The sequence below is a fragment of the Lithobates pipiens genome, unplaced genomic scaffold, assembly GCF_037356315.1.
Source record: "Lithobates pipiens isolate NorthernLeopardFrog02 unplaced genomic scaffold, aLitPip1_a1.2 Scaffold_8, whole genome shotgun sequence".
Classification (NCBI taxonomy): domain Eukaryota; kingdom Metazoa; phylum Chordata; class Amphibia; order Anura; family Ranidae; genus Lithobates; species Lithobates pipiens.
In genome coordinates this window covers 668,643,460-668,715,548 of record NW_027507903.1, presented here as the reverse complement: position 1 = coordinate 668,715,548, position 72,089 = coordinate 668,643,460, and the positions used below count along the sequence as shown (strand labels likewise).

Below are 72,089 nucleotides of genomic sequence, written 5' to 3'. Positions count from 1 at the left end.
CAGAACCTCTCACATTCCAATTGAGTGCTTCCGTCATTTACCGCTTCCTCCAGACTGAATATAGATATTATAGCCACATATTACAACCAAGAACTAGGCAGGACTCGTTTGTCCGCAAAGCTGGAACTGTTTATTTGAACAAGAATATAGGCTTTTATTGTCATGGTTATGCAGTTATCTTTGTCAGCTTACCTCTCCTCCATGTGTTCACCTTTAGAGGCCAGCCACTCTCACCTGACTGCTTATATAATCTTCCCTCAGCATAGCTCCACCTCAACCTCTTATTAGGAACACCATATTAACCTGTGCATTGCAAGCCAACCTTGCTGATCAACTATTGTGCATTTAGCTTTCGTGTGCTACTTGCTGTGTCTCCTATGTCTGATTCCAGTTACCGATCTTGGCCTGGTCTCGACTATCCCTGTCTGCTTGTGACCCTGACCTTTGGCGTGTTCTATGTTTATCCTGTCTGCTAGTCGCCCTGACCTTGGCTTATCCCTTTACTATCCTTGTTGTTCCAGCCTGCTGCTTCCTTCCTCTTTCTCCCATAGTCTACTGTGAGTGTGAGATGTGAGGCCCTGGGGGCCGCGATCTGGAGCCAGACTGCAGCGCAGTCAATCCTCACCACTGGAAGCTCTGGTGAACACCTGCTGGCTCTTAGTCTCTGCGCCCTGAGGAATCTATACTCTAGCTCCCAGTGGGATCTGTGTTGATGCTCCAGTAGACCTGCTTCCTGAACCTCCCTGAGTTCAATCTGCAGCAGTCAGTCCTAGGGTCCACTACCTTAGTGGTGCACTCCTGACTCCTACCGAGCGCATCTGTCACCTGGACTCAAGTGACCTGACATTTATAGACTTGAGGAGGACATCCCCCCTCCTGACCAGATTACCCTATTTACACAGGCTCTGTGGCTGATTAAGGTGGTGATTGAATTCACTCGGTGCCTTATCAGCATTAAATTTGCCTCAGAACCTGTGTAATTCATATGTGTTCCGGGTTTAAAGGGATGAGGTGGCAATCTGATCCATTTCTCAGGTTTTTGTTAAAGTAGATACCTTGAGAAGCTTTTTGATACTCACCTAAGGCTTCCAATAACTGACTGATTTTTTTTTTCAATCAGCCAGTGGGCTTTAAAAAAATAAAAAAATGAACAGATTCCCAAATCACACAAGCGAGGTGGATTGAGGAATCGTCCCTGCCGATACATTGTATTCTGACAATGGTACTCTCTGCTGTCAGAATGCACTGATCAGCAGCTGCAGACAACTGGTTGCAACCACTGATCCACAAAAGGTTTCCAACACTGTCTAGCGGGCATGGCCATACATAGATCAAAATTTGTTTGGTTCCTGCTGAACCAGACAAATTTTGTTTCCTAAATTTCAGTATTTTGGGCATTTAGAATCGATCTTTTTAACCCACCTCCTGCCCGCCGTATTGACAAATGATGGAACGGGCAGTGGACCTATTGTTCTGGGACAATGTCATATGACGTGGGCACGCAAGTGTGGCGATTGTTGGTGCGCTCTGTCACTGGTACATGGCGCATCACTAATCTCAGTAAAGAGCCAATAACGCGGCTCTTTACCCATGTGATCAACTGTGTCCAATCAAACAAGGAAATGCTGGTTATCGGCATTCCTTTCTTCACATTGATCAGCGGCATCTCCTTACAGGAGAAATCTGCACAAGTAATCGGGGTACAGATTATCTGTGCCCTGATTACCAGTGCAGCCCCGACAGTGCCTTAGCAGTGATGCCAGTCAGTGCCCACCAGTGATGCCAATCAGTGCCCATCGATGATGCCAGTCAGTGCTGCCTTTCAGTGCCCATCATTGCCTGCTCATCTGCGCCACCCATCAGTGCCGCCAATCAGTGCCCATCAGTACCGCCTATAAGTACAAAGCAGTGCCACCTATTAGTGCTCATCAGTGCTTCATATCAATGCCCATCAGTGCTGTATATTAGTGCCTCATTGTCAGTGCCACCTCATAAGTGCCCTTCAGTGCCATTTCATCAGTGCACATCAGTGAAGGAGAAAAATTACTTATTTACATAATTTTATAACAGCAAAAAATAAAAAACCCAGTGGTGATTAAATAACACTAAAAGAAAGCTCCATTTGTTTGGGTACAGTGTTGCATGACTGCGCAATTGTCATTCAAAGTGTGACAGTGCTGAAAGCTGAACATTGGCCTGAGCAGGAAGGGGGTGAAAGTGCCCAATAGGCAAGTAGTTAAACTGACAGTGATTTGGTAAGGGATCTTTACCCCATCCTGGCAACTCTAGGCTTGTCACGGCTCTGCTGTGCCCCATCACAACAATTAATGTCACTAATCTCTCACAGAAGTGTAGCACTTACCCCCATAGGGGCCGCTCAGAATATGACCCAGGTCCCCTTTGCTAGTATAGAGGCTGTCAGTCACAAGAACACTTCCATGCACACTGACAATACAGGCTCAGTCTTAGGCAGTGGTCTCCAACTGCTGCCCATTGGCAAGATGTGGCCCTTTGCTTGCTTTTATCCAGCCCTTGGGGCACCATTTCATCCATTGATACCAGTAATGGGGCATAATTCCCCCCACTGACACCAATGAAGGGGGTACAATTCCTCCCAATAACACCAACGATGGGAAACAATTCATCTAATTGACACTAACAAGGGGGCCCAATGACACCATTGTTGGGGGACAATTCCTCCCAATGACACCAACAGTGGAGCCCAATGACATCAATGATGGGGCACAATTTCTCCCATTGACACTAACAATGGGGACCAATGACATCAATGATGGGGCACAATTCCTCCCACTTACATCAGCAATAGGGTGCAATTACTCTCGCTGAAACGTTATTTTTTCCCACCGACTTCAGGACATTTTCTACTCCCACTGGCCACATTTCGGCCCTCCTGAAGTCTGAAGGACAGAAAACTGGCCCTTTGTTTAGAAAGTTTGGACACCCCTGGCCTATAGGATGCCCTTTTAGTATTTATTGCTGAAGAATTTTAAAAGTTGAGGGGTTTAGGATCACAGGATACTCCAAAACAATATCAGCAATTAATAGGAGGACGATCTTCACACTAGCATCTCATAACTGCAGTCACACATGAAGGTCCCAAATCAGGTCTTACCTAGAATGTCCCAGGAGCTGACCACCATCCACCTTCCACTGGGAGATCCTTAGTAAGGCAGATAAAGATCCTTCTCCAGACCAGAACTTCCAACAGGGCCTCCCAGCACTAATCCTTTACCCGTTTTGACCAGGTCCTCAGCCAAGCTCTTCCTGAAGCATAGACTGTAACAAAAGTCCTCTTTTGCAATCTGAACGAATAATGAAATTAATAAAATGAACAAATACCAGACCCTTAATTTGAGTATGTAGACTGACTGACCAGAAAAGGAGGGATAAGCATGAGCCCTTACATGTGGACCATGCAGGGCCCATGCCCTCAACATTGGGGGGTGCATTGACAAAGCCCTTCTCCCCATGCTGATGAGAACAAGGGTCATATGCACACAACCCTTGTCCCCTGGTTTTGGGGGGTCTCTTGGTCTACCAAAATCTGGAAGCTCCCTTTATTAATACCTCACCCTACATGAATGAATATGGGGTGATGCCCCCTCCCCCCATAGTTTCCCTATTAATTCACAAAAAAAAGTGTTGTAGCCTAGATTTAAATACCCAAACCTGACTAATCCCTTGTTTAAAAAAAAAAGCCCCAAAAATGTCCTTTTTAAATCTATCATCATCCATAATGTCTACCTTCAAAAAATAAAAAACCCAGCGACCTACCACACACACACAACCAATCATCAACAGTAACAGTAGCCAAGTGACAGCTTCCCAAGCTGGTATATGCTATATAAAGGAAGAGGTGGGGATAGTGGTGACATCATTGCCGAAAAATGGCCATGATGTAAGGCACCCATTTGCTTACAGTACATAACTATGGATTTCCGGGAGTGTAAGTGAATGGGCCGGGTGATGTCTGTAGTTGATAAGCACACAGAAGCTGCAAGCAGCTGCTGCTTCCTTAGCAATCATTGACTGCCGGGATAGTGGTGACATCATTGCCCATATATGGCCATGTGGCCATTTTTTAGGCAGTGGTGTAACCTGCTCCGATCCCTACCCATTTGTTTACATGGCTGGTGATTCCCAACAATGTAAGTGAATAGGCTGGGTGTAATCAGTGGTTGGTAAGGACGCAGAAGCTGCAAGGAGCCGCTACTTCCTTAGCAACCATTGACTGCTAGAAGCTGTCAAGTTGTCCATGTTGAGTGCCCTAAATGTTCAGTGTTTGGACAAACAATTTTTTGTTTGAACTTACATTTGGACCGAACACTGAGCTCATCCCTACCAACCCTTTTGTATCAAGCTGTATTGTAAAAGTACTGTCTCTGTTTATTCTGTGCAAACTTGTAGACAACTGCCTACAACTAGAACATATTATGTTATTGAGCTAGCATATCTGCTTTTGGTTAAGAAAGGGTTAATGCTAGTTCTGCTGTTTCCATTGTTTTGTTTTTCTGCAGGGCTCTGTCTTCCTTTCAGTGTCATATAAAAAGGGGGAAGGCTCTGCCCAAGCAAGCATGGGAAGAGAAGCAAGAGGCTCACAGTGGAAGATGTAGCCCTTTACAAGCAGCTTCATCCTGCTGGATGGAGAGAGGATCCTTCATGGGAAGCTTCTGCAGGGACTGCTGTACCTTGTAGTCCCGCAAGAAACTGGAGCACTACCTTCCATGGACTTCACCTTTTACAAGGTATGCCTAGGCAGCCACAATCAGATTAGTTAGTGAAGGATTAATTGGACTGTGTTTTGCACTTGTGCTGGAATGCTGCAGAAGGCATTTTGACAAGTTTGTTAACTGCTTCACGCCTGGTCTGAAGTTATTAAAAGGGTGCTTGTTGGTTCTGGCATATCCAAAAGAACCAGGGTCTGTAAAGCACTGCAGGGGTATGAAGTAACACTACTGAAACAGGATTAACTGTAATGTAATGTAATGCTGTTGCTAAGAATACCCAAGCGCAAGTTCAAGACACAAAGCAACTAGTCGGTAGATGTGGTACCCGGTACGGTGACAGGTCCACTGGTAAGCAAGGGGATTGCTGCTTTGGCTCCCTCTTGAGCAGCCCGTCTCCAATAGCAAGCAGGAGCGCGCCAGAGTTCTGGAGATTGATGACCTGGTCACAAGGTACGGAAACACGTAGAGCTAAGCATGTGCATGCATAGGGTCCTCTCTGGTGCATGGTGGGACCCCGTTCTGCCACAGGGAGCAAGGTGGCAGAGGTTCAATGGCTGGTTAAGGCAGTGTGGCTCAGTCCGCCACCCCAAATGCAACAAGTAATAAGGCACAATGTGTAGAGAAACGGGACACCACTTTTCAGAGGAACCGTACAACTTTACTGCACACAGTGAGAGGTCATCTCTAGCCGGTGGGTCGGCTTAAGTTGTTTCTAACTTTCACAGTAATGTTTTTGCAGTACACCCATCTTATTGCACTTATAGCGTACTGTATCCAAGCCATACCACTTTTATAGACCACACCCACAACAAAAAGGTCACACCCCTCACATGCAGTTTTTTTTTAAAAGGTGGCTTCCTTTTATATGTTCATGGTGCAAACAAACCTTATGTTAACCCTTCCCTACACATATCGGACAGTTTCTGCTGGAATGGATGAGATATCCTCTGAAATCCCTCAAGGAATGAGCTCAGGCAGTGAAAGGTTATTCTGTAGCATCCAATGAGAGATGTGCAAGACTCTTGCAGTTCCCCTATGTCAACTGTTGGGGGCACTATGCTCCTGACTTGTTCCCTTATGCCACGTACACACGATTGGATTTTCCGGCAACAAATGTTGGATGTGAGCTTGTTGGCGGGAAAGTCCGACCGTGTGTACGCTCCATCGGACATTTGCTGTCGGACTTTCCGCCAACAAATGTTGGCTAGCTGGTTTTCAAATTTTCCCCCAACAAATGTGTGTTGTCTGACTTTCCGATAGTGTGTACACAAGTCCGTCGGACAAAAGTCCAAAGTGCAAACACGCATGCTCGAAATCAATGCTCACCAAACACAACATGAGCAGAAGGAGCCCAAAGGGTGACGCATGACTATTGGACATTCTTTTTATCGGTTCGCCGTACGTCTTGTACGTCACCATGTTCGTAATTGTTGGCCAACATTTGTGTGACCGTGTGTATACAAGACTAGTTGGAGCCAACACCCTTCAAACAAAATTCCATGGTTTTGTTGTCGGAAAGTCCGATCGTGTGTACGGGGCATCACAGTCTCACCAGCAGGTGTCTCATGAAGCTCCGACCCGCCTCATCATTGTCCGTCTGCTTTGCTGTGTTTTATTTTTGCCACGTTCCCCTCAGGGACTCACCTTCCATTCAGTGTTCATCTGTCCGGAATAACCGGCTCGCCGGCTCCTGAAGGGTTGCCGCTGATGCAAAAGATCACAAGGGGTGTGAATTCCTTGGATTCCTTCGAATTGTTTCCTCAGACCACGATCTTATATCAAGGGAGGGACCATAATTCTGCAAACCATCTGACCTACGACATGTGAAGGGACCTCGTACTGAAGGGGCAAATATAGGGCAGTGAGAGTCACATGACATGGTCTTTATATTGAGGAGCACACAATCATCCTCCAGGTCAGAAATGGACATTGCGAGGATTCCAGTATATCAAACTTTATTAGTTGCACATACTTACCTGCTTCTGTTCTATAGATTACACACCAGAGAGCTTGCTGAACGCGAGTAGGAGGTTCTTCAGATGGGGTTGATCAGACAAGAGAAAGAGAGATACAAAGTAACATTGTTCATACATATTGATCAGATGAGAGATACAAAGTAACACTGTTTATAAACATTGATCAGAAAGAGAGATACAAAGTAACATTGTTCATACATATTGATCAGATGAGAGATACAAAGTAACATTGTTCATACATATTGATCAGATGAGAGATACAAAGTAACACTGTTTATAAACATTGATCAGATGAGAGATAGAGAGATAAAAAGTAACATTGTTTATGAACATTAATCAGATAAAAAGTAACAATGTTTATAAACATTGATCAGACCCATTGTTATGTTTTTATGTACTAATCGACTGTTTCAGTCACCTACAGATAAAAGGGATGGGCTTCCCTCTGCAGATGATACCAGTTAAAGTAACCTGACAAAAAATAATAACATTTTTACATTTGTCTATTGAGCCCCTTGTTTACCCCTACTTTACCATAATCAGCCCTAATTATTATTTTTTTTTCTTTTTTTCTTTTTTTTCACTCAGTGAAATCAATTAATAGCCGTGGGACCCACCTCAGCTTTCAGCTCAGCGTCCCTTCCATGCAGTCACATCATTGTGGCAGTTTTTTTTTTTTGTTGTTGTTATTGTTGATATTGTTACCAAGCTTAATACTTTGCTTATTTACCATACCGTCCCTCACCGTCTAACACTCCCATCTTACCCCCCCCCCCTTACCTCACCCCCCCCCCCCTCCTGCTGCCTATCTGTGGACCACCTTTTCCTGCTTTTTCTATTTGTACTTTATTTATATCTTATTTATACCTTGTTTAAACCTTATTTGTACCTTATTTGTATCTTATTTGTACCCATTTGGGGCCTTATCTCCTCAACCTCTCTGAGATGAGCCATTTCTTCCTAAATTCTTGCCAGCACTTCCACTTCTCCCTATTTAGTGTGTTGCTCCTCTCTTCCAAACTACCTCTCAAACACTCCATCTTATAGGTCTCTTCTACCGTATCCACCCATTCCCACATTGACGGCGCCTCCTTCTCTTGCCATTTTTTCGGTATTAATTTTTTTCCTGCGTTCAACAGATGAGGGACCACCAATTCCTTATATTGTCTGAGCCCAGTTCTTGTCCCGTGAAATAACACTACCCAAGGATCAGCACTCACAACCTTATTTGTAATCTCTTTGATATATGCTAGGATTTTGTTCCAGTACTGTTTTATTTTTGGACAGCCCCACCACAGATGTGTCATCGTTCCCAACTCCCTGCATCCCCGCCAACATTCCCTAGCACTATCCACCTGAAATTTGCTTTTCTTTTCTGGCGTGTAGTACCATCTCGTCAAACATTTATAACTCATTTCCGCCGTTTTAGCGTCAACCGCCGAACCGTGAACTAATTTAAATATTTTTCTTAATATTACATTATCTAATTGTGTCCCCAGTTCCCTCTCCCATTTTTTGATGTACGCAGGTACCCCCAGCTCTACTCCATCCAACAGCATTCCATACCATCTCGAAAACAGTTTTCTTTGAGGTCTTTGATATACATAGCTGTTCCAAGGGAGTTAATTCTTCCGCTGTTCGAATCCGTGGAGGCAGCTTTTTTATAAAACTGGAGAGCTGCGCGTACCTCCATCCATCTATTGCCATCATCTCTTTTTTTTGTGCCAACTCGTGATATGGTGCTATTCCCTCCCTTTTCATTACATCTTTTAATTGTACCTCCTCCTTAACCCAATTCCCTCCAATCTCCTGACACCCAGGTAGAAAATAATTATTGTTTTTTAATGCTATAAGTGGTGAATTGTATTTCCCATTAAATTGTCTATATATCTTATCCCATATCCGCAAAGTGTTTCGTGAAATATTATTCCCTTCTAAAAATACATTCCTCTCGTGTGTTGGATTCCAAATTTGCTTCTCCAATTGTGCTCTGCATATTCCGTGTTCCAGTCTAACCCATCTTTTCTCTGTGTTGTCCCTTTTGCTCCATTCACTCACTCTAGACAGCACAACTGCTTCATAGTAAGTCTGTACGTCTGGAATTGCTACTCCACCCCTATTCTTTGGTTGTCGTAATGTAGCGAAAGCCACCCTAGCTTTTTTATTTTTCCACACAAATTTCGTTAGGATAGTTTTTAATTTTGACAAATAAACATTGGACAATGGTATTGGGAGCATCTGAAACCTGTATAAGATCTTGGGGAATATTATCATCTTTAATGAGTTTATTCTCCCCAGCCACGATAGTGGTCTATAACTCCACCTTTTGCATTCTGCCTGTATCTCGTCCAATAGCGGGATGTAGTTGCTACGGTACATTTTTTTCTCTGTTTTTGACAGCTTTATACCTAGATATTTAAGTTCACTCCTCCACGGGAATTTCCATTCCCGTTGCATACTTTGCGCCTCTCGCTTGTTGATATTAATGTTCATTATCTCCGATTTCGACCTATTTATTTTGAAGTTTGATACCTCCCCGTACTGGTCCAATAGATTTAATAATTTTGGCATGGATGTCTTGGGGTTATTTAAGTACAATAATATATCGTCCGCGAAAGCGGAATATTTATATTCTACTTTCTCCACTTTTACCCCCTCTATTTCTGATTTTTCCCTTATTGCTGCTAGGAGTGGTTCTAGGGAGAGCACAAACAGCAGGGGTGATAACGGACACCCCTCTCCATTTCAAAAGATGCTGACTCATACCCATTAACTTTTATGCGTGTCTTTGGATGATCGTACAACACCCTCACCCTCTGTATCATCTTCGGTCCTAACCCCATCCCCTCCATCGTCTTAAACATGAACCCCCAGTCTACTCTGTCAAAGGCTTTCTGCGCGTCCAGCGACAGGAGCAGACTGGGGGTTCCACCCTGTCGCATCTTCTGTAGCAGGAGAAGTGTCTTTATTCCGTTGTCCTTTCCCTCCCGGCCTCCTATAAATCCTGTCTGGTCTGGGTGGACCAGTGTTGTCATTAAATCCCTCATTCGCTTTGCTAATACTTTAGCGTATAGTTTTGTATCTGCATTTAACAGCGATATCGGCCTATAGCTGGTACACTGTGCTGGATCTTTACCCTCTTTCTGGATTAATGTAATTGTTGCCGTTAGATCTTCTTTGCTCATTCTATACTCTTCTCCTAGACCGTTCATATAACTGCAAAGTTTGGGAACAAGGGCCTCTCTAAATGTTTTGTAATAAAATGTTGTGAAACCGTCTGGTCCCGGGGATTTTCCTGGGGCTGATTTTAGAAGCGCTCTAACTATTTCTTCTTCCGATACTGGCCTTTCAAGCATCTCCCTCTCAATGGGGCTAATTTTAGGCAGTGTGATTTTCCCTAAGAATTCCCTGATCTTCTTCTCTTTTTCCCCGGTTTTTACTCCCTGATTTCTATCTGTAAATATCCCCTCAAAATATAATCTGAAGGTTTCCGCTATATCCTTGGTAGTAAACATCATGTTACCATTTTTATTCTGAATTTTCCCAGTAAAATTTTTCCCTTTTTTCTTTTTTAACATTCTAGCTAGAAACTTACTTGATTTATCTCCCCATATATACCGTTCCTTGGCCAACCCTTTAAACGCCATCTTGGTTTCTTGATCTAGAAGGTCCTTCAACTCAACCCTTGCGGTTAATAACTTTTTATGCACCAAGTCTTTTTGTTTCAGTCCTTTTTTGTGGTCCTGTTCCAAACAATGTATCTCTATCATTCATTTTTTGATCTTTTCGGCTCTTATTTTTTTTTTTTTAGATCCCATAGATATCAATATTCCCCTTATATATGCTTTATGAGCATCCCACAACGTGTGGCCTTTAATTTCCGCTGTATCGTTATATGTAAAATATTGTTCAATTTCACTCGCAATTTTTGTCCTATCCTCCTCCCCAAGCAACAACTCTTCGTTCATCCGCCATATTAAGGGATTTCTCCCGACCCTTGAGATATTCAAGCATAATTTTACTGGGGCATGGTCCGAGAGGGTCATAACTTCTATACCCGTATCTGTTACATGTTCCAGCAGCCCATGGTCTATGAATATGTAATCGATACGTGAATATATCCTATGAACTGCTGAATAGAAAGAGTAGTCGCGGACCTGCGGGTTCTTTACTCTCCATATATCCACCAATTGATTATTATATAGCTTTTGTAATATGTTTTTTTGTGCTGCGCTTCTCACCTTCTTTACCTCCGATGAACTATCTACTTCCGGATTGAGGCCGAAGTTCATATCTCCCGTCATAATTACATATCCTTTTTTGAAATTCATAAGTTTATTTAATATCTTATTTAAGAAGCTGATTGGATTGCTATTAGGGGCATATATATTTACTAAAGTACATTCCAGTTCTTCCAATGTACCCTTTAGAAACAGATATCTTCCCTCTGCATCACACATTTTTTCACTTAACTGAAATCTTGTTCTTTTAGAGAACCCTATCGCTACCCCTCTGCTTCTGGCCGATATTGTATCACTATAATACCAGACCGGGTAGTTATTGGAATATAGTCTTATGTTCGACGCGAGGGAGATATGAGTCTCCTGGAGAGATATGACATCGGCCTCATACCGCTTCAGCTCTGCTAAGATCTTGTGTCTTTTTATTGGGGTATTCATGCCCTTAACATTATAGGACATGAATTTCATGCCGTCTGTTTTGTTGCTTCCCATCTATTTGCCCTATCGCTCCTCTGCCCTACGTGGGTACTTTCTATCTTATTTACTCGGGTGGTCCACTTCTTCTTTTCCCCCCTGTCCCCTCTTTCCCCTATACTTCCCCTCCCAGACCTTACGCCTTCCCCCCTCCCCACCCCCACACTTGAAGTTCTCCTAACAAGGGTTTCAGGAGTCTTTTCCTTGCAAGCGTCTCAGATGCAATATCTGGGAATATCTGTATTTCTCTACCTTCATATAATAGTGGGGTTTTTTCCCTTAGCTTTTTCCATATTGCTTCTTTCTCATCAAAAAATGAAAACCGTACTATTATATCTCTCGGTCTTTCCGTAACCCCAAATCTTGCTTTACCAATTCTGTGAATTCTGTCGATCCTTGGGGGGACTCCTGTCTCGTTTGCCCAACAAGGAGAGAGAATGCTGTCCAATATTAATCTTAAATCTTCACCTTTTGTTTCCAGGACCGAGCGAATCTTCAAGTTTTGCCTTCTACTTCGGTTCTCCTGGTCTTCCAATTTATATAGCGTGTTCCTTTGTATTTGTTGTATTGTTCTTAGTTGATCTTTAACTTTGCTTAGCTCTATGGCTTGAAGGTCTATGCGGTTTTCTGTTGCTTCTACTCTCTCCAATAATCCTCCCAGGTCCTCTCGAAGTCCCCTGATATCTGTTTTAATTGTGTTCTCTAATTTTAGGAGCATCTCCGCCATTTCTCCCTTTGAAGGGGGATGATCTTCTATCCTTGATTCTTCCATTTTACTGCTCTCCCAGTCGCTGTCTGTTATTGTATCCTCTCTGGCTTGATGAGCTCCTCCTCCCTTGTATTTGCCTGATCCCTTCTTGTGTTCTTGTATGGATGGTTGTCTCTTATCAGTTCCCAATTCTTTGGGGCTTGCTCCTTGTGTCATGTACTGTTGGATCGTCGTATCTTGGCCCTTATCTTTTAAATTTCGTGAGGCCCCACTTTTCGACGCCTTATTCACCGCTTTACTCATGTTTCAATCTCTATCAAACTTATATGGGACCTGCCACCCAGTGACTCTTTCCCTTTAATCCTAGGACCTGGGCGTAGCGGCCTCCTCCTGCGGTTCACCTTCTATATGACTGTTAGTCCTGTCTATCCCTTCGCTTCCCAATTTAACTTAGGGACTAACCACTGGACCTCCTACTGTATGTCTTTGCCCTATTAGCAATCCGCCAGGGGTCCCCCAGAGCTGACTTCCTTTCTTAGCGGATTTGATACTGCACCCCACATTTTATGTATTAGCGGTTTCCCACCGTGCTACCATATCTGTCTAGTAGGGGTACAGATGTCGGGGAGGCACTTTACTTAAGTCGGCTCAAACGTAGGGCAACCTTGGGATAAGCTGACCTCCCTCTGCGTAGAAAACCTGTAGGAAACCAGAAATAGCACCATGATATGTTATCATGGAGCTATACCGCCGTGCTGTCTTGTGTACCAGACAACAAAAAAAGAGAAAAAAAAAGGGGCCATAGGACTTGGCCACCATGCCCTATTCAAAGTACGCCTCAGAGACATCCATATCTATCCGGGGGGGAATACATATATCCACTTAGGTACTTTCCTCTAAACAACGCTGAGATATACAGTCCCATTGAGAAGGTTTGCCATGTCCTAGGAAAGATACGAATAGACCTGAGAATAGTTCCCTTGAATCAAATCATGCAACTTTTCCACCGTGCTGTTTTGTATATGCAATACAGCAAGCGATTGAGGTAGTCTACCATACACTGTTCAATTTATCTTTGCGGAGACAGTATATATCTATCCAGCGAGCCTACCAACATCTCAGGGAGGTGCCTTGCAGAGTTCCGAGCTGACATTACATTCAGTCATGAGCATATATGGCGGAACCACAATCCCTATTGAGGTTTATTCGCCCTTGCTGCAGCCTCTCCTGGAGGAAGCTTTAAATCAGATCCTCTTATCTGGTCAGCCCGGTGAGCGGTAAGGGGAGAAAATGAGTGGGGAAAAATAAATTTATGTCTAATTCCACTGTATCCGTGCTCTCATGTGTGTGGACTGGTCTTCCAGGAAATGTCGCTCACAGACAAGTCCACTACTCTCAGCAGTAGCATACAGCAACAAATAAAAGCAAAACATAAAAGGCTTCATCAACATGCCTGTATGAAACTCCCCTTGCCGGCATATCTGTTCGTCCCCACATTTTGTTACAACATTGTGCTCTCGGATCCCATTTCACGCTGTTCTCTTTCACATATATATATATATATATATATATATATATATATATATATATATATATATATATATATATATATATATATATATTGCACAACAATAACATTGTTATACTGATACTGTTACCGTCCTTTTCTTCCTTTTTGTCCGCTGTAACTCTCTCCTGCTGGTTTCCGGGTTCCTGAGATCCCCTGATGGTTCCTCCGCAGCCCCTATGCGAGGATGGGGGTGTCAGCCAGTGTGGGGGAGAGGGAGGGGTCAACGTCCCGTTACTGTTAAGCTTGGAGAAGTACTCTGCTGTGCGCAAGGCAGCGGGATGTTGCTGCACCGCTTCCGATCTACCGCCCCGGGGGCTCGCATCTGGCTGGGCTGGGATCTCTCACCTCCTCGCTCCAAGCCATGTCCTCCTTCACGCTTGTCGGCGCGGTGCGCTTAGCGCTGGCAGGCCCCTCCCCTCAGGCGGACGCTACGTCCTCATGTCACGCACCCGCCCAGCCATCGTGACTGCAGCGACCAGTAATAATCAGCCCTAATTAACTTACTTTTCCACCTTTTTTTTTTTTTTCATTAATTCGTGCTGATTATTTGTTTATTTCTACCATTTATATATATATATATATATATATATAATAAATAAAAATATATATATATAAATAATTTTTTTTTTTTTTTAGTGCGAGATTATAAAAAAAAAAAAAGAAAAGAAGATTGAAAAAACCTTAGTCTACAGTAACACTATTTGTTTTTACACAATTTATGGTCAAAAAAAAAATGAACCTTATTTTTCCTTAAAAACAGTATATGTATCACTTTATTATCTTAAGTAATGTAAAGGTTATTGCCAAATAAACAAGTCCAAAGCAGAAATGTAAAAGCTGCTCCTCTCTGTAAGGGGAGTACGGGGGGGGGGGAGGGGAAGTGGTTAGGTTTAGTGATGGATGAACTTCCGACGGGACGTTAGTTCACGAACCGGAACGTTTGCGGCGGGCCCCATTGACTTCAATGGGAGGCGAACTTCGCAAACCTACAGGTCAAATTTGCAGCCACAAAATAATTACTAGCTGTGCAAACATAGTCCCACCACATGGCCAATGACATAACACATGTATGAGGTGAATCTGGGATCGACAACTACAAGCATTCTTTTATTGTATGGGAAATTGTTGTGACAATTCAGGACTGTAAAGCGCATGAAGGCAATGGAGGAGAGGGAAGGTCAGGGACCAGGGTAGGCAAAGAAGAGGGTGCAGGAGATGATCACCAGCAGCGTGACATACAGCAATGACACCTGCACCGTGATAGAGTCATCTGACAGTAGCATCGTGATAGAGAGCACTGACATCAGCAGCGTGATATACAGCACTGACAGCAGCACCGTGACAGAGAGCACTGACATCAGCACCGTGACATAAAGCACTCACACCAGCACCGTGATATACAGCACTGACAGCAGCACCGTGATAGAGAGCACTGACATCAGCAGCGTGACATAAAGCACTCACATTAGCACCGTGATATACAGCACTGACAGCAGCACCGTGATAGAGAGCACTGACATCAGCACCGTGACATAAAGCACTCACACCAGCACCGTGATATACAGCACAGACAGCAGCACCGTGACAGAGAGCACTGACATCAGCACCGTAAGCAGCCCCAGGAGGAAGTCAGCATAGCACAGGGATGGTGGGAGCCCCTCATGATGAGCATAGCACAGGGATGGTGGGAGCTCCTTATAATAAGCAGCCCCAGGAGGATGTCAGCATAGCACAGGGATGGTGGGAGCCCCTCATATTGAGCATAGCACAGGGATGGTGGGAGCACCTCAAAATATGCACAGCAGAGGTACAGCCCCAGGAGGAAGTCAGCACAGCACAGGGATGGTGGGATCCCCTCATAATATGCACAGCAAAGGTACAGCCCCAGGAGGATGTCAGCACAGCACAGGGATGGTGTGATCCCCTCATAAGCAGCCCCAGTAGAAATATGACACCGCTCAACCTCTTCAAAGAGGAGGGTAGGGGCATATAGTACGGTGTGCTTTTTGTGGACAAGGAAGTGAGCCAAATGAAGAAAGAAGGTCTCTGTGCTCGATTAAAAAAATTGTTTATAGACATATACATGGTCTACTGGTCACATGTGTTGAATTCCTCCGAGATCCATGCCTCATTCATTTTTAGAAATGTGAGGTAGTTAACACTGTCGTGAGCTAGGTGAGTACGCTTATCGGTCACGATCCCCCCTGCTGCGCTGAACGTCCTTTCGGACAGGACACTGGATGAGGGGCAAGCCAACAGTTCAATTGCAAATTGGGCAAGCTCTGGCCAGAGGTCAAGCCTGCCCACCCAGTAGTCCAGGGGTTCATCACTCCTCAGAGCGTCCACGTCGGCCGTTAACCCGATGTAGTCGGACACCTGACGGTCTAGGCGTTCCCTGATGCTGGATCCGGATGACACCTGTCGATGGGTCAGCTGAAAGAATGACCTCATATCCGAAGTCACCAACACATCTTCAAAGCGGCCTCTTCTTGCAGGCGCTGTTGGTTTGGTACCCGCAAATCCTTCTCTGGGAGTGGGAATTGCTCCTCTGCCAGCGCACGCAAAAGCAGAATGCAGCATTTCTCTAAGCAAGGCCTGGAAGTGCTGCATTCTGACAGCCCTCTGCGACGGCGGTAACATTTCCGCCATTTTGTATTTGTACCGGGGGTCTAAGTACGTTGCCACCCAGTACTGGTCCTTGACCCTTATGCTTTTTATACGGGGGTCCCTATTAAAACACTGGAGCATGAAGGCCCCCATTTGCACTAAAGTGGAAGCGGTGTGGTGGCCTGGCTCCTGCTCATCATTCAGGATAATGTCGTCCTCTTCATTCTCCTCTCCCCATCCACGCACAACAGGGATCCCAGAAAGGTTTAAAGCATGCTCTTCTTGCTCCTCCTCATCCGCCCCGGCACCATCCTCTTCTGACTCCTCTTCAGACTCCTGTTGTTGACTTGTCTCAGATAGAGTAGCCCCCCCTGGGAATTCATCCAGCATTGCGACTTCCTCATCTTCCCGCTCCTGCTCCTCCACAGCCTGATCAATGACACGACGCAATGCGCGCTCCATAAAGAAGGCATAAGGTACCATGTCACTGATGGCGCCATGGCTGCGACTGACCAGTTTGGTGATCTCCTCAAATGGCCGCAGAAGTCTGCATGCGTCGCGCATGAGTAGCCACTGGCGCGGTGAAAAAAAACCCAGCTCCCCAGAACCGTTTATGCCGCAGAGTTCATACAGGTAGACGTTAACTGCACGTTTCTGCTGGAGCAGCCTATCAAGCATATAGAAGGTTGAGTTCCATCGCGTCGGGCAATCGCAAATAAGACGTCTGGCCGGCAGATTGTGTCGCCGCTGAATGTCAGCAAGGCGAGCCATGGCCGTGTAAGATCTTCTAAAATGGGCCGAGATATTCCTTGCCTGCCGCAAGATGTCCTGGACCCCAGGGTATTTGACAAGGAATCGCTGCACGACCAAGTTTAAGACGTGTGCCATGCATGGCACGTGCGTGATTTTGCCCTGTTTCAATGCACTAAGCAGATTGGCACCGTTGTCACACACCACTTTACCAACTGTCAAATTGAGCGGTGTTAGCCACTGATCTGCCTGTGAACGCAAAGCTGAAAGGAGTGCCGGGCCAGTGTGGCTCTTGGCTTCCAGGCACAACAGACGCAACACGGCATGGCAACGTCTCACCTGGCATGTGGAATAGGTTCTGGGGAGCTTGGGCGGTGCAGCGGAAGAGACGCTAGCAGCAGAAAAGGAGGAGGCAGCTGAGGAGGAGAGGGAGGAGGATGGAGTAGGAGGAGGAGGAGAAGAAGAGTCAGGCCTGCATGCAATCCGTGGCGGTAAAACCAAATCTACGCGGGTGCCACGGGTTACATGCTTGACGGCCGTCAGAAGGTTCACCCAGTGGGCAGTAAAAGTGATATACCTTCCCTGCCCGTGTTTGCTAGACCAGTGTCAGTGTTTGCTAGTGTCTGTGGTCAGATGTATCTTGGCACCGACACTGTGTGCCAGAGATACATTCACTTGCCGCTGAACATGGCCATATAGCTCTGGGATGCCCTTCTCTGAGAAATACTTCCTTCCTGGGACCTTCCATTGTGGTGTTCCAATGGCCACAAATTTGTGAAAGGCCTCCGAGTCCACCAGTTTATATGGCAGTAGTTGGCGGGCTATGAGTTCTGACAAGCCAGCCGTCAATCGTTGGGCAAGAGGGTAATCCGGCGTCATCATTTTTTTACGCTCGAACATTAGGCCCACGGAAGCCTGCCTTTTTGCAGAAAAATGTGAGCTTGGCGTGGAAGGTGGAGTGGAGGACAATTGTGAGGAGAGAGGAGAAGGAGAAGTAGAAGACGAGGCTGGACGGTGAGAGCCTGCAGTGTGGCTTTGTGTGTTCCGTTGCTCCCACTCGGCTCGGTGATGGCTGCCCATGTGCCTTCTTAAGGCGGTCGTCCCTAGGTGAGTGTTGGGCTTACCGCGACTAATGCGTTGACTGCAAAGATTGCAGATGGCAACGCTATTGTCAGCAGCGGACACGTTAAAAAAAGCCCACTGTCACAGTCAGGAGTGAGGCCGAGATGCTGAGAGGGCTCCCCTTGCGGCCGAGTGCAGCACAACCCTGAAGTTGACACAGGGATGCAGTGCCCACAGTAGCACAGGTTGCCAGGTAGCAGCAGCAGAGGTCAAGTGCCGGGTAAACAAGTCTCTAAGGGCAACCGTGCTAGGAAGTCCAAGAGTGGGCAGCAGAAGTCCAGAGAGAGGTCAAGACAAGCCGGTATCGGGTGCAGGGAGCAGACCAGGAACGTCGGGTACAAGCCAGGAGTAAGAGCCAGGAGAGTAACAGGAACAGGTCGAGCAAGCCGGGTCGGTACACAGGAGATCGGATAGCAGGAAACACGGGTACAGGTACACAGGGGAGCTGACGACAATCCAGCGATGCAGCACTGTCAGGCGAACGTTTAAATAGGCAAGGTACCCAGGTCACGTCGTGAGCGCGTCGAGGCGATCGTACGGCTACGTCGAGTACGTTGTGTGTTCGTAACATCACCGCGTATGCCCGCCTGGTTAGACGTAGCGTCGGCCGTTTGTCTTGAAACTACCTTGCGCTTCCGTAGGCGCCGACGCGCGCTAACACGAACGTACCTCGTGAGATTGCGCCTATTTCCCTGACAGTGCCTCCCCCCAAGGGGCAGCCTCTGGATGCCCAACCGAGCCCATTTTTCAGGATAACGGCTGCGGAACCTGTGTATAAGCTTAGGAGCATGTACGTAATTGGCAGGTTCCCAAGAGTTCTCTTCAGCAGAATACCCCTTCCATTTGATTAAAAACTGGATAGTCCTACCTCTCCGACGACAGTCCAGGATAGACTCAACTTCGTATTCGGTTTCTTCACCAACCTGAACTGGAGGCGGGGGCACTTCTTCTCTTCCTGAAAAAGGACTAAAGGTAACACGTTTAAGAAGGGAAACATGAAATACAGGATGGATCTTAAACGATTCAGGCAAAACAAGTTCAAATGCTACGGGATTAATCTCCCGTTTAATCTCAAAAGGACCCAGGAATTTAGGTCCCAATTTCCGGGATAGACATGGCAGTTTAAGATTTGCTGCTGAAGGCCACACCTTATCTCCTGCCTTGAAGGTAGGGTTAACTCTCTTCCTCTTATCATACTGTCTTTTGTACTCCTCCTGAGCCCTCTTCATGGTATCTTGAAGTATTTGGTAGTTTGTGTGAATGAGGTTTACTCTGTCTTGAACTGCCGGGACAGAAGATTCAGGAATGGTATTAGGCAGAAATGAGGGGTGGAATCCGTAGTTTGCCCAGAAAGGTGATTGGTTGGTAGAGGCGTTGTTATAGGCAAATTCTGCACAAGGTAACAAGGAAACCCAATCATCCTGGGAAAAGGAGCAGAAACATCGCAGGTACTGTTCCAATGTTTGGTTGGTTCTTTCGGTTTGACCGTTGCTCTGTGGGTGATAGGCAGAGGACAAACATATTCTAATTGAGAGTAATTTACACAGTTCCTTCCAAAATTTGGAGGTGAATTGTACCCCTCTGTCCGATACAATGCTGTCAGGTACCCCGTGTAATCGGACAATTTTTTTTATAAAAGTTTTTGCCGTATCCAGGGCAGAGGGAGTCCCTCTTAACGGCAAAAAATGCGCCATCTTGGACAGGCGGTCTACTACCACCAAAATGGCCGTAAACCCTTCAGAGGGAGGTAGTTTTACAATAAAATCCATGGAAATTTCTTTCCATGGTTTCTCCGGGACTGGCAGTGGCCTTAACAGACCCTAGGGTCTGTTGTTAGATCCCTTGTTACGTTGGCAGATGGTACAGGAGTCAACGTATACTTTACAGTCAGCCCTTAAAGTAGGCCACCATAGGGACCGCTGTACAAGGTCAGTCGTCTTCCGGACTCCAAAGTGGCCTGCTAGTTGGTGGTCATGGAAAGTCTTTAATACCAGTAACCTGGCTTGCCGGGGAACAAAAATCTTGTCCCGATGCCATAGAAGCCATCCTTGGCTTCTCAGGGAAGAAACTTCAGTTTCTGTACACTGCCTAGTGGCCAGCTCGATTGAAGACCTTAGATCCGGTTGGATCAGTAAGAAATTTTGGGGGGACAAAATTGTACTGGGTGGGACTCCTTCCGGGGTATCAGGAAACATCCGGGATAAAGCATCCGCTTTGCCGTTCTTAGATCCTGGGCGATAGGTTATGTGGAAACTAAATCTTGAAAAGAACAAAGCCCATCGGGCCTGTCGTGGTCTCAGACGTTTGGCTGTGCGCAGATACTCTAAGTTCTTATGGTCAGTAAAAATTAGAATGGGGTGAGCGGCACCTTCCAGGAGATACCTCCATTCTTCAAGAGCGGTTTTGATCGCTAGAAGTTCTCGATCCCCTACATCATAGTTCCTCTCTGGGGAACTCATCTTTCGAGAGAAAAAGGCTACAGGATGCAGTAAAGCTTTGGAACCTTGACGTTGAGATAAGATCGCCCCTGTGGCCACCTCCGAGGCAACAACTTCTAGCACGTAGGGCAAGGCGGGATCTGGATGCTGCAGGATGGGCGCAGTGGTAAAGAGGGTCTTGAGCTGGTCAAAGGCGGACTGAGCTGTTTGGGACCAGTGGAACTTGGTGTGTTGACGAGTGGTCTGAGTGATGGGGGCTACAATGGTGGAGAAGCCCGTTATGAATCTTCGGTAAAAGTTTGCAAACCCGATGAATCTCTGTACACTCCTTTTGTCAGAAGGGGCGGGCCAATCCAGGATAGATTTCACTTTCTGCGGGTCCATGGCAATTCCACCTGTGGTAATGATGAGTCCCAAGAAATGAATGGATTCCTTTTCGAAATCACACTTCTCGGCTTTGACATATAACCCATGTGTTCTAAGAATACATAGTACCTTCTTAACATGTACCCTGTGAAGCTCTAGCGAAGTTGAAAAAATCAGAATGTCGTCAAGATAAGCGACAACAAAGTGGTCTAAATGCTCCCGGAAGATGTCATTAATGAAATGTTGAAAGGTTGCCGGGGCATTACATAGTCCAAAGGGCATGACTAAGTACTCGAAATGCCCAAATCTTGTTCTGAAAGCGGTCTTCCACTCGTCCCCCTCTCGGATACGGACAAGGTTGTAAGCCCCACGTAGATCGAGTTTGGTGAAGATACGTGAGGTGTGGAATCTTTGGAAGAGTTCAGGGATGAGCGGAAGTGGGTAGCGGTTCTTAAGGGTAATATTATTTAATTCCCTATAGTCCACACATGGTCTTAGAGTCTTGTCTTTTTTTTCCACAAAAAAGATGCCTGCACCGGCAGGGGATGAAGAGGGACGAATGAATCCTTTGGCCAGGTTCTCATCAATGTATTGTCTCAGAGCCTCAAGTTCAGTCTCAGAAAGGGGAAATATCCGACCAAAAGGAATGGGGGCCCCGGGTAATAATTCAATGGGGCAGTCATAGGGGCGGTGTGGAGGCAGGGTATCGGCTTTCTTCTTATCAAACACATCTCTAAATTCCTGGTAAACTGCTGGTATGTGAGGAACTGGACTGGGTACGGGTTGTACAGTCAGACAACTGGGCAGGTTATGGGGTACGGAATCTAAGCAATGCTGTTGGCAATAGGCAGATGTGAAGGATACCACCTTTTTGAGCCAATCGATCCGGGGGTTGTGAGCCTGTAGCCAAGGAATCCCTAGGATAACGGGGAACATCGGAGAACTCAGAACATCAAATTTAAGGAATTCCCGATGACCTGAATCGGTGATCGCCAGGATGGGAATAGTTTCCTTGGTGACATGGCCAGAACTGGGTAAGGAGCCGTCGGCCAAATGGACATTCAATCTCCGTTCCTTGAGGTTAAGTGGGAGAGCCAGACTCTTAGCCAGGGTTAAAGGGGTTGTAAAGGTAATTTTTTTTATTTTCTACATAGTTTCCTTTAAGCTAGTGCATTGTTGGTTCACTTACCTTTTCCTTTGATTTCCCTTCTAAATGTTTTTTTGCTTTGTCTGAATATCTCACTTCCTGTTTCTCCTCAGTAAACTTCTCACCATCATCTGAGCTGGTGGTTAGTCAGCCAGAACAGCTTACTGAACAGCTTACTGAGGAGGAACAGGAAGTGAGAAATTCAGACAAAGAAAACAAAGAAAAAAAACATTTAGAAGGGAAATCGAAGGAAAAGATAAGTGAACCAACAATGCACTAGCTTAAAGGAACCTATGTAGAAAATAAAAAATTTACCTTTACAACCCCTTTAAGTCCAGGAAGCAGCTACAGGCTCCGGAGTCAATTATTGCCTGTAGAGGAACTCCTCTACCTGCCACCATCAACGTGACCGGAAGAGTGATGTGGGCGGAAGCTGATTTCGCTACCTGAAGATGAAATGGAGTGCCTAGGACTGGTTTACTCGGTCTTGTGGGGCAGTTGTTAATGAAATGTCCTGATTCCCCACAATAAAAACAAAGGTGTGCCTGTCGGCGATGAAGTCTCTCTTCGGAGGTTAAAGCGGGATGGGGCATGCCCCTCAGAACGGGAGCTGCTGCTGGGCGAGCTGAAGGTGGAGCCTGGATAGAGCAAGAAATCCGAGCGCGTTCAGACTGGCGCTCCCGTAGACGCCTGTCGAGCTGGATAGTGAGTAAGATGAGATCCTCAAGGGTAGTGGGAATCTCTAATCTGGCTAACTCGTCTTTGAGAGCTTCAGACAACCCCATCCGATATTGGTATTTTAGTGCTGCTTCATTCCAGCCGGAATCAGAGCTCCAGGTACGGAATTCTACTGTATAGTCCTCTGCAGGCCGCTCACCCTGGAGGAGGGCGTACAAGGTTGCTTCAGCTGTAGCTGGCCGAAAAGGGTCATCATACAAGCATGCCATAGCCTTGAAGAACAGATCCAAAGTATCCAAGTAAGGGCTGCATTGTTCCAGCAGGCCATGGGCCCACGTCTGGGGATCGTCCCTCAGCAGTGAAATGGTGAACCCCACCTTGGTCGCTTCAGAAGAAAAGGTCTGAGGTTGCAGGGAGAAATAGAGAAAACATGAATTTTTTAAGGATCTGAATTTCCTTCGGTCCCCAAAAAAGCGCTCCGCGGCTGGGACTCGTGGTTCTGGAGCGGCTGAGGTTGTAAAAGCAGAAACTTGACCAGAGGAGGTGGGCGGTTCAGGAAGGTGTTGCAGTCGTTCCTTCAGCCAGAGATATCCCTCTTGGAGCTCCTGAATAGCTGGAGTAAGGGCCGTAAGTTCTTGTAAAATGGCCTCCATTGGGGAGTCACCTCTGTCGACCTCTGACATGGCTGGATTATACTGTCACGGTCAGGAGTGAGGCCGAGATGCTGAGAGGGCTCCCCTTGCGGCCGAGTGCAGCACAACCCTGAAGTTGACACAGGGATGCAGTGCCCACAGTAGCACAGGTTGCCAGGTAGCAGCAGCAGAGGTCAAGTGCCGGGTAAACAAGTCTCTAAGGGCAACCGTGCTAGGAAGTCCAAGAGTGGGCAGCAGAAGTCCAGAGAGAGGTCAAAACAAGCCGGGATCGGGTGCAGGGAGCAGACCAGGAACGTCGGGTACAAGCCAGGAGTAAGAGCCAGGAGAGTAACAGGAACCGGTCGAGCAAGCCGGGTCGGTACACAGGAGATCGGATAGCAGGAAACACGGGTACAGGTACACAGGGGAGCTGACGATAATCCAGCAATGCAGCACTGTCAGGCGAACGTTTAAATAGGTGAGGTACCCAGGTCACGTCATGAGCGCGTCAAGGCGATCGTACGGCTACGTCGAGTACGTTGTGTGTTCGTAACATCACCGCGTATGCCCGCCTGGTTAGACGTAGCGTCGGCCGTTCGTCTTGAAACTACCTTGCGCTTCCGTAGGCGCCGACGCGCGCTAACACGAACGTACCTCGTGAGATTGCGCCTATTTCTCTGACACCCACACTGCGGAGCCATGTGCCAGTGTCCTGGGAGCGCCAGATGTGACCGTACATGGTCGATGACTCGCTCCTGATACATTTGCAGTCTGCTTTGTCCCTCCTGTGCAATGTAAGTTATTCCTGCTTCTCCTCCCTATCTGCTGGTCCATATCTCCCTATGAACTCCCCTTCTCTTCCTCTCTTGTGGGCACCCACGTGACATCACTAGACACGTCATCATCAACGTCACCTTCCCCACCGCTATAAGTAGAGATCTCGGAGTAGGCAGCAACACCGGGGACCAACCTCCTCCTTGGGCTGATCTGGGTACTGTCGTCAGACTGCTGAGTAGCGGTTGTTGCTGCCTCCTCTTCCTGATCCAATACCAAGAGTGGCTGCGCATCAGAAATGTCCTCTTGATATGGATCGTAAAATAATTCCTGTGACTCAAGTGGAAGGTATGTGGTGGTGGTGGTGTTGTTGGTGGTAGTGTCTTTGGGGTTGCACATAGCAGAGAGTGAAGAAGAGGGTGCAGATCGAGAGGATGAGGAGGGTGCAGAAGAGTAAGGCTGAGTGAGCCACTCAAGCAAGTCTGGTGCGTCCTTTAAAGTAATTGAACGCACCTTCTGCAACTTCCAACTTTGGCTCAAGGCTGGTGCTCCTGCCCTACCCCTACCACCCCTGCGGAAGGGCCTGCCTCTTCCTCTGCCTGTCATTTTTTAAATCACCCTGTGACAAAACTCTTAGTCCCTATACCGATGAAGGATTGCTGCAGTATAGGGCAGTGGTCAGCAGTGGTGCACCTCAACCCTATGTATTGTGGACCGATACCGGTCCTTACAGAACAGCAGACTGTACCTCACTCAACCCTATGTACTGTAGCACCCTTAACCAAGTTACCAGTCCTTATAAGGACCTTTGTGGAACAAGTAGGTTGTGTGACTGATTAGCAGACTGTACGTCAGTCCCTATACTGCTGAAGGACTGCTGCAGTATAGGGCAGCGGTCAGCAGTGGTGCACCTCAACCCTATCTATTGTGGACCGATATCGGTCCTTACAGAACAGCAGACTGTACCGCACTCAACCCTATGTACTGTAGCACCCTTAACCAAAGAAAACGCATACGGAAGTCGCGCCCGCGTATGTAAACGGTGTTCAAATTACACATGTGAGGTATTGCCGCGATCGTCAGAGCGAGAGCAATAATTCTAGCACTAGACCTCCTCTGTAACGCTAACCTGGTAACCGTAAAAAATTTTTAAAGTGTCGCCTATTTAGATTTTTAGGTACCGTACTTTGTCATTAATCTACAAGTGCGCACAATTATAAAGTGTGACATGTTTGGTATCTATTTACTCGGCGTAACATTATCTTTCACATTACGCAAAAAAATTGGGCTAATTTTACTGTTTTGTTTTTTTTTATTCATGAAAGTGTCCCTTTTCCCAAAAAGTTGCGTTTAAAACACCACTGCGCAAATACCGTGTGACATAAAATATTGCAACAATTGCCGTTTTATTCTCTAGAGTCTCTGCTAAAAAAATATATATATATAATGTTTGGGGGTTCCAAGTAATTTTCTAGCAAAAAATATGGATTTTTAACTTGTAAACACCAAATTCCAAAAATAGGCTTAGTCATGAAAGGGTTAAACACGTAAGTCCGCCGGGGCGAACAACGCCAATAGTCCGCCGAACGAGCGGACCGCGAACGACCGAAATTCGCCGTGAAACGACCGCCGGGCGAACCGTTCGGCCATCACTACCCATCAGTACCGCCTTAACTGTGCCTATCAGTGCAGCCTCATCAGCGCATATCAATGAAGGAGAAAAATTACCTGTTTGAAAAATGTTATAACAAACTATGAAACATGATTTTTTTTTCTAAATTTTCCTTTTTTTTTTTATGTAGCACTGACCCCGAAGGAGCTGCTAATTTGAGTTGGGCCTGCACTCTTCTGAGAAACCCCCCTTCTGTGTAACTCTGTCCCCTTGGCACAGCTGTGGTGCAATAATAATAATAATACAGTGCAATATAAACAGTATAAGGTACCTGTATCGATCCCTCAGGATCCTCTGGCTCCACCTGGTGGGGAAAGACAATAGGCCACACACTTGTACTCTTCACCAGAAATACTTTTACTGAAAGTATAACAAATAAGTGGTTACATGGATTGCACTGTGGTCCCAACGTAGAACGTCAGTACAGAATAAATCAACAGTCAGATACAATAAGCGATATGCAAGTATGTTATTATCTAGACCTGGGAGCTCCCCTTACTTAAAGTCTATGTGAGGCCTCACTTACAGTATTTCCTCTTGTATCTTCTTTCTTCGGTAGCTGAAATGGCTCCTCAGGTAATTGTAAACCAAAGGGGTAAGTGGAGAAAGTTAACTCAGAATACTCCAGGTATAACTCCAAGAACTTGCAGTCACACTTGGGCGCTAAAGTGAACTGGGCCCCAAGCCTACTAAATGTCAGTTGCTCAGTTACGCTTCCGTAAAACAACAGGTTCCAGTGAGGCCTGTGAGTAAGTCTAACTGCGTGCAATAGTATTAACCAGTGGGCCGTAACCCGCTCACCAACTGGATCAGAGTTTGGGGTGATGGCTTTGGTTTGATGACTGCAGCTTGCTCCCACTTAGACTGGGCCAGATGCTCTGTCTGGATCTGGTCCTCCGGACGCTGACTGGATCTGGTCCTCCGCTACTCCGACAAGCGCCTCCGAACCTCGCCGATCCGATCACCAGCTCTCAGGCTCCGTTAAGTCACCTCGCAAATGGTCCGGTTTGCTCTCCGCAGTGACTGTCTGCCAATGTGTCCGAGAACCTTCCACACGGTTCCGCACAGGCAGGCAACGTGGTCCCAAGAGACTAAATATGGCCGCTGCAGCTCCTTTTATCCCCTACCCAGCATGCACTGCCTATCAGCGTGTTCATGGGTAGGTCACACAGACTCCTGGGTAACAAAAGGTCAAACCTCTTATCAACATAAACATCACTACCTATGAAAGTCTTTTGTGTTCTAAAACCAGCATATCTGTGCATTACCAGATTGTGTCAGTAGATGGCTCCAAACACTGAGCCATCGCAATGTCCACAGATTTAACCACTTGCTTACTGGGCACTTAAACCCCCCTCAGTCCCAGACCAATTTTCAGCTTTCAGCGCTGATGCACTTTGAATGACAATTGCGCGGGCATACAACACTGTACCCAAATGAAATTTTTATCATTTTTTTCCCACAAATAGAGCTTTCTTTTGGTGGTATTTAGTTACAGCTCGGAGTTTTATTTTTTGCTAAACAAACAAAAAAAGATGCAAAAAAAAAAAAAAAAAAAATCATGTTTTAATAGTTTGTTATAAAATTTTGCAAACGGGTCATTTTTCTCCTTCATTGAAGTGCGCTGATAAGGCGGCACTGATAGGCTGCATTGGTGGGCACTGATGGGCTGCATTGGTGGGCACTGATAGGCTGCATTGGTGGGCACTGATAGGCTGCACTTGTGGGCACTGATAGGCATAGTTAAGGCGGCACTAATAGGCACAGATAAGGCGGCACCGATGGGCACAGATAAGGCGGCACTGATGGGCAAAGATGGGCACAGATAAGATGGCACGGATGGGTGGCACGGATAAGTGGCACGGATGGGTGGCACGGATGGGCAATGATAGGTACCACAGATAGATGGGACTGATGGGCACTGATAGGTGGCACTGATAGGTGGCTCTGATAGGTGGCACTGCTGGGCACTGATGGGCGGCACTGCTGGGCACTGATGGGCGGCACTGCTGGGCACTGATGGGCGGCACTGGGGTGCAGCACCTTTGAGGCAGATTGGGTGGCACTGTGGGTGGCACTGTGGGTGGCACTGTGGGGTGGCACTGTGGGGTGGCACTGTGGGTGGCACTGTGGGGTGGCACTGTGGGCATTATGGGCACAGACGGGGGGCACTTACTTTTACTTTGTTATATTTCAGGATGGCACTGCGGGAGGCAGGTGGGCACTGGCAGGTGGCATGTGGTGCCTTTCATTGCTGGCCGTGATCGGGACTGATGTCCCGATCACGGCCGCCGGTGATCGGCTTTTTTTTTTCTCCTCGCGCTGTCAGCGCGAGGAGGAATAATAGCCGATTACCGGCTCCGTTCTATCACATGATCAGCTGTCATTGGCTGACAGCTGATCACGTGATAAGGGGTCGGGATCGACCCCTTACACGGATCGGTGATCAGGCGAGTCTCACGGACTCGCCGATCACAGAGCGCGCCGTGCGCGCCCCTCAGGGGGCGCGCAGGCCGCTCGTAACCAGGACGACGTCAATAGACGTAGTCCTGGAAATCTAGGTCCGCGCTAATGCCGTCATTCGGCAATAGCGCGGTACCCAAGTGGTTAACATTGATCTAAACATAACTACATTAATACACAATTATGTCCCCGCTACATTTATTTGTTTAGCAAAAAATAAAAATCCCAGCTGTGATTAAATACCACCAAAAGAAATCTCTATTTGTGTGAAAAAAATGATAAAAATGTCATATAAGTACAGCGTTGTATGACCGCGCAATTGTCATTCAAAGTGCGTTGAAAGGTGAAAATTGGTCTGTGCAGAAGGGGGGTTCAAGTGCCCAGTAAGCAAGCGGTTAATCACCACAAAATGAAAAAAAAAAACTGACATTTTTGAAAAAGAAAAAAGTTTTCTACTTTTTCTCTTGTTTTTTAGAATTTTGCATAAGAGTAATTTTTCCTCATCACTGATGTGCACTGAGGATTCTGCACTGATAGAATGCAATGATGATCAGTGCCCTGATTATCAGTGTAAATGTCCCCTGTAACTGGACAGCCAATCATCGTCTTTCCTTTCCTCAGACACTGACAGCGCTGAGGAAAGGAATTGACAAATCACCGGCATTTCTTTACATTTCATCAGCTGTGATTGGACGCGGCTGATCACATGGTACAAGGCCTACAACATCGGCTCTTTACCAGGATCCACCGGTAAGTGTCTCTGGGGACGCACAAGCGGCGCGCTCTGAAGGACGTCATATGACATCCAGTCAGAATGGTAAAGCCCCTCCCGGCTGTCAGTCTGCTATAGGCCAGGCAGGGAAGGGGTTAAAAATGACCTTTCCATTTCAATCTGCATCTCCGGAATTTTCTGTAAAATTCAATGCAATATAACAATGTGGAGGCCTTGTGTGCACAGCGAGTGTACAGACAGAATTTCCCCAAAAATCATTTCCTGCTGGTGTGATCGACTCTCTCATTTTCCCAGAAGTCTGCAAGTCAGGTTTTAGGCATCCTCTGCAACAAAGCTTTTATTTTTGGTGGGATACTCCCAGGGCCAGCCCCACTATGGGACCCAGTGGGACCATTGTCCGAGGCGGCACTTGAAGAGGGGCGGCAGCCGTGGGCTGGGTGGTGAGTGAACATGCGGTTGTGTGAGCGGGTGGGTGGCTCAACGGGTGAGTGACCAGGTGGGTGGCTCACGCAGGTGAGTGGGTGAGTGGGTGGGCCGGCCAGAGGGTGAGCCAGAAAACAGGACAGTTGGCAGGTGAGTGGGTTGGCTGGCCAATCAGTGGTCCGGCAGGCGGGGGAGCAGAGAGATGACATCATCTCTCACCACTCACCCTGCATCACTGCAGTTCCGCTCTCACTATGCAGACAGCCGCGGGCAGCAGAGAGATGACTTCATCTCTCTACTTCTTGACTTCACTCTGGGACACAGCAAGTGACAATCCGCACCTTAGCAGGCAAGTGACAATCTGCAATGTGTGGCAGGTGACGTGGCAAGTGAAAATCCGCATCAGGTGGCCGGTGACGGTGGCAGGTGACAAGCTCAGGGCGCCCACTGATTATTATGATGATTTGCACTTCAATCATCCTGACACCATAACAATCATGGTGTCCTGATGACTGAAGTGCTAACACCAGCCATTGCCCCGATAAATTACCTGCAAAAAAAGTATTTCCTGGCACTGCCCCTCCCGAGACTAGACTCTGGATCTGCCCCTGCGTGGCCACCCCAGCATTCAGAGCGCTCGGCCTCCGTGCCTAGTAAATTAGCTCCACCCACCTCTTCCATCTTCTTCAGTTTGACTCATAGCCCAAGGGAAGGGAACATGTCTGAAGAGAGCTGCCTGTGAGCTGCCTATGCAGATGAGCTTGGCTGTTGCTGTGTCCATTTTCTGGAGGCTCAGAAGTCGGCATTGACCCTAGGGTTGCCACCTGTCCAGAATTCACCTGGACAGTTCGGGTTTGGAATCATGTGTCCGGGTTTCAGATTGCCTGAAACCCGGACACATTAATCAGATTGGACAATGGCTTCCCAGCAGGGTTGCTGGCTGCAGTTGTCTAAGCTGAGAGTGTCTGCCACTTTCTTTCACACTGCCCAAAGCCAGCACTAACAACCCCTCCCCCCCAAAACACACAAACAGACAGGAGAGGAGAGAGGGCTCAATCTGCACCTCTTCCTCCTGCCCCTACCCCTCTGTGTCTGCCCACACTCCAATCCTTGGGGCTGCAGACAAGAAAAGAGGGGGCTGGAAATTTGAAGTCCAACAGACTTCCTCTATACACCAAAGGCCACGGTGTTCTCCCTAACATCAGAGTTCTCAGTGTTTCCCCTCCTTAAATCAGGGTTCCCAGAGCATGCCTTTTGTTGGGGTCACCAGAGTTCTCCTTTACATCAGAGTATGCAGAGTCCCCCCCCCCCCATACAGTGAAAATGAACTCTGCGAGTTCAGATGTAAAAGGGGAACTCTGTGGACTCAGATGTAAAGGGGGACTCTTGTTATTAAATTCATATGATTATAAATTTTATTTAATAGCAAAATTATATGTATAGTTTATAAATATATATATATATATATTGCTCCGCATCACTAAAGTGTTCGGGTTTAACTTGAAGAAAAGGTGGCAACCCTAATTGACCCCCCCCCCCCCCCCCGTCCATTTTGCAATCAGTGAGTTCCCCATAGCAGCATTGTCTGTCCCAATCAAATCTAAGTACAAACACACATCACAAGTTGTATTGGACAGAGCCTGAGAGGGACTTGCCTTGCCCAGCCCTGATTAGCCACTTACAGACCAGAAGGATTTACCCCCTTAATGACCAGGCCATTTTTTGCGATACGGCACTGCGTCGTTTTAACTTACAATTGCGCGGTTGTACGAAGCTGTACACAAAAAAAAATTGACGTCCCTTTTTCCCACAAATAGAGCTTTCTTTTGGTGGTATTTTATCACTTCTGCATTTTTTATTTTTTGCGATATAACCAAAAAAATTGGGACAATTTTAAAAAAACAATATTTTTTTAATTTTTGCTGTAATAAATATCCAAATAAAATAAAATAATAAATGTCTTAATCGAGATGGCACATGCCATGACTAGGGCAGCATATTACTGTTTCTCTAACACGCACAAAACCTCCTCCCGTATAGATCTTTCCTTTGCCAACCCGACTATGCTGACAGATATATTGGACGCTTTCTATTTGCCCAGCGGACTCTCAGACCACTGCCCCCTACTCCTTAACATTCGCTCTCCGTCCTCTTGTTCCTCGTCCCTTTGGCACCTGGGGATCCATTGGATCTCCCATGCAGACCTAGCAAATACCATTCCACCACGTTTGGCAGAATTTTGGGAGCTTAACACAGGGTCCTCCTCCACAACTGTGACCTGGGATGCCTCCAAGGCTTTCACCAGAGGCCAATACATCTCTGCTATTGCTGGGATCCGGAGGGAGCAGGCTGCTGTCACTACTGACTTCCAGGCCGCCGTGCAATCCCAGTCAGACATCTATGCTGCCGACCCGTCCAATACAAATTATGACTCCCTCAATGCAGCAAAATGCAAGCTACACCTCCACCTCACCGAAGTGACTAGACTAGACCTTTACCAGAATAGGCAATGGTTCTCTGAGCAGGCCGGTCAGAACGGATGCCTTGCCTCCTGGCGATGTTGGCACAGCATGACAAACCCTTGACGGTGATCCCCAGTGTGGTGTCCCCTTCAGGAGAATCGGTCTCTTCCTTGCCAGACGTACTAGAGGCATTCCGTGAATACTACACCTCCATCTATACCTCAGTACTACCATCGGATTTCCAGTCACGGGACATTGTACCCTGGCTGGACCCCTTGGCACTTGGATGGCTCTCGGATGAAGAGAGAGAATCCCTAGTGAGGCCGATTACCCTGGAGGAGGCACTGAAAGCGATATGGTCCTTCCCTACTGGGAGGTCTCCAGGGCCGGACGTGCTCCCCATCGAGTTCTACAAGACTCATGGGGACCTACTGGCCCCTAAATTAGCTCAACTTTTCACTCATTGTTTGGCAGATGGTGCCCTTCTGGGTTCCATGGGCCATGCCCACACCATTCTCATCCACAAAGCTCCCAAAGACCCCACATCCTGTGCCTCCTACCAGCCTACCACCCTACTTAACACGGATTTCAAGATCCTCACCAAATTATTAACCATGAGACTGCAGCCCCTACTCCCCTCTGTCATCGAGACTGACCAAACTGGTTTCATGGCCAATAGAGCAACAGACGTAAACTTGAGACACCTGTTCACTAACATACACATGCAGAATCTTAATGTGGGATCCAGGGTGGTGGCCTCTCTCGACATTGAAAAGGCCTTTGACACGGTCGAGTGGCCTTTTCTCTGGGAGACCCTCCGATGAATGGGATTTCCCCTGGTCTTCATAGAGTGGATTAAGGTCCTTTACCGTGACCCCACCTCCGCCATTAAGCTGGGGGGGGCCTGTCACAATCTTTCTGTTTGTCCAGAGGTACGCGGCAGGGCTGCCCTCTCTCCCCGGCCCTATTTGCCATTACTATTGAACCGCTGGCAGAGGCCCTCCGCACCTCCCCTTGCATTAAGGGGCTACGGATTGGCTGGTTGGAGGAGAGGGTCGCCCTCTACGCGGACGACATCCTGCTCTTCCTCAATGATGCAGGTCCATAGCTTGAGGGAGCCCTACAGATCTTCAACTCCTTTTCCTCTGTCACGGGCCTCAGAGTCAACTGGACCAAATCTCTTTTGTTCCCCATAGACCCAGCGGTCCGTGTCACAGCTCCTCCTAATATTCCCCTCCAATGGGTCGAGTCCTTTAAATACCTGAGGGTGGTGGTCTCCAGACAGGCCTCTGAATACCTACCCCTGAACCTCTCCCGGTAGTTCAGGAGGCTCGGTAACGTCTGAAGGAATGGGAATCACTACCGCTTTCATTGATGGGATGAATACATTTGTTTAAAATGAAAATGTTACCTAAGTTCACGTACTTATTTAGTCACTCTCCACAGTGCATACCTAAATCTTTTTTCACACGTCTACATCGCCTCCTTGCCTCTTTTCTGTGGGGATCCCAGTCCCCCATATACAGCTGGATCACACTGATACGCCTGCAATCTCAGGGGGGCTTGGCATGTCCGGAGTATTATTTAGCCACCAAGCTGGTTACGGCTGCCTGGTGGCTCAATCCGGACACCACCAATCTAACTACCCAGATTGAGACGGCAGTGCTGGGATCCCTTGAGGTGCTCAAATTTTTACTTTTTAGGTGCCCCCTATCCACTGACACCCTCCATGTGCACCACACTGCGTGCATGGGTGACAGGTCTAAAAACCGTCAAATACCCTAAACAGGCAATCTCACCCAGTGCCCCCCTCTGACAGAATCCAACCCTAGAGCACATCTACAAATTACCTGAGCCCCACGCCTGGACCAAATTTAATATTAAAACGATATCACAGATTGTTGCTAGCCAAATTGCATTCTGACTTTAATGTACCAAGGTCCTATTTTTTTCGATACCATCAACTTTCTCATGCCTTCGGTAGCCAATTCTCCAACTCTCTTCCTCAACTGATCCAATCTTCATTAGAGGACCTCCTCGGGTCTGCTTGTACAAAAAAAAACACCTCTCAATTGTATTCACATCTGATTATCACCTCTCTCCCGGCGTTGGAAACACTAAGCCCTTGTACACACGGTCGGAGATTCCGTCGGAATGTGTACTATCGGACCGTTTTGTCGGATAATCCGACTGTGTGTGGTATGCGTCGGACTGTTTCCATCGGAATATCCGTCGAACCAAATTTTCCAACTTGCTGGAAATTTTTTCCGACAGACTGGTCCGATCGGACATACTCCGATCATGTGTAGAGAATTCTGATCGGACAAAGTGCCACGCATGCTCAGATCAAATTCCTACATCAAAGCTATTGGCTACTAGCCTGAACATAGTCCCATCATAACGAAATTACGTCATCACGTTCTGAAAGATCGGATTTTACGACAACTTTGTCCGACCGTGTGTATGCAACAGTTTCGGACAAGATTCGTCGGACAAAATCCGACGGATTTGGTTGTCGGAATCTCCGACCGTGTGTACAAGGGCTTAGAACTAAATGGTCCCGTGACATCCCTGATCTTGACAATGACGACTGGGACGACATTTAGGATTTCCCTTTTAACTCCCTGGTCTCTCTGAGAGACTGCCTGATCCAATTCAGGATTGTTCACCGGGCATACTTTACCCCCCACAGGTTATATAAAATGAACCCTGACAAGAGGTCCGTCGCATCTCTCAGAAGTTTGCGGCCTACCCCATCCCGGATGATGCCGCTTTCTTTTTACTTCACCTCTCAGAGGCACCCCTTAAAACGTATAGGAAATCACTTATATGTCACCTCCTCAATGCCGCTAAGGCGTGCATTCCCCTTCACTGGAAGCGAAGCTCCCCCCCGACTGTGGCTCAATGGCTGCGGAAAATAGAGGACGTACGGAAAATGGAAGACATAATTTTTACTGCACAACACAAACAAGAAATATATAAAAAAACCTGGGACATATGGTGTTTGTTCATATTCTCCACTGAAGGCCAAACGCTGCTGAAGCCCTGACTCCCCCCCGGCTCCCCCCCTATGGAACTGTCGACCTGAACCACCGCCATGTCTGCTTCCCTGTCTCTTGACCGTCCCTGCTCTGTCTATCCCTGACCTCTTCCCCCCTCCCTTCCCCTTCTCTTTTTCCCCCTTCTTTTTTATCTCTATTTCTCTGGCCCCGTTCTTCCCTGATTTCTTCCCCTTATACCCCTCCGATAACTCTGGGCTTCCTCCCCTCGTTTTGAAGGAGGAGGCACAGACATTGTACTCCACTTCTATACCCTTTCAATGAGCTCTCATTCACATTGTGTTTTTTTTTCTTTCCCCTCTTCCCTACTTGTTATGTGTGGAAGCAAGGACCCCTTACCTACTCATTGGTTTTACCATGTTTCCAATCATTGCATTACTCGGGTTGTTACTCTTTCTTGTACCGGAATGCTTTCTGTATTTATGGCTCTAATTGTTTTTTCTGTTTGTATTGTGGGGTATGCCCTCATCCGGAGTTGTATACAATAAACTTTATATTTGAAAAAAAAAAAAAAAATGAACCCTGACTCCCCTCCCGGGTGTTGGAGATGTGGTGGGATTCCTGGGGACTTCACCCATGTCTTCTGGACCTGCCCAGCAATTGCCTGTTATTGGAAAAAGATTCTAGGCTTTATCACACAGATTACCTCAGTGTCACTACAACCAACAATGGCAATTTGTATATTAGGCCTGATGTAGCAATTAATCCCTACAGTGGCAGGTTGTACCCTCGTGGTACTCCTACTGTTTTATGCCCGCAAAGCCATAGCCCTTAGCTGGCGCAAATCAACCTCCCTCCTCTCTCCCTGTGGAAACAACTCATAAACAATAGCTTGCTTCTGTATAAAGACACATACGCCAATAGAGGCTGCCCAACAAGTATGACAAGGTCTGGTCTAAATGTTTGGCAGATCCCTCCTCTGCTTCGGAGGTCCCCCAGTAGTACCAGCCCAAACAGCTCTCAAGTCAGTACCAACTGTGCACATCAAATACATCAGATGGTATATCATCGCACACGAATGTCAACTACAGTACTGGGGACCCAGGGAACTGTGTTTTGTTTATACCAATAAAGAGATATTTTTAAAAAAATGTCTTCGTCAGTTTAAGCCAATATATATTCTTCTATAGATTTTTGGTAAAAAAAAAAAAAAACACAATATGCATATATTGATTGGTTTGCGCAAAAGTTATAGCGTCTACAAAATATTATTTATATATATTATTTTATTTTTTTAAATCAGAAAGATTTTTATTGAACACAACAGCATCTTCCAGTGCACAATTACAAATATACAGCTTTTGCTTGCTAATGCGCATACAGGTGTTACATCATCACACTTCTCCCCCCTCCAGCCCTCCGCCCGGCCACCCGCCTGCATTCCTCTTAAGGATACCCCATTTATCTTATCGTACCTGATATAGGTAATCTTTTTTATAGACATTGTAGAAGTCTAGACATCACTTGCTCATTTGGGCTTAAACCTGGTGTATCCAGCCATCTTGACTATATGTGCTCGAACCTGCCCAGGCATCCCCTATGCTGATAGATATATTTTTCCATTATTAGGGTATTACCCATATGCGTTATCCAAGCCGTTGTGGTAGGAGGCAGTGTGGATTTCCAACCCATTAGTATAAGTTTTATTGCCTGGAATAGTGCCCTGGAGACTGCGACCCTGACCGGCTCTTCAGGAATCACATCTTCCAGGACCCCTAGAATACAGCACATAGGGTCTTTATGTATCCGCGTTTGAAGCACCCCGTTGAGTGTGTCAATTACCTCATTACAGTACTGGTGGAGCTTTGGGCAGCGCCATAGGAGGTGGACGAGGTCCCCACTGTGTTGCCTGCACCTACCGCACAAGGTGTCTGCCCATCCTGTATAGTTTGGTCGGGGTGTAATGTGCTCAGTGTTATGAATGAATGAATGAGTGACTTGTATAGTGCTACCTGTACGAACTGAATCGCCTTAGGGCGCTTTCTTGCCACCAGAGTGCGGCTTTGCATGGTCCTTTACCCTGTAAGGTCCTGACACGCTTACAAACACATACAACATTGACATACACATACACATATTAGGGCCAATTTTTTTAGACAAGGTCTAATTAACCTACCAGCATGTCTTTGGACATATAAAGTTGGGAGACTTTTTGCACCACGTTCAAGGAACATAAGGTTATGGATTGTAGGGCTTCTTCCCACTGTTCTCCCGTGATTTGGCCTAGGTCTCTTTCCCACATTGACATTGCTTTGCAAGGATGAGCTAGCAAGTGCCTTGCTATCAGCATCTGGTAGCATTGGGATATCATTCCCTTTGTTACGTCTGTAGAATGCAGTGCATGGTATACCGGGGTGGGTGACAGTACCCATTCCCCTGCATCCCCCTGCGTGGCCACAGCATGTCACAGCTGCAGATATGGATAAGTCATGGTAGTGGGAAGGTTAAATTTGGTTTGTAAGTCTACAAAAGTCATCAGTTTACCATCTCGGAATATGTGGGACAGCATAGTCACACCATGGACTCGCCATCTTGCGTCTGGCTGTAGTTTATCTAACTCTGCATATGTGCGGCTCCCCCATATTGGATATCTATATTCTGTGAATTCCTGTACCCCTTGGAGCTGTCTGCCCTTATTCCAGACTTTTTGTATCATTGATAGCGTTGGGGTCTGTTTGTTAGACCTCTTAAACATTTGTGCCTCCAGTCCCATAGGGATGGTCTCCGCTCCAGATGCATGCAGCATCAACTTTGCAGCCGAGCCCATCGGTTCATGCGACATGGAACCAACCAAGTGTTGCAGCTGGGCCGCTATATAGTACAGCCAAGGGTTGGGGACCGCCAACCCTCCGCTGTCCTTAGACCACTGTAGCTGTTCCAGCTTGACCCTAGGGGGCTTTGTGTTCCACAGCAGCCTCCGAAATAGAGTATTTACCACTCTAAAAATTTTGAGGTGTATTACTACCGGTGAGTTATGGAGGAAGTATAACAGTTGGGGCATTAGGATCATTTTTATTAAATGAGCTTTTCCTGCCAGAGACATCTTCAGGTTATTCCACGTATTTATCCTGTCCCGGAATTTAGACAATTGTGGGCATATGTTTTGGGAGCAGTATTCCCCTAGTCTGGGTGTAATTTGTACCTCTAGATACTTAAAACTCTTCACTACTGGTACTGGGCAGGAGTCCGGGATTGCGACATCCCCTCCTTCATCTAACATCATCATAGCTGAGTTAGATCAATTTATGGTCAAGCCTGAGTATCCACCAAATTGTTCTATTATGGACATTACCTCTGGAAGTGAGTGACTGGGGTCCACCAAGAAAAGCAGCATGTCTGCGTACAACATGATTTTCTCATGGATGGCCCCGTATTGGAATCCATGAATTTGCATGCTATCTCCTATTAGTGCTGCCAGTGGTTCTATCGCGATCGCAAAGAGCAGGGGGGATTTTATTTTTTTACTAGTAATGGCGGCGATCCATGATTTTTTTTAGCGGGACTGCGACATTACAGTGGACAGATTGGACAGTTTTGACACATTTTTGGGACCATGGACATTTATACAGCGATCTGTACTATAAAAATGCACTGATTACTGTGTATATATCACTGACAGGGAAGGGGTTAACACTAGGGGGCGATCAAGGGGTTAAATGTGTTCTGTGGGAGGTGTTTCTAATTGTGGGGGATAGAACTGACTGGAGGAGGAGAGAGATTGCTATTCCAAATCAATAGGAACAACAGATCTGTCTCTCCTCCCCTGTCAGAATGGGGATCTGTCTGTTTACATTGATAGATCCCCATTCTGGCTCTCTGTAGAGCGATTGCGGGTGGTGGGCGGACATCACAGCAGCCGGCCACTCACAGGTCCTTTTATACTCCTATATACATATATACAGCCCTGACAGGTCCTCTTTATTCTTCTATATACATGTATAGAGCCCTGACAGGTCCTCTTTATACTCCTATATACATGTATAGCGTCATGACAGGTCCTCTTTATACTCCTATATACAGGGCCATCTTTAATATTGATTGGGCCCTGGGCAAAAAAATTCTTAGGGCCCCCCTCCCCCCTAGGGTTGCCACCTTTTCTTCAAGTCAAACCCGAACACTTTAGCGGAGCACGCCAATTGTTTTTTATAGTATAAACTTTATATATATTTTGCCATTAAATAACATTTCTAATCATATGAAGTTAATAACAAGAGTCCCCCTTTACATCTGAGTCCACAGAGTTCCCCTTTTACATCTGAACTCGCAGAGTTTCCTTTCACTGTATGGGGGGACTCTGCATACTCTGATGTAAGGGAGACCTCTGGGGCCTCTAACATAAGCTATTCTCTGAGAACCCTGATTTAAGGGGGAACACTGAGAACTTTGATGTACGGAGAGGACTCTAATGTTAGGGAGAACACTGTGGCTTCTGGTGTAAAGGGGAACTCTGGTATAAGGGGTGCTCTGAGAACCCTGATTTACCTTAGTCTACTCACTCAGAGGCAGGAGAGAGAAAGGGGGAGACTTCAGTGACAGACAGGGATGGATGGTGAGCTCACTCGCCCCTTGGCAGTCTGCACCTCTCATCCAGATGTATCCGACGCTGCTGAATTTAAATTTCCGGCCCCAACTTTACTTTTCTGAGGCACAGCACCGGGGATTGGCGTGTGGGCAGACACAGAGAGGTAGGGGTGGGAGGATGAGGTGCTGATCGAGTCCTCTCTCTTCTCTGTGTGTGTGTTTGGGGGTGGATTGTTAGTGTTGGCTTTGGGCAGTGTGAAAGAGAGTGTAACAGACACTCTCAGCTTAGACAACTGAAGCCAGCAACACTGCTGGGAAGCCATAGTCCAGTCTAAATAATGTGTCCGGGTTTCAGGCAGTCTGAAACCCAAACGCATGATTCCAAACCCGAACTGTCCGGGTGAATCCTGGACAGGTGGCAACCCTACTCCCCCCATGCAATTTCGATCTCCACCTTCTCTGAAACATACAATAAATAGCTGCTAGACGTAAAATCAGCTTACTGTATCAGATCAGGCAGCAATTGCAATTGGTTGCCAGAGGTTACAGCATATCATTACTGCTTACTGACTGGTTGCTAGAGGTTACAGCACTCCTTAAGGCTCACTGATTAGTTGCTAGAGGTTACAGCACATTTCTGCTTGTTGATTGGCTGCTAGAGATTACTGTACAGTAATACTGCTCACTGGTTGCTATAGATTACAGCACATCTTCTCCTCACTGCAAGGGGGCATGATATACCTATGAATGCTGCCTTTATTTACATATCAATGCAGTTGGCCTCAGCTATTTACATATGCATGTCACTGCTATTTACATATGCATGTCACTGCTATTTACATATGCATGTCACTGCTATTTACATATGCATGTCACTGCTATTTACATATGCATGTCACTGCTATTTACATATGAATACCAGTATTTACATGTAAACACAGGGTCTGCAGGTGAGTCATCTGTACACAACAATAGGGCAGAGCTGGGCAGCATTAGTAGCAGCACAGGACTAAAATTTCAAGGGACAAGGGAATGTAAACTGGGATAGTTGGCAAGTAGGGATGAGCCGAACAACCCCCTGTTCGGTTCGCACCAGAACCTGCGAACAGACCTAAACTTCGTGTGAACTTTAGAACCCTATTAAAGTCTATGGGACTCGAACGTTCACAATCTAAAGTGCTTATTTTAAAGGGTAATATGCAAGTTACTGTCCTAAAAAGTGTTTGGGGACCCGGGTCCTGCCCCAGGGGACATGGATCAATGCAAAAAAAAGTTTTAAAAATGTCCGTTTTTTCAGGAGCAGTGATTTTAATAATGATTAAAGTGAAACAATAAAAGTGTAATATTCCTTTAAATTTCGTAGCTGGGGGGTATCTATAGTATGCCTGTAAAGGGGCGCATGTTTGTGGTGCTTAGAACTGTCCCTGCACAAAGTGTCATTTGTGCAGGAAAAAAAGTTTTTTAAAATCACTTGCGGCTAAATTGTCGGGTCCCGTAATACAGAGAACACTCAATGAGTGTTCTCTGTATTAGCCGACAATTCATTCATTCATTGATTAAAAAAAAAAAAAGCGTGGGGGTTCCCCTAAATTCAATTACCAGGCCCTTCAGGTCTGACATGGATATTAAGGGGAACCCCGTGTCAAATTAAAAAAAAAAATGGATGTGGGGGTCCCCCCAAATATCCATACCAGACCCTTCAGGTCTGATATGGATATTAAGGGGAACCCCGCATCAAATTTTTTAAAAAAATTGACGTGGGGGTCCCCCTAAAAATCCATACCAGACCCTTTATCCGAGCACGCAACCTGGCAGGCCGCAGGAAAAGAGGGGGGACGAGAGAGCGGCCCCCCTCCCTCCTGAACCGTACCAGGCCACATGCCCTCAACATTGGGAGGATGCTTTGGGGGTCTGTGACCCCTCAAAGCACCTTGTCCCCATGTTGATAAGGACAAGGGCCTCATCCTCACAACCCTGGCCGTTGGTTGTGAGGGTCTGCGGGCGGGGGGCTTATCAGAATCTGGAAGCCCCCTTTAACAAGGGGACCCCCAGATCCCGGCCCCCCCCTGTTTGAAATGGTAAGGGGGTACAAAAGTACCCCTACCATTTCACAAAGAAAGTGTCAAAATGGTTAAATAAGACAAACACACTTTTGAAAAATTCCTTTATTAAAAATGAAAAAAAAAAAAAAAAAAGATTCCAGCGGTGCTAATCCACTCTTGCTATCCAGCGACGGATCTCCGGGGTCCAGCGATGGATGATCATATCCAGCGACGGGGGAATCTCTCAGTCCAGCGCTGTCCATACATCCTTCTTCTGTCTCCTCTCCGGAGACACTGCAGAGAGCCCAGCGTTGACGTTTCTTATATTGGGAGGGCGGGGCCACCCGTCACCTGACTCCGCCCCTCTGACACTGGAGAGGGAAGCCAGGGGTTCCCCAGTGACGTGTGGGTGACCCCGCCCCCTCTGATGTAACGCAGGTTTCCGTTACATCAGAGGGGGCGGGGTCACCCACACGTCACTGGGGAACCCCTGGCTTCCCTCTCCAGCGTCAGAGGGGCGGGGTCAGGTGATGGGTGGCCCCGCCCTCCCAATATTACATCAGAGGGGGCGGGGTCACCCACACATCACTGGGGAACCCCTGGCTTCCCTCTCCAGCATCAGAGGGGCGGGGTCAGGTGACGGGTGGCCCCGCCCTCCCAATATAAGAAATGTCAGCGCTGTGCTCTCTGCAGTGTCTCCGGAGAGGAGACAGAAGAAGGATGTATGGACAGCGCTGGACTGAGAGATTCCCCCGTCGCTGGATATGATCATCCATCGCTGGACCCCGGAGATCCGTCGCTGCATAGCAAGAGTGGATTAGCACCTCTGGAATTTTTTTTTTTTTTTTTCATTTTTAATAAAGGAATTTTTCAAAAGTGTGTTTGTCTTATTTAACCATTTTGACACTTTCTTTGTGAAATGGTAGGCCCTTACCATTTCAAACAGGGGGGGCCGGGATCTGGGGGTCCCCTTGTTAAAGGGGGCTTCCAGATTCTGATAAGCCCCCCGCCCGCAGACCCTCACAACCAACGGCCAGGGTTGTGAGGATGAGGCCCTTGTCCTTATCAACATGGGGACAAGGTGCTTTGAGGGGTCAAAGACCCCCAAAGCATCCTCCCAATGTTGAGGGCATGTGGCCTGGTACGGTTCAGGAGGGAGAGGGGGCCGCTCTCTCGTCCCCCCCTCTTTTCCTGCGGCCTGCCAGGTTGCATGCTCGGATTAAGGGTCTGATATGGATTTTTAGGGGGACCCCCACGTCAATTTTTTTTTAAATTTGATGCGGGGTTCCGCTTAATATCCATATCAGACCTGAAGGGTCTGGTATGGATATTTGGGGGGACCCCCACGTCAATTTTTTTTTAAAATTTGACACGGGGTTCCCCTTAATATCCATGTCAGACCTGAATTAAATTTAGGGGAACCCCCACAATTTTTTTTTTTTTTTATGAATGAATGAATGAATTGTCGGCTAATACAGAGAACACTCATTGAGTGTTCTCTGTATTACGGAGACCCGACAATTTAGCCGCAAGTGATTTTAAAGTACTTTTTTTCCTGCACAAATGACACTTTGTGCAGGGACAGTTCTAAGCACGGGAAACATGCGCCCCTTCACAGGCATACTATAGATACCCCCCAGCTACGAAATTTAAAGGAATATTACACTTTTATTGTTTCACTTTAATCATTATTAAAATCACTGCTCCTGAAAAAACTGCAGTTTTTAAAACTTTTTTTTGCATTGATCCATGTCCCCTGGGGCAGGACCCGGGTCCCCAAACACTTTTTAGGACAGTAATCTGCATATTACTCTTTAAAATGAGCACTTTAGATTTCTCCCATAGACTTGTATAGAGTGTTCCGGCTTTTCGAATTTGCTGCGAACAGCCCAAATTGTTCACTGTTTGCTGAACAGGCGAACAGGCAATGTTCGAGTAGAACATGAGTTCAACTCGAACTCGAAGCTCATCCCTATTGGCAAGTATGAAGCAGCTGCTTTGTGCCCCACAACAATGACAGGGCCCAGGACAGCTGCCCCTTTTGCCCTGCCTTAAAGACGGCCCTGCCTATATACATGTATAGAGCCATGACAGGTCCTCTTTAGTTATCATGATATAAAATAATGAATGTGGGGGGGCTTTTGGTGGGTGTCATTTTCTTTTTTTTGGGGGGCAGCATGTCATTCTTGGTCCCAGGCAGCACAATGTGTTGGGCCGGCCCTGGATATTCCCAAAGGATTAATTACTATTAAAGGGATGCAGATCCTCCCATTTTCCTCATTAGAACATTCCAAGTGCAGCAACTAAAAGTCGCTCTCATTGAGATTCACTTTTATCATTCCTTTAATCGCTTCCCGACCGCCTCACGCAAATATACTGCCGCAGAATCACTTACCTGTCAAATACCACCAAAAGAAATCTCTATTTGTGGGGAAAAAAGGACATCAAGTTTGTGTGGGAGCCACGTCACACGACCGCGCAATTGTCAGTTAAAGCGACGCAGTGCCGAATCACAAAAAGTCCTCTGGTCAGGAAGGGGGGTAAATTCTTCCGGGGTTGAAGTGGTTAAAGGGATGAGGTGGCAACTCTACACTCACTTTACACACCATTGTTAGGATGACGGGTAGCCAAGCTTAGCAGGGACTAGCTGTGATGTGATTATATTATTCAGCAGGTGAGGCCGGCCGACGTCTATAGTACTCAGTCCTGTGCAGGGACAAGGTCAGAACAGAGCGCCTGTTTCTGGAACTGCAATAAACAAAACAGCTTTGCATGTTATGACTGTGGAACTACAAGTAACATATCGGCTTACTTGCTGGTCTGTAGGACTACAAGGAACAGCTTAGTAGCAGTTTTATTGCTTTAATCTGTGACAGTTGTAATCTGTTTTTGCATTCCTATTCACTTGTATGGGGAGAAAATCAGTTGTGAACAAATGTTTGTTGGCACCGGTCCTAATTATCACCAGAGTCACCTATATTATCCCGAGACCGGCACATTATGGAGGAGATTCTTCCAATATTGGTGTCCCTCCATATAACGAATCCTATGAATAAAGTACAAGTCACAGCCCAGCCTCGCCCTGTGTAGGAGGAAGTGACCCTCCCAACTGCATTCTTCTCCGGTGTCAGAGAACTTCATTTCATTTCCTCGTCTGCTGTCAGCGATGGCGTCTTCTGATCTAAGAGCCGAGTTGGAATGTTCCGTCTGTCTGAACATTTATACAGATCCTATAATGCTGAGATGTGGACACAACTTCTGCCGGGTCTGTATTGATCGTGTTCTGGATACACAGGGGGGGTCTGGAGGATATTCCTGTCCTGAATGCAGAGAGAAGTTTCCGGATCGGCCTGCACTGCACAGGAACATAACACTACGTAACATAGTGGGGAATTTCCTGTCTGCTCAGCCACATCAGGAGGAGTCCGGGGTCTTCTGTACTTACTGTGTGGACTCTCCTGTACCTGCTGTTAGATCCTGTCTGCACTGTGAGGTTTCTCTGTGTGATAAACACCTGAGAGTCCACAAAAAGTCCCCAGAACACATCTTATGTGACCCCACCTTGTCCATGGAGAGCAGGAAATGCTCCGTCCATAAGAAGATCCTGGAGTATTACTGCACTGAGGATGAGACCTGTGCCTGTATGTTGTGTGTGATTGGAGGACATAAAGGACATGAGATGGAGTCACTGGATGAGGCTTCTGAGAAGAAGAAGAAGACACTGAGGAATGTTCTGCAGAAACTTCTGATAAAGAGAGAGGAGACGGAGGAAAGAGTCCAGAGTCTGCAGGAACACAGGAGGAAAGTAGAAGAAGAAGCAGCTGGTGACACCGAGAGAGTCACTGCCCTGTTTAGAGATCTCAGGAGACGTCTGGAAGACCTGGAGAAGAGAGTCCTGAGGGAAATCTCCGGGAGGGCAGAGCGGATCTCCATCTCCATCCGGGATCTGGAAATAAAGAAGGAGGAGCTGTCCAGGAAGTTGCGTCACATTGAGGAGCTGTGTAACGTGACGGATCCACTGACTGTCTTACAGGAATCAGACACAGGTGACTTGTGTGATACTGAGGATGGAGATAATGAGGACAGAGAGAGACATGAGGAGCTCCTCCATGATGGAGGGGGTCTGGATGTGGATGGGATATCACACACATTACACACATTATCTGATATAATAACAGAGGTAAATGTATCCTCCTATATACAGGGAGCTGCAGACATATTACTGGATGTAAATACAGCTCAGAATAATCTCCATATATCAGATGACAGGAAAACTGTATCCTGGTCAGATAGAAAACAGAATCGTCCAGAAACACCAGAGAGATTTCAGGGTTATCCTCAGGTGTTGAGCAGTCGGAGTTTCTCCTCAGGGAGACATTACTGGGAAGTGGATGTCGGGGGATCAGATCTATGGCTAGTCGGGATGTGTTACCCCAGTATAGACAGAGGAGGAGGAGGGCAGTTAGTGATTGGATATAATAAGAAGTCCTGGGGTTTGTACAGGGAATGTGATCAGTATGGGGTGATACATGACAGGAAACGGATCCTCTTACCCTCCAATATCTCCAGAGTCAGGATAGATCTGGATTATGGGGTCGGACGGATCTCCTTTTATGATCTGTGTGACCCGATCCGACATCTCCACACCTTCACCACCACCTTCACTGAGCCCCTCCATGCTGGGATATGTGTATGGAGAGGTTGTATAAAGATATGTGGGGGGAGGGGAAGGAGTCCTGGGCACTCGGTGGGTGTAATACAATGAGGTTGGCACTGGAGTGGAGGGATTTTGGCACATCACATTATTTGGATAAACAATTGTTTTGTCTTCACTAATGAACTTCCATTCATATGACTTCATACTTAATGGGATTTGCACTTATTTCTTGCTCTGAGATCTGATGTGATTGTTTTCCATTTTTATTCTTACTATGATGATTGCCATTTTTTATACTTACTTAGTTTCATAGTATTAGAGGGATAGAGCACCTATTATATGTTATTAGTCCCGCAGGGTTTTCTATGATAAATATATTTCTATGAGACTTCTCCATCCCTCCCTCTCAGATCACTGTGATTGGCTGGAATATCTCTAATTATAGTGAGGGGTGGGGATTCACCAGTAACAACACTTTGTGGTGTAATTTGCATCCATACAAAATAAATGGGTGGAAATCGCACTGCAAAAATGTGCTGTGATTCCTGTGTGAATCGCATGCAGTTTGCCGCACTGCTCCTGTGTGACCCCAGGCTGAAATCACTATGACAAGCTCGGCTTCACACAGGAGCGGTGGGGGAACATCATGTGATTTGGACAGAAATCGCACCGCATTCCACTTCAAATTCTTAGCAGTGCGATTTGTGCCCATTCATTTTCCATACATGTAAAACTCACCACAAATGATCGGTTCTTGTTATCAGCAAGTACTTGGCCGAAAGTATCGGTACTCATCTATAAAAAAACGACATTGGTGCATCCCTAGTGAGGGGGATGTGATCTATCTACCTATCTATCGTGGAGAGGGAATAGAGCCCCTGTCAGGTTTTTATTGCTGTCTCCATCCCATTTAGAGAGAGCCCCCCTCTCTATTTGTCCTGGTGAATGTTATCACCCAAAGTGAAAGAAAATCCCAAATTCCGAGTTGTTACCAGAACTGGAATGGGGGGGAAATACTCCAATGGGGACACTAGTTCTGGTGACAACCAGGGATTTCCTCACTTTGGAGGGATTTCCTGTCACTTCCTGTTTTGGTTATTGGATAGGAAGTGAAGGGAAGTCTCCCCAATGGAAAACAGATGGTAATAAATTACTAACAGAGGTTATAACCCTTCCTTACTGTCTCCAAAATGAACAAAACGTTTTTTGTCTTTAGTTCTACTTTTCCAAACAGGAAAGTTCCCATATTATATCAGCAATTTCCCTTCCCCCGATGTTCTGCCCCTCCTCCTCATGGTGGCGCTATGTCCGGCTATGATCAGACACAGAGGGTGGAGATGATCCATCAGTACAGAGAATGCAGTGCGGTCATTGTGATGGGATAGGATGTGGTCACCGCTACATCTAGGAGAGGTCACATGATCCTACGTGGGGGGGGACTGGGAAGGACAGAAGTGAGGTCTGGTAGATGGTGGTGGGCGATGAGCTCTGTCTGTACTGGGGGGACTCATGGAGATCGGGGGAGGGGAGAGGGGTGAAGGGTTGGGGGAGGGGCAGAGGAAGAGGAGCGGTATAACCCGGGGTGTGTGTGTACAGAGCAGCATAGAGCTCTCACCTTCCTCAGGATGTACAGGAGAGAAAAAGGAGACACATACTGCTAATATATCATCACACACTAACCTGTCTGCATCCTACACAATTGTATTCTAGGAATCTGTATGGAGGAAGTATGGTGGCCGCCACTGATAACTACTTCTAAAGAATACTAGTTCCCTGGCTGTCATTCTGATCCAATGGCTTCTGTACTTTCTATATCAGTAACCCGGAACAAGTATTCAGACTCGGAGTTCTGACTTAACTCTGATTTCCTGATCGGCATGATTGTTCCAGGTCAGTGTCCCCAAATACTGAGTCCCCAGACAGCCAGGAGAATAGCATTTTCAGAAGACGTCCAGCAATGGCCCCTCCATATTCCCCTCAGTACAGGTGTAATGGAAGTCACAGCCGGGGAATTTCTTGTGTTTATTTTCATTTTACCCGAATATAAAATGCTGAATGATAATCTATAATGACTTTTGGTTGTTTTATTCATTTTTGTGGAATATTTACAGATTTATAATCTGATCTTTTATGTCACTTTTCTTATTACTTGTATGAAATTTTCATATTAGAAATAAACATTTAATACAGATCTCTTCCATGACGTCGTGTTACAGAGAATTCTGGGCTTTCCAATAAGACAGCCCGGCACTAGCTGGTCACTTGTGGACTGTCTCCCTCTAATTCAGTGGTGGGTGGTGCTCACAATTTTTAGGGGGCGCAAACAAAAAATTTCTGAAAAATACTGAAAAAATACATCAAATGCCACCACTGTGCCCATCAAATGCAGCCACTTGTTCCCCTAAAATGCAGCCACTGAGCCAACACCCCCCTGCCCACTCACCCACCCACCCGCTGCTCGCTGACTGTCCGGCACTTACCCCAGCTTGGTGGGTGATCAGGCAGCGGGTCAGGTGGCGGCCTGCGGGATGGTGGGTGAGCAGCGGGTCAGGCAGCAGCTCCTGTGTCCTCCATTTTTCTCGCTCTCTTCTGTTCCATTCTATTAGGTGTCCAATCGGAACGCCTGTGCCTTCAGCCAATCAGGTGAGGGGTATTAGGCCCGCGCCTCCTGATTGGCTGAGAGGCGGTTCAGTGTTAGAATAGCGAATATTCATTCCCTTTTCTAACACACCTGGGGGGACTGCGGGTGCAATGCTCTGCGCTCACAGCCCACCTTTATTGAAGCCTATGGCTCTAATCTGGTGCTTCTATAAAACACCCCCGCCGCTGGAATTGAGGCACCTGAATAGGGGGCGGCTACAGTGGCCATGGATATCCATTCTACACAGAGGGGGTGGGGTGACAGAGGGGGCAGTGCCCGGCCACCCCTAATGGACACACTGCCACTCCTCTAATTGTCCCCCCATACAAGAGGTTTCTATGTGAAAACATGAAGAAGTTGTTGGGTCTGCAGACTGGACCAATGGTCTAAGTTTGGTCTACATACATTCCTCTCGCTCCCCCTTTGTGGCCCTCAGTGTTATAAAGATTTCAGATGAACGGGGCCCCGGCTGCTCTCTGGGTGATAAAAGTTACACTTCCATATGTCATATTACAGCTGAACACTTCAGGAACCTTTTCATTTCGCTGTCGGGGGAGGAGGGAAGAGGAATACTATAGAGGGGAACTTGAGGCTGCTGAGATCACATCCAAGATGGCGGCACCCAGCAGCAGTCTCGGGGCTTCGGGGGGTCTACAAAAGGGGGGATTTTACAGCATATAACATGAATAAAACACATGAAATGCACATCTAATCTTCTGGGAATATTGTTGTTGGAATGGATGGTGAGATGACAGAGATTAGAGGGACAACGTCTTCTTCTCATTCTATGGAATGAGGTCGGTGTGGTCCTCAGTAGATGTCTGGTGGCCCCACTGAAGTTTTATTCCACTCAGCCTGTTTCCAATAAAGGACATCTCCACTTTCTGGAGGAAAAGATAGCACCTTAAATCAAAAATAGTATAACATATACAGTCACCACACAATCAGAATTGTAATTGAATGTTATTAACCCCTCCAATACCGGGCACTTTCACCCCCTTCCTGCCCAGGCCAATTCTCAGCTTTCAGCGCTGTCACACTTTGAATGACAATTACACGGTCATACAACACTGTACTCGTATGACATTGTTATCATTTTTTTGAGACAGAAATTTCTTTTGGTGGTATTTAATCACCACAAAATGAAAAAAACCTGACATTTTTGAAAAAAAGTTTTCCTCGTTTTTTTCTTGTTTTTTTAGAATTTTTCAAGAGTCATTTTTCCTCATCACTGATGTGCGCTGAGGATTCTGCACTGATAGAATGCAATGATGATCAGTGCCCTGATTATCAGTGTAAATGCCCCCTGTAACTGGACAGCCAATCATTGTCTTTCCTTTCCTCAGACACTGACAGCGCTGAGGAAAGGAATTGACAAATCACCTGCATTTCTTTACATTTCGTCAGCTGTGATTGGACGTGGCTGATCACATGGTACAACATCGGCTCTTTACCATGATCCACCGGTAAGTGTCTCTGGGGACGCACAAGCGGCACGCTCTGAAGGACGTCATATGACATCCAGTCAGAATGGTAAAGCCCCTCCTGGCCATCAGTCTGCTATAGGCCAGGCAGGGAAGGGGTTAAAAATGACCTTTCCATTTCAATCTGCATCACTGGAATTTTCTGTAAAATTCAATGCAATATAACAATGTGGAGGCCTTGTGTGCACAGCGAGTGTACAGACAGAATTTCCCCAAAAATCATTTCCTGCTGGTGTGATCGACTCTCTCATTTTCCCAGAAGTCTGCAAGTCAGGTTTTAGGCATCCTCTGCAACAAAACTTTTATTTTTGGTGGGATACTCCCAGGGCCGGCCCCACTATGGGACCCAGTGGGACCATTGCCCCAGGCGGCACTTGAAGAGGGGCAGCAGCCGTGGGCCAGCAGGTGAGTGGGCACGTGGGCGGCTTGGGGAGCGAGAGGGCAGGCCAGTCAGAGGGTGAGTCAGCGAACAGGACAGTCAGCAGGTGATTGGATGGGCTGGCCAATCAGTGGGTCGGCAGGCGGGGAGCAGAGAGATGACATCATCTCTCACCGCCCGCCCTGCATCACTGCAGTTCCGCTCTCACTGTGCAGAGAGTTACGGGCAGCAGAGAGATGACATCATCTCTCTACTGCCTGACTTCACTCTGGGACACAGCAAGTGACAATCCGCACCTTAGCAGGCAAGTGACAATCTGCAATGTGTGGCAGGTGGCAGGTGACAAGCTCAGGGCGCCCACTGATTATTATGATGAGTTGCACTTTAATCATCCTGAAGCCATAACAATCATGGTGTCCTGATGATTGAAGCGCTAACGCCAGCCATTGCCCTGATAAATTACCTGCAAAAAAAGTATTTCCTGGCACTACCCCTCCCGAGACTAGACTCTGGATCCACCCCTGGGCAGCCGCCCCAGCATAAAGAGCTCTCGGCCTCTGTGCCTAGTAAATTAGCTGACTCTGCCTGTGAGCTGCTGTCCACCTGCTGCTGCCTGAGGTGTTGTAACCTGTTGCTGTGCCCATGTTCTGGAGGCTCGGAAGTCGGCATTGACCCTCACCCTGTCCATTTTGCCACCAGTGAGTTCCTCCAATCAAATCTGAGTACAGACACACATCACAAGTTGGATTGGACAGAGCCTGAGAGGGACTTGCCTTGCCCAGCCCTGATTAGCCACTTACACACCGGAAGGATTTGCCCCCTTAATGACCAGGCCATTTTTTGTGATACGGCACTGCGTCACTTTAACTGACAATTGCGCGGTCGTGCGACGCTGTACACAAATAAAATTGGTGTCCTTTTTTCCCCACAAATAGAGCTTTCTTTTGGTGTAATTTAATCACTTCTGCGTTTTAACCAAAAAAGAGCGACAATTTTAAAAAAACAATATTTTTTACTTTTAGCTATAATAAATATCCAAATAAACTAAAATAAAAAATGTCTGTTTAGGCTGATATATATTTTTCTACATATTTTTGTTCAAAAAAAACAAAAAAACACAATAAGTGTATATTGATTGGTTTGTGCAAAAGTTATAGCGCCTACAAAATAGGGGATAGATTTATGGTATTTTTATTATTTTATTTTTTTAGTAGTAATGGCAGCGATCCATGATTTTATTTTTATTTTTTTGCGGGACTGCGACATTGCGGTGGACAGATCGGACAGTTTTGACACATTTTTTGGGACCATGGACATTTATACAGCAATCTGTGCTATAAAAATGCACTGATTACTGTGTATATGTCACTGGCAGGGAAGGGGTTAACACTAGGTGGGCGATCAAGGGGTTAAATGTGTTCCCTGGGAGGTATTTCTAACTAAGGGGGATGGGACTGACTGAAGGAGGAGAGAGATCGCTGTGATCACTAGGAACAGCAGATCTGTCTCTCCTCCCCTGTCAGAATGGGATCTGTCTGTTTACATTGACAGATCCCCGTTCTGGCTCTCTGTGGAGCGATTGCGGGTGGCGGGCGGACATCGTGGCAGCCGGCCATGCACAGGTCCTTTTATACTCCTATATACATGTATGGAGCCCTCACAGGTCCTTTTATACTCCTATATACATGTATAGAGCCCTGCAGGCCTTTTTATACTCCTATATACATGTATAGAGCCCTGACAGGTCCTTTTATACTCCTATATACATATATAGAGCCACGACAGGTCCTCTTTATACTCCTATATATGTGTATAGAGCCCTGATAGGTCCTTTTATACTCCTATATACATGTATAGAGCCCTGACATGTCCTTTTATACTCCTATATATGTGTATAGAGCCCTGATAGGTCCTTTTATACTCCTATATACATGTATAGAGCCCTGATAGGTCCTTTTATACTCCTATATACATGTATAGAGCCCTGATAGGTCCTTTTATACTCCTATATACATGTATAGAGCCCTGCAGGTCATCTTTATACTCCTATATACATGTATAGAGCCCTGATATGTCCTTTTATACTCCTATTGTAGCGGCGGGCTCCTGAAGAGCACATGCTATGTTTTTCAAAGTTAAATGCTTTACCCAAACTACAGTTTGGTTTGGGCCTATTTGACTAAATTTGGCTTCGGTGTCAGTCTGACTGGACTGTGAGATGTTCAGCCTGGCCACAGGGGGCACTGTCTCTGGTGGCAGGCGTGGAACTATGGTTTGGTTAGGTGCTTGAATTATTCCCTCTCAGAGTCAGGTCAGTAGGAGTGGCCCTCCCGCTGTGCCCTCTGAGAGAGGGTATTTAAGACATGGATGTCACATGGTTCTGGGTTCCGGTCCAGTATGCTGTGCTGAGTATATGGTCCTGGTCCTCCTGACCAGCCCCCGGGAAGGCTATGGCCTGGGGTGCGGTTCCACCTGACTTTGATGCCTCGGGGCTGGCTAGCCCAAGGCAAGGGAACTAAGGAAGGATTCTGAGGTGGATGGGTGCTGTCTCTGGTCCGGGAGAGACCCAGTGTACTTCGAGCATTCCAGGAGAGGACTCTTTAGAAGAACATCACGTGTGAGGTTGGTTTTCTTAACAAGAGCCTTGAAGGGCTGAAGTAACTGAGAGAATCCGGTCTTGTGGATATCGCCAAGCGGGCTGAAAGATCCAGGAATCCTACAAGTGTTTTACCGCTTCGTTTCCCTACATGTTCTGCAACAATGTCGGTGATAAAGACTTTGTTCCTGAGTAATCACCTTGTTGGCTGCTAGGCCTTGTGAGAGAGGGACTGTCCAATCTGAGTGTTCATCCAGCTGCCAATGGCTATTCTCTGGATGCAGTCAAAGTAAGCAAGTTCCTTAACATTTATAGACTTTGACATTGAGAGAACCTGAACTTTCCTTTCCAACCCTCTGATCCCAAGTTAAAAGACTGTTCAATGGTTGACGTTTGCAAATAAAATCCATTCAACTGGATCTATTGTCAGTCTCAAGTTACTGGGCCATTTACCACGGGACATCCCCTAGACGTGTCACAAGGAGAACGGAAGGTAACGGTAAGCCCAAAAATAACCAGCAGCTCCTTCGGGGGTTAGTGCTACACTATGCACATATATAGAGCCATGACAGGTCCTCTTTATACTCCTATATACATGTATAGAGCCATGACAGGTCCTCTTTATACTCCTATATACATGTATAGAGCCATGACAGGTCCTTTTCTGCTCCTATATACATATATAGAGTCATGACGGGTCCTCTTTATACTCCTATATACATGTATAGAGCCCTGTCAGATCCTTTTATAGTCCTATATACACATGTATAGAGCCCTGACAGGTCCTCTTTATACTCCTATATACATATAGAGCCCTGACAGGTCCTTTTATACTCCTATATACATGTATAGAGCCCTGACAGGTCCTTTTATACTCCTATATACATATATAGAGTCATGGCGGGTCCTCTTTATACTACTATATACATGTATAGAGCCCTGACAGGTCCTTTTATAGTCCTATATACATGTATAGAGCCCTGACAGGTCCTCTTTATACTCCTATATACATATAGAGCCCTGACAGGTCCTTTTATACTCCTATATACATATATAGAGTCATGACCGGTCCTCTTTATACATGTATAGAGACATGACAGGTTCTCTTTAGTTATCATGACATAAAATAATGAATGTGGGGGCCTTTTGGTGGGTGTCATTTTCTTTTTTTTGGGGGGACAGCATTTCATTCTTGGTTCCAGGCAGCACAATGTCTTGGGCCGGCCCTGGATATTCCCAAAGGATTAATTACTATTAAAGGGATGCAGATCCTCCCATTTTCCTCATTAGAACATTCCAAGTGCAGCAACTAAAAGTCGCTCTCATTGAGATTCACATTTATCATTCCTTTAATCGCTTCCCGACCTCCTCACGCAAATATACTGTGGCAGAATCACATACCTGTATGTTGCCCTTTAAGAGGCGGCCAGTGGGCGCGCGCCTGCAGGTATCTCCGTGAGGCGGGTCGCAGGTCCTGCGGACTCGATCGCTGCGGGGATACCCGTGATCGCCTCACAGAGAGGAAGAACAGGCAGATGCCGATGTAAATAAACATCTCCCCGTTCTGCCTAGTGACAGTGTCACTGATCTCTGATTCCTGTGATTGGTGCAGAGATCAGTGACATATCAAACATAGCCATGCCCCCCACAGTTAGAAACACGCCCCTAGGACACACTTAACCCCTACACTGCCACCTAGTGGTTAACCCCTTCACCGCCAGTGTCATTTACACAGGAATCAGTGCATTTGTATAGCACTGATTGCTGTATAAATGACAATGGTCCTAAAAATGTCCGATGTGTCTGCCATAATGTTGCAGTCATGATAAAAATTGCTGATCGCCACCATTTAAAAAAAATGTATAAATGAATAATAAAAATGCCATGAAACTATCCGCTATTTTGTAAACGCTATAACTTTTGAGCAAACCAATCAATAACCGCTTATTGCAATTTTTTTTCCAAAAATATGTAGAACAATACGTCGGCCTACACTGAGGAAAATTTTGTTTTTTATATTATTTTTGGAGGATATTTATTATAGCAAAAAGTAAAAAATAATATATATTTTTTTTTTTAATTTTCGCTCTTTTTTTGTTTATAGTGCAAAAAATAAAAACCGCAGGGGTGATAAAATACCACCAAAAGAAAGCTCTATTTGTGGGGAAAAAAGGACGTCAATTTTGTGTGGGAGCCAATTTCAAGTTCGCATCAAATTCGTGTGATACGAACGGCCCACAATGCACTGCGCCAGTTGCAGTGCATTGCTGGCTGATGATTGGCCAAGCATGCACTGTGACCCTGCATGCTTGGCCAATCACAGTGAGGAGAGCCATAATTGGCCACAGGTTGGATGCCTTTGGCCAATTATAGCTCAGGGGGTATAGTACACGCCCCACACTATATAAGGCTGCCAGCGTGGCGGCCTTGTGTAGTGTTTTGCGGCGTTCATAGAGAGCAGGATAGGCAGGGACAGTGTCAGCTGTGCTTTACTTCTTTAGATAGCTCTGTTACAGTGAGTGTAGTGTTTAGGAAAAGAGCAGGATAGGCAGGGACAGTGTCAGCTTGCTTTGCTTCCTAACCTAGCGCTGTTACAGTGGGTGTAGTGTGCCTCCTGCACAGCATACACCTGAAACTACCCCCTCATTGCTGGTGTTGTGTAGTTCATTTGTGCAACACAGGCATCTGCCTAACATTAACATAACATATTATGGGTGCGGGGTTCCCCTTAATATACATACAAGACCGAAAGGGGCTGGTAATGGGCTGGGGTAGGGGGGTGATGGGGTAGCCATGCCATTTTTCTCAAAGATTTTCCTCCATATTGCCAGGACAAGACATTACTTAATAATTACTTAATTAATGCTTTAATAGCCGCAAGCAGTTTTAAATTGCTTTTTTTCCTTTACAAATGTCATTTTGTGCAGGGACTGTTCTAAACACGGGAAACACATGGCACTTCACAGGCATACTTTAAACACCCCCCAGGTACGATATTTAGGTTCAATAAATTATTATTAATCTTTTTTTTTTATCAGAATATAAGCAGTTGAAGATTGTAAAGTCAATAAAAAAACATAAGGTGGGAACAGAGCCAGGTGTCCAACAATGGACTGGCTGCTCCAACAATGTTAAACACGGTATATACTTTACAGGTAATGGTAGGATAAGGCATACTGTTACAGTCATGTAGCACATTGAGGTTCCCATCTATATTCACAGTAGTAAGCATGTAAATCATACAATACAAGTATCCTACTCCCTATGGGAACCTGCTGCGTCCAGTACCAGGGGAGGGCGGATATTAGTGCTAAGTCTGCTACGATGAGCCTGACCAAAAGGACAAGGTCCATATGGAACCCTCAATGGGCGGCGATTACCATTTAGTGAACCAGGATGCCTGTAGGCACGTAGAAAGGCCAAGAGAGGCCTGATAGGATAGGAAAGAAGAAGAGGTGGGGGAAAGAGGTGGGGGGGAAAGGCTGATAAGAGAGAAAGGAGGGACAGGAGGGGAAAGGGGCAGAGCAAAGAGACAGCGAGCTTCATTGAGACTGGGAGATTCAGTGTCTAAGCCCTTGTACACACGGTCGGAAATTCCGATGGAACGTTTCCTATCGGACTGTTTTGTTGGATATTCCCGACTGTGCGTGGTCTGCATCGGACTGTTTCCGTTGGAATATCCGACGGACCAAGTTTTCCAACTTGCCGGTAAAATTTTCAGACAAAATGCTCCTATCGGACATACTCCGATCACGTGTAGCCTACTCTAACATGCTCAGATCAAATTCCTACACCAAAGCTATTGGCTACTAGCCTGAACGTAGTCCCGTTGTAATGAAATAACGTCATCACGTTATGTACAATCTGATTTTCCGACAACTTAGTCCGACCGTGTGTATGCAACATCACTTCCGGACCTCTTCCAGAATTAATCCATCAGAATTTGGTTATCGGAATCTCCAACCGTGTGTACAAGGGCTAAGACCTAAGGTCTTCCAGAGAGATTAGATCTATGGCTCAGGTGGATGTGACTGCTAAGAGTCTACGTTTTAATTTGTCTGAAGTAGAGTAATGCCTCCATATACTCCAGGTAAAGGAGAATTTAGCCTGTTGATCAAGTACCTTTGCTTGCATGTCCTCCATGAGCATCAAGTTGTTACTTTCACCCACCCATTCTAATAAGGATGGGCAGGTGGTGGTTTTCCAATGTCTAGGGATCAGCTGTCGCCCTGCACAGAGGAAATATTTTAGCAAGTTGTTTTTCTGTGATTCGATGGAGCCTGGGAGAAGAGACAGAAGGGCAATGGCGGTAGAAGGCGGAATCGGTTTTTCATAGATATCTGAATAGATCTGAAAGATTTGTGTCCAAAACGGGAGGAGTACAGCACACTCCCACCAAATGTGAATGTACGTACCTGTTGCGGAGTTGCATCTCCAACAAATGTCGGAGGTGGAGGGATACATTATTTTGAGATTGGTCGGGACCCGGTACCACCTTGACACCAGCTTGTAGTTCTTCTCTTGTGCGTAACTAGAAATCGTTGATTTGTGGGTAAAGAAAAAGACCCTACTCCACTCCTCATCGGTTATATCTCTCCCAAGTTCCTCTGACCAGATTTTAGTGTACTTAGGTAGTGATCAATGTGAGTGGGTCAGGATCAGTTTGTAAAGTAGCCAGGTACGATATTTAAAGTAATATTTCACTTTTTTTGTCACTTTATGCATCATTAAAATGACTGCTCCAGAAAGAACGTCAGTTTTTAAAACCTCTTTTTGCATTGATACATATCCCCTGGGGCAGGTCCCGGGTCCCCAAACCCTTTTTAGGACAATAACATGCATATTGGCTGTTATAATTAGCACCTTAGATTTTGAACGTTCGCATCCATTGTAATTAATAGGGTTCTAACGTTCGTGCAAACTTTTGGTCCGTTCGCAGGTTCTGGTGCGAATCGAACTGGGGGGGGGGGGGGTGTTCGGCTCATCCCTAGGAGAGAAAATCAGTTCTGAACATATGTTTGTTGACACCAGTCCTAATTATCACCAGAGTGACCTATATTTTCCAGAGACCGGCACATTATGGAGGCGATTCTTCCAATATTGGTGTCCCTCCATATAATGAATCCTATGAATAAAGTACAAGTCACAGCCCAGCCTCGCCCTGTGTAGGAGGAAGTGACCCTCCCAACTGCATTCTTCTCCGGTGTCAGAGAACTTCATTTCATTTCCTCGTCTGCTGTCAGCGATGGCGTCTTCTGATCTAAGAGCCGAGTTGGAATGTTCCGTCTGTCTGAACATTTATACAGATCCTGTAAACCTGAGATGTGGACACAACTTCTGCCGGGTCTGTATTGGTCGTGTGCTGGATACACAGGGGGGTCTGGAGGATATTCCTGTCCTGAATGTAGAGAGAAGTTTCAGGATCGGCCTGCACTGCAGAGGAACATAACACTACGTAACATAGTGGGGAATTTCCTGTCTGCTCAGCCACATCAGGAGGAGTCCGGGGTCTTCTGTACTCACTGTGTGGACTCTCCTGTACCTGCTGTTAGATCCTGTCTGCACTGTGAGGTTTCTCTGTGTGATAAACACCTGAGAGTCCACAAAAAGTCCCCAGAACACGTCTTATGTGACCCCACCTTGTCCATGGAGAGCAGGAAATGCTCCATCCATAAGAAGATCCTGGAGTATTACTGCACTGAGGATAATTCCTGTGCCTGTATGTTGTGTGTGATTGGAGGACATAAAGGACATGAGATGGAGTCACTGGATGAGGCTTCTGAGAAGAAGAAGGAGACACTGAGGAATGTTCTGCAGAAACTTCTGACAAAGAGAGAGGAGACGGAGGGAAGAGTCCAGAGTCTGCAGGAACACCGGAGGAAAGTAGAAGAAGAAGCAGCTGGTGACACCGAGAGAGTCACTGTCCTGTTTAGAGATCTCAGGAGACGTCTGGAAGACCTGGAGAAGAGAGTCCTGAGGGAAATCTCCGGGAGAGCAGAGCGGATCTCCATCTCCATCCGGGATCTGGAAATAAAGAAGGAGGAGCTGTCCAGGAAGTTGCGTCACATTGAGGAGCTGTGTAACGTGACGGATCCACTGACTGTCTTACAGGAATCAGACACAGGTGACTTGTGTGATACTGAGGATGGAGATAATGAGGACAGAGAGAGACATGAGGAGCTCCTCCATGATGGACGGGGTCTGGATGTGGATGGGATATCACACACATTACACACATTATCTGATATAATAAGAGGAGTAAATGTATACTTCTATATACAGGGAGCTGCAGACATATTACTGGATGTAAATACAGCTCATAATATTCTCCATATATCAGATGACAGGAAAACTGTATCCTGGTCACATAGAAACCAGAATCATCCAGAAACACCAGAGAGATTTCAGGATTATTCTCAGGTGTTGAGCAGTCGGAGTTTCTCTTTAGGGAGACATTACTGGGAAGTGGATGTCGGGGGATCAGATATATGGAGAGTCGGGATGTGTTACCCCAGTATAGACAGGAGAGGAGGATGGCAGTCAGTGATTGGATATAATAAAAAGTCCTGGGGATTGGACAGGGAAGGTGGTCAGTATGAGGTGAGACATGGCAGTAAAGAGATCCTCTTAACCCCCAATCTCTCCAGTAACAGAGTCAGGATATATCTGGATTATGGGGTCGGACGGATCTCCTTTTATGATCTGTGTGACCCGATCCGACATCTCCACACCTTCACCACCACCTTCACTGAGCCCCTCCATGCTGGGATAGGTGTATGGAGAGGTTGTATAAAGATATGTGGGGGGAGGGGAAGGAGTCCTGAGCACTCGGTGGGTGTAATACAATGAGGTTGGCACTGGAGTGGAGGGATTTTGGCACATCACATTATTTGGATAAACAATTGTTTTGTCTTCACTAATGAACTTCCATTCATATGACTTCATACTTAATGGGATTTGCACTTATTTCTTGCTCTGAGATCTGATGTGATTGTTTTCCATTTTTATTCTTACTATGATGATTGTCATTTTTTATACTTACTTAGTTTCATAGTATTAGAGGGATAGAGCACCTATTATATGTTATTAGTCCCGCAGGGTTTTCTATGATAAATATATTTCTATGAGACTTCTCCATCCCTCCCTCTCAGATCACTGTGATTGGCTGGAATATCTCTAATTATAGTGAGGGGGGGGGGGGGGGATTCACCAGTAACAACACTTTGTGCTGCAATTTGTGTCCATACAAAATAAATGGGTGGAAATCGCACTGCAAAAATGCGGTGTGATTCCTGTGTGAATCGCATGGAGTTTGCCGCACTGCTCCTGTGTGACCCCAGGCTGAAATCACTATGACAAGCTCGGCTTCACACAGGAGTGGTGGGGGAACATCATGTGATTTGGACAGAAATCGCACCGCATTCCACTTCAAATTCTTTGCAGTGCGATTTGCTCCCATTCATTTTCCATAGATGCAAAACTCACCACAAATGATCGGTTCTTGTTATCAGCGAGTACTTTACCGAAAGTATCGGTACTCGCCGATAAAAAAACGGCATTGGTGCATCCCTAGTGAGGGGGATGGGATCTATCTACCTATCTAACGTGGAGAGGGAATAGAGCCCCTGCCAGGTTTTTATTGCTGTCTCTCTCCCATTTAGAGAGAGCCCCCCTCTCTATCTGTCCTGGTGAATGTCATCACCCAAAGTGAAAGAAAAATCCCAAATTCCCAGTTGTTACCAGAACTGGAATGGGGGGGAAATACTCCAATGGGGACACCAGTTCTGGTGACAACCAGGGATTTCCTCACTTTGGAGGGATTTCCTGTCACTTCCTGTTTGGGTTATTGGAGAGGAAGTGAAGGGAAGTCTCCCCAATGGAAAACAGATGGTAATAAATTACTAACAGAGGTTATAACCCTTCCTTACTCTCTCCAAAATGAACAAAAAGTTTTTTGTCTTTAGTTCTACTTTTCCAAACAGGAAGTTCCCATATTATATCAGCAATTTCCCTTCCCCCGATGTTCTGCCCCTCCTCCTCATGGTGGCGCTATGTCCAGCTATGATCAGACACAGAGGGTGGAGATGATCAGTCAGTACAGAGAATGCAGTGCGGCCATTGTGATGGGATAGGATGTGGTCACCTCTACATCTAGGAGAGGTCACATGACCCCATGTGGGGGGAGGGGACTGGGAAGGACAGAAGTGAGGTCTGGTAGATGGTGGGGGGGTGATAAGCTCCGTCTGTACTGGGGGGACTCATGGAGATCGGGGGAGGGGGGAGGAGTGAAGGGTTGGGGGAGGGGCAGAGGAAGAGGAGCGGTATAACCCGGGGTGTGTGTGTACAGAGCAGCATAGAGCTCTCACCTTCCCCAGGATGTACAGGACATAAAAAGGAGACACATACTGCTAATATATCATCACACACTAACCTGTCTGCATCCTACACAATTGTATTCTAGGAATCTGTATGGCGGAAGTATGGTGGCCGCCACTGATAACTACTTCTAAAGAATACTAGTTCCCTGGCTGTCATTCTGATCCAATGGCTTCTGTACTTTCTATGTCAGTAACCCGGAACAAGTATTCAGACTCAGAGTTCTGACTTAACTCTGATTTCCTGATCGGAATGATTGTTCCAGGTCAGTGTCCCCAAATACTGAGAACCCAGACAGCCAGGAGAATAGCATTTTCAGAAGACGTCCAGCAATGGCCCCTCCATATTCCCCTCAGTACAGGTGTAATGGAAGTCACAGCCGGGGAATTTCTTGTTGTGTTTATTTTCATTTTACCCGAATATAAAATGCTGAATGATAATCTATAATGACTTTTGGTTGTTTTATACATTTTTGTGGAATATTTACAGATTTCTAATCTGATCTTTTATGTCACTTTTCTTATTACTTGTATGAAATTTTCATATTAGAAATAAACATTTAATACAGATCTCCTCCATGACGTCGTGTTACAGAGAATTCTGGGCTTTCCAATAAGACAGCCCGGCACTAGCTGGTCACTTGTGGACTGTCTCCCTCTAATTCAGTGGTGGGTGGTGCTCACAATTTTCAGGGGGCTCAAACAAAAAATTTCTGAAAAATACATCAAATGCCACCACTGTGCCCATCAAATGCCACCACTGTGCCCATCAAATGCAGCCACTTGTTCCCCTAAAATGCAGCCAACACCCCCCCGCCCACTCACCCACCCACCCGCTGCTCGCTGTCTGTCCGGCACTTACCCCAGCTTGGTGGGGGATCAGGCAGCGGGTCAGGTGGCGAGCTGCGGGATGGTGGGTGAGCAGCGGGTCAGGCAGCGGCTCCGGTGTCCTCCATTTTTCTCGCTCTCTTCTGTTCCATTCTATTAGGTGTCCAATCGGAGCGCCTGTGCCTTCAGCCAATCAGGTGACTGGTATTAGGCCCGCGCCTCCTGATTGTCTGAGAGGTGGTTCAGTGTTAGAATAACGAATATTCGTTCCCTTTTCTAACACACCTGGGGGGACTGCGGGTGCAATGCTCTGCGCTCACAGCCCACCTTTATTGAAGCCTATGGCTCTAATCTGGGCAGGGGCGTAACTAGAAATCACAGGGCCCCATAGCAAAATGTTGTATGGGCCCCCCCCCCACCAAAAAAAATGAACTAATGCCATTAAACAACAGACTACCACACCCATGTGGCACAGTACCCAGGCAACGGCTTATATTAATTTTGAACAACAAAGTATGCAGTATACTGTATGCAGCCCCTGAAGGGAACACATTGCTGACCTCCAGGCCTTCTAACCAATTTCTGTTCTGTTATATAAAATGAAATAGTTCAACTCACCATAATGCAAAATCAGTGGGATCCCTGAACGTGTCACTTGCCATCATCGCCTGCCACCAGATGCAGATTGTAACTTGTCAAACGTTGCGGAATGTCACCTACCACATGTTGCGGATTGTCCACTTGCCACATCCCAGATTGTCACTTGCCAAGTCACCTGCCACACATTATGGATTGTCACTTGCCACGTCCTGGATTGTCACTTGCCACACATTATGGATTGTCACTTGCCACGTCCTGGATTGTCACTTGCCACACATTATGGATTGTCACATGCCACGTCCTGGATTGTCACTTGCCACGTCACTTGCCACACATTATGGATTGTAACTTGCCACGTCCTGGATTGTCAGTTGCCACACATTAAGGATTGTCACTTGTCACATCACCTGCTACACATTGCAGATTGTCCACTTGCCACGTCGCCTGCCACCAGATGCAGATTGTCACTTGTCACACGTTGCAGAATGTCACCTGCCACATGTTGCGGATTGTCCACTTGCCAAGTCCCGGATTGTCACTTGCCACATTACCTGCCACACATTACGGATTGTCACTTGCCATGTCCTAGATTGTCACTTGCCACGTCTCGGGTTGTCACTTGCCACGTCACCTGCCACACATTATGGATTGTCACTTGCCACGTCACCTGCCACACATTACGGATTGTCACTTGTCACATCACGGATTTTCACTTGCCACGTCACCTGCCACATGTTACGGATTGTCACTTGCCACATCCAGGTTGTCACTTGCCACGTCACCTGCCACACATTATGGATTGTCACTTGCCACGTCCTAGATTGCCACACATTACAGATTGTCACTTACCACATCCTAGATTGTCACTTGCCACACATTATGGATTGTCACTTGCACGTCCCGGGTTGTCACTTGCCACGTCACCTGCCACACATTACGGATTGTCACGTCACGGATTTTCACTTGTCACGTCACCTGCCACATGTTACAGATTGTCACTTGCCACATCCAGGTTGTCACTTGCCACGTCACCTGCCACACATTACGGATTGTCACTTGCCACATCCTAGATTGCCACACATTACAGATTGTCACTTACCACATCCTAGATTGTCACTTGCCACACATTATGGATTGTCACTTGCACGTCCCGGGTTGTCACTTGCCACGTCACTTGCCACACATTACGGATTGTCACGTCACGGATTTTCACTTGCCACGTCACCTGCCACATGTTACGGATTGTCACTTGCCACATCCAGGTTGTCACTTGCCATGTCACCTGCCACACGTTACGGATTGTCACTTGCCACGTCCCTGGTTGTCACTTGCCACGTTGCCTGCCACACATTATGGATTGTCATTTGCCACGTCATGGATTTTCACTTGCCACGTCACCTGCCACACGTTACGGATTGTCACTTGCCACGTCCCTGGTTGTCACTTGCCACGTCGCCTGCCACACATTATGGATTGTCACTTGCTCTGCCACTTTCCTGCTGTGTCACAGAGTCAGGCAGCAGATTATCAGTCAGGCAGCAGAGAGATGACATTATCTTCCTGGCTGCCTGCACAGTGAGGGGGGAACTGCACTGCAGGGATGAGAGGGCGGCGAGAGATGATGTCATCTCTATGCTCCCTCGCCCGTCAGCTCCCTGATTGGCCAGCCCGCTCACGCCCACTCTCTCACCAGCGGACCGGCCACTCTCATCTGCCTCCCACTATCACCCGCGGACTGCCCGCTCTCACCCGCGGAGCCGCCCGCGGTCCACCCGCGGAGCCGCAGACTACCCGCGGACCACCCACGGAGCCACGGACTGCCCGTGGGCCACCCGCGGAGCCGCCCGCTATCTCCCGCGGAGACATAGCACCTGTCCTCACCGGGCCCCATTTGACTGCGGGCCCCATAGCGCCCGCATGTGCTGCTATGGCGGTAGTTCCGCCACTGAATCTGGGGCTTCTATAAAACATCCCCGCTGCTGGAATTCAGGCGCCCGGCGTCCGAAAAGGGGCCGGACACCTGAATAGGGGGTGGCTACAGTGGCCATGGATATCCATTCTACACAGAGGGGGTGGGGTGACAGAGGGGACAGCGCCCGGCCGCCCCTAATGGACACACTGCCACTCCTCTAATTGTCCCCCCATACAAGAGTTTTCTATGTGAAAACATGAAGAAGTTGTTGGGTCTGCAGACTGGACCAATGGTCTAAGTTTGGTCTACATACCTTCCTCTCGCTCCCCCTTTGTGGCCCTCAGTGTTATAAAGATTTCAGATGAACGGGGCCCCGGCTGCTCTCTGGGTGATAAAAGTTACACTTCCATATGTCATATTACAGCTGAACACTTCAGGAACCTTTTCGTTTCGCTGTCGGGGGAGGAGGGAAGAGGAATACTATAGAGGGGAACTTGAGGCTGCTGAGATCACATCCAAGATGGCGGCACCCAGCAGCAGTCTCGGGGCTTCGGGAGGTCTACAAAAGGGGGGATTTTACAGCATATAACATGAATAAAACACATGAAATGCACATCTAATCTTCTGGGAATATTGTTGTTGGAATGGATGGTGAGATGACAGAGATTAGAGGGACAACGTCTTCTTCTCATTCTATGGAATGAGGTCGGTGTGGTCCTCAGTAGATGTCTGGTGGCCCCACTGAAGTTTTATTCCACTCAGCCTGTTTCCAATAAAGGACATCTCCACTTTCTGGAGGAAAAGATAGCACCTCAAATCAAAAATAGTATAACATATACAGTCACCACACAATCAGAATTGTAATTGAATGTTATTAACCCCTCCAATACCGGGCACTTTCACCCCCTTCCTGCCCAGGCCAATTCTCAGCTTTCAGCGCTGTCACACTTTGAATGACAATTACACGGTTATACAACACTGTACTCATATGACATTTTTATCATTTTTTTGGAGACAGAAATTTCTTTTGGTGGTATTTAATCACCACAAAACGAAAAAAAAAACTGAAATTTTTGAAAAAAAGTTGTCTTTTTTTCTTGTTTTTTTTAGAATTTTGCATAAGAGTTTTTAGAGAAATTTTTCCTCATCACTGATGTGCACTGAGGATTCTGCACTGATAGAATGACAGGAAAAGGGAGAGGGCAGTTTCTTGCCCCCCCTTTTCCTCATGGGAGAGCGGCTGGATCAGCTGTTTCAAGTTCCCCCGCTGAGCCTGTGGCCAGCGGGGAAACAGCTGTTAGACCCCTTTCACACTGGGGCGTTTTTTCAGGCGCTTTAGCGTTAAAAAAAGCGCCTGAAAGAAGCTGCAACTGCAATCCCAATGTAAAAGCCCGAGTGCTTTCACACTGAGGCCCTGCGCTGGCAGAGCGTCAAAAAAAGTCCTGCAAGCAGCTTCTTTGCAGCGCTTTTGGAGCGGTGAATACAACGCTCCTAAAACGCCCCTTCCCATTGAAATCGATGGGAAGCGCTTGTAAAACACCCAAAAAACACCTGAAAAACGCTATTGGCAGCAGCGTTTTTTGGGTGCTTTTAACCCTTTATTTGGCCACTAGCAGGGGTTAAAAGCGCCCCATCAACGCTCAAAAAACGCTGGTAAAGCGCTGGTAGTTGAAGCAGCGCTTTACGAGCGTTTTTCGGGCGCTGACATTTCACATTGGGACTGCAGATGAGGCTTCCTTCAAGCGCTTTACAGGCGCTTTTTTTAAACGCTAAAGCGCTTGAAAAACGCCTGAAAAACTCCCCAGTGTGAAAGGGGTCTTAGTCACATGTTTTTGAGGAGGGGTACAGGTGACCCCTCTTCATGACATGTGAAAAGGCCTGGGAAGAACTGGTTTAAACCAGTTTTCTTGGGGTTTGTGGGGTTATAAAAAGGGGGTTCCGCTGAGGGGGCTCATTCGCCTCAGAAGAAGAGCTGTGGTGTTCTCTCTGGGATTTTTCCCTGAACAAACAGCCTCTTCTGTGGCGGGAAGATGAGCCTTCTTCGGTGACTGACAGAGCGGGTTGGAGAGGACGGCGGAGAAGCCTGGATTCGCCAGTGCTTAGATTTACCCCGCGCGGCGTGTCAAGAGGCTACACCGCCTGTCAGCTGTCCTGGTCCGGAGGAGAGAGGAAGAGAGCGGCCAGCGGTGGAAGCCCGGGAGCTGTCGCTGCGGGATGAAGAGGACGCCGAAGCTGTGGAGGAGGAGCTGGTGCATCAGCGAGGAAGCACCGCCCCAGGTCGGTCGAATGGGGCAGCGAAGAGGAAGCGAAACCCCCGCCGGAGCTATTCTCCTACCCCGACGCGCCCTGCTGTTCACAAAAGAGCTGGTCCTTCTCAGGTCCATAGCAGAGGGCAGGCGGGCGGGGGAAGGCTTGGAGCGGGTAGGCGGAGCGGCCAGCTGAGCGTAAGAGCTCCATCGAATGAAGCGGTGGGCGCAGTCGAAGGCAGTACGGAAGGCGGAGCAACCTCTCTGAGGGAGTGGTCTCCCTCTCCACAGCGTCAGGCATCTCCTAGGCAACCGTCAATGCTGAATATCAGCAAAGCAGGGCCTGATAGTGAGCCTGCTTTACAACATGGTAGTACAGGTATGAATGATCCTTCTGTTAATGATATATTGAATAGTTTTGTGGAGTTATTAGCAAAAGTGTTTAAGGAATTAGCCATTCAGAAATTAATTTGTCAGCCAGCTATTAACCACTTACAGACCGGACCATTTTGCTGGTCAAAGACCAGACCACTTTTTGCGATTCGGCACTGCGTCACTTTAACTGACAATTGCGCAGTCGTGTGACGTGGCTCCCAAACAAAATTGACGTCCTTTTTTCCCACAAATAGAGCTTTCTTTTGGTGGTATTTGATCACTCCTACGGTTTTGATTTTTTGCGCTATAAACAAAAATAGAGCGACAATTTTGAAAAAAACGCATTATTTTTTACTTTTTGTTATAATAAATATCCCCCAAAAATATATAAAAAAACATTTTTTTCCCTCAGTTTAGGCCGATACATATTCTTCTACATATTTTTGGTAAAAAAAAATCGCAATAGGCGATTATTGATTGGTTTGCGCAAAAGTTATAGCATTTACAAAATAGGGATAGTTTTATAGCATTTTTATTAATAATTTTTTATAATTTTTTTTTTACTAGTAATGGCGGCGATCAGCGATTCTTATTGTGACTGCGACATTGTGGGGGACCCATCGGAAATTTTTGACACATTTTTGGGACCATAGGGCAGACCGGGCATTTGCCCGGTGGGCCGGGGCCACCCGTGGCCTGTTGATGATCAGGCCGCACAGCGGGAGGTAAGCGGCGGCCGCGGCCTGATCGTTGGTAACACAGGCCACGGCCGCCGCTCGCCTACCGCCATACGGCCGTGCCTGTGTCATGCGGAACTGGCGGCTGCATGGGCTGTGCTGTGTGTCTCTCTCACACACAGCTCAGCCTCAGCGCCGCGCTGACAGTTCCGCTCTCCTCCTCCAGCTGTGGAGCGTCGGCACGGTGGGGAAAGCTTCAGGCTGCTGCCACTATTCCCCCCTCGCTCCCCCTCCCCTTCTCACATCGGCAGCAGGGGAAGAGAAGGCGTTCCTTTTTGGTAGTTTTCCCTCCCCATTGGCCAACACAGAGGGCCAATCAGAAGAAACTGGAGGGGCATCATGGGAAATGTAGTCCCAGAGATACATGGCACCATTGGTCTCAGCAGGGAGCAGACTACAGTCCCCAGCATGCACTGTGCTGGGGTGAAAGAGAAAACCCAGAAACAAGCTGAGGAGTGCTTGTAGCAGCTACTACAGGAGACATGGCAAATGAAACAGAGGACTGTGCTGGGGGAACTAATAGCCCCAGCACAACCAGCCACGCTGCACCGCACCACCAGAGAGAGTGACGCTGCACCGCACCACCAGAGAGAGAGAGTGACGATGCACCGCACCACCAGAGAGAGAGAGTGACGCTGCACCGCACCACCAGAGAGAGTGACGCTGCACCGCACCACCAGAGAGAGTGACGCTGCACCGCACCACCAGAGAGAGGGACGCTGCACCGCACCACCAGAGAGAGGGACGCTGCACCGCACCACCAGAGAGAGGGACGCTGCACCGCACCGCACCACCTGAGAGAGGGACGCTGCACCGCACCACCAGAGAGAGAGAGAGAGAGTAACGCTGCACCGCACCACCAGAGAGAGAGAGTGACGCTGCACTGCACCACCAGAGAGAGCGACGCTGCACCGCACCACCAGAGAGCGATGCTGCACCGCACCACCAGAGAGAGCCACCCTGTACCTGCAGCGCCAGAGGGAGCCACCCTGTACCCGCAGCGCCAGAGAGCAGGTCAGTCCGTAAAAGGGCACTGTAATCATTGCAGTGCCCCTTTTTAGTGCAGTTCCCTTTATATCACAGTGTTGCTGCACATTACAGTGTGGAGGACCAACACCAGCCACCCCCGCTAATGTCTACCGAACCCCCCCGGTCCCTGGAAAGGTTGGCTGCTCAATCTAAAATGCCCGGGCCTATTTTTTGTCCCAGTCCGGGCCTGGGGTTAAGTGTTCCTAGGGGTGTGTTACTAACTGTGGGGGGCTGGGCTTTCATTTAGTGAACACTGATCTCTGCTCCAATCACATGGAGCAGAGATCAGCGTCACTAGTTGCTAGGCAGAATGGAGAAATGCTGTTTACACGGCATTTCCTCCATTCAGCCGTCCCGTGAGACGATCGCAGGTATGCCCATGGCGATCGAGTCCACGGGTCCCGCGACCGGACTCACGGGGGTCCCGACCAGCGCGGGAGCGGGCCGCCGGTGGCGCGCTCCCGATGGCAGGGTGGCATTGAAGATTGGACGTACCTGTACGCCAATATGCCTGCCCGTGCCATTCTGTCGACGTACATCGGCATGCACTGGTCGGGAAACGGTTAATAATGTTTTAGCTTCTGATGTTTCAGCTATGGGAGTTTGGTCGCCACCTAGTGGCGTTGCTGATAATGGCGCTCAGGCTTTGCCAATTCGTTTAGAGCAAATTAGTAATAGATCTTATAGCAATGCTAGGTCACAAAACTTGCCAGAAACTTGTTTAAAGGAATCCATGCCCTAAGGATAGACGTAGACCTGTATCAAAAAACTTTAATAATTGGTTAAAAGCATTTTGTATTTTTGCAGGTGTGCTTTGGGAGTAATCACCTGAGAAAAGTACGGGTTTATTTCGACATTTAGATATTATAATTGAGGCATACAAAAATTTTGGTGGAGTGGCGTGGTATAATTATGATGAAGCATTTCGTCAGAAATTATCCGTTCATCCCAGATTGCACTGGGGAGCTAAGGATGTGGGCCTGAATCTTTTTCTGCCCCAGAGGCAAACGGTGGCAAGGCCATTTTCAGCACCACCAGTTCAAAATGCTTCAGGTTACAAAAAGAGGAATTTGTTTCAACTTCAACGATAGTCAGTGTAAATGGCCCAATTCATGTAAATACATGCATGAATGCGCCTTTTGTGCTGGAGCGCACTCAGTTTCAAAATGTTTAAAAAAATAAATAAATAATGTCAGCAACAAATTTGCAATCCAGAAATTTTTCAAAAAGCGCACACACCAGTGATTTTTAGCAAAAATGCTCCGGTGGTTTCAGGCGTATCCAGACAAGTTGAAGGCACATCTTCTCATTGAAGGTTTTAGGGATGTTTTTTATTGCCTTTATTTCAGGGTCAGGGTTGTACCATAGTTGAGAATTTGAAATCGGTATCTGAATTTCCTCAAGTAGTATTGGATAAGGTTAATGTTAAAATCTCAGAAGGAGGGGTGGCGGGCCCCTTTTCTTTCCCTCCGTTTTAAAATGTCAGGATTTTCCCTTTATCTGTAGTTCCAATAAAGGAAAATAATTATTTTAGATGAATTCATCACTTATCTTTTCCTAAAGGAAATTCCCTTAACCACTTCAATACAGGGCACTTTCGCCCCCTTCCTTCCCAGCCTAGGGTTGCCACCTTTTCTTCAAGTCAAACCCGAACACTTTACCGGTGCACAGTAATTTTTTTTATAGCATAAACTATACATATATTTTGCTACTAAATAACATTTCTAATCATATGAAGTTAATAACAAGAGTCCCCCTTTACATCAGAGTCCACAGAGTTCCTCTTTACATCTGAATTCGCAGAGTTCCCTTTCACTGTAAGCGGGGGGGGGGCTCTGCAGACTCTGATGTAAGGGAGAACTCTGGGGACTGTGACATAAGGGATGCGCTGGGAACCCTGATCTAAGGGGGAACACTGAGAACTCTGATGTATGGAGAGGACTCTGATGTAAGGGGAAAGACTGTGGCCTCTGGTGTAAAGGGAAACTCTGATATAAGGGGTGCTCTGAGAACCCTGATTTGCCTTAGTGTACTTACTCAGAGGCAAGAGAGTGAAGGGGGAGACTTCAATCACAGATGGATGGTGAGCTCACTCACCTCTTGACAGTCAGCACCTCTCATCCAGTTGGATCTGAGGCTGCTGGACTTCAAATTTCTGGCCCAAATTTCCCTTTTCTGAGGCACAGTGCCAGGGATTGGAGTGTGGGCAGACAAAGAGGGGTAGGGGTGGGTGGAAGAGGTGCAGATCGAGCCCTCTCTCCTCTCCCGTCTGTATGTGTTTGGGGGGAGGGGTTGTTAATGTTGGCTTTGGGGAGTGTAAAAGAGAGTAACAGACACTCTCAGCTTAGACAACTGCAGCCAGCAAACCTGCTGGGAAGCCATAGGCCAGTCTAAATAATGTGTCCAGGTTGCAGACAGTCTGAAACCCGGACACATGATTCCAAACCCGAACTGTCCGGGTGAATCCTGGACAGGTGGCAACCCTATCCCAGCCCAATTTTCAACTTTCATCGCTCTAGCGCTTTCAGTGACAATTGCGCGGTCATGCTACACTGTACCCAAATGAAATTTTTATCATTTTGTTCGCACAAATAGAGCTTTATTTTGGTGTTATTTATTCACG

The 72,089-nt window shown here is 46.9% G+C and overlaps 1 protein-coding gene across 1 annotated transcript; it reads left to right on the top strand.

Annotated features, from left to right (window-relative positions):
- The first annotated feature begins 44,691 nt into the window (after positions 1-44,691).
- Positions 44,692-48,455, top strand: LOC143961924 (E3 ubiquitin-protein ligase TRIM39-like). The gene has a single exon (XM_077471259.1). The coding sequence runs from the start codon at positions 44,774-44,776 to the stop codon at positions 46,370-46,372; it is 1,599 nt and encodes a 532-aa protein (XP_077327385.1). The 5' UTR covers positions 44,692-44,773; the 3' UTR covers positions 46,373-48,455.
- Positions 48,456-72,089: the final 23,634 nt, after the last annotated feature.

Excerpts from the sequence above, each read along its gene's own strand:
- LOC143961924 (XM_077471259.1), top strand. The coding sequence starts at position 44,774 with ATGGCGTCTTCTGATCTAAGAGCCGAGTTGGAATGTTCCGTCTGTCTG.